General features: G+C 45.4%; 1 long non-coding RNA gene across 1 annotated transcript; it reads left to right on the top strand.

Moving 5' to 3' along the window:
• The first annotated feature begins 35004 nt into the window (after positions 1–35004).
• LOC122935449 lies at positions 35005–39611 on the top strand. Its single transcript, XR_006388791.1, has 4 exons — positions 35005–35063; positions 35628–35698; positions 37813–37857; positions 39431–39611. It is a non-coding gene; the product is annotated as an uncharacterized LOC122935449 (long non-coding RNA).
• The last annotated feature ends 32478 nt before the right edge of the window (positions 39612–72089 follow it).

Raw genomic sequence — 72089 nt, 5'->3', positions numbered from 1 at the left:
GGCCCGAACTGCGTTGGGTGCCACCCCGCTGTGACCATGCTTCATCCTCATCCTCCTCCACCTCCTCCTCATCCTCGTCCTCCTCGTCCTCCAGTAATGGGCCCTGGCTGGCCACATTTGTACCTGGCCTCTGCTGTTGCAAAAAACCTCCCTCTGAGTCACTTCGAAGAGACTGGCCTGAAAGTGCTAAAAATGACCCCTCTTCCTCCTCCTCCTCCTGGGCCACCTCCTCTTCCATCATCGCCCTAAGTGTTTTCTCAAGGAGACATAGAAGTGGTATTGTAACGCTGATAACGGCGTCATCGCCACTGGCCATGTTGGTGGAGTACTCGAAACAGCGCAACAGGGCACACAGGTCTCACATGGAGGCCCAGTCATTGGTGGTGAAGTGGTGCTGTTCCGCAGTGCGACTGACCCGTGCGTGCTGCAGCTGAAACTCCACTATGGCCTGCTGCTGCTCGCACAGTCTGTCCAGCATGTGCAAGGTGGAGTTCCACCTGGTGGGCACGTCGCATATGAGGTGGTGAGCGGGAAGGCCGAAGTTACGCTGTAGCGCAGACAGGCGAGCAGCGGCAGGATGTGAACGCCGGAAGCGCGAACAGACGGCCCGCACTTTATGCAGCAGCTCTGACATGTCGGGGTAGTTGTGAATGAACTTCTGCACCACCAAATTCAGCACATGCGCCAGGCAAGGGATGTGCGTCAAACCGGCTAGTCCCAGAGCTGCAACGAGATTTCGCCCATTATCGCACACCACCAGGCCGGGCTTGAGGCTCACCGGCAGCAACCACTCGTCGGTCTGTTGTTCTATACCCCGCCACAACTCCTGTGCAGTGTGGGGCCTGTCCCCCAAACATGAGTTTCAGAATGGCCTGCTGACGTTTACCCCGGGCTGTGCTGAAGTTGGTGGTGAAGGTGTGTGGCTGACTGGATGAGCAGGTGGAAGAAGAGGAGGAGGAAGCCGAGAAGGAGGAGGTGGCAACAGGAGGTGAAGAATGTTGCCCTGCGATCCTTGGCGGCGGAAGGACGTGCGCCAAACAGCTCTCCGCCTGGGGCCCAGCTGCCACTACATTTACCCAGTGTGCAGTTAGGGAGATATAGCGTCCCTGGCCGTGCTTACTGGTCCACGTATCTGTGGTTAGGTGGACCTTGCTACAGATGGCGTTGCGCAATGCACACTTGATTTTATCGGATACTTGGTTGTGCAGGGAAGGCACAGCTCTCTTGGAGAAGTAGTGCCGACTGGGAACAACATACTGTGGGACAGCAAGCGACATGAGCTGTTTGAAGCTGTCTGTGTCCACCAGCCTAAATGACAGCATTTCATAGGCCAGTAGTTTAGAAATGCTGGCATTCAGGGCCAGGGATCGAGGGTGGCTAGGTGTGAATTTACGCTTTCTCTCAAATGTTTGTGAGATGGAGAGCTGAACGCTGCCGTGTGACATGGTTGAGACGCTTGGTGACGGAGGTGGTGGTGGTGTTGGTGGTACATCCCCTGTTTGCTGGGCGGCAGGTGCCAACGTTCCTCCAGAGGCGGAGGAAGAGGCCGAGGCGGCAGCAGCAGAAGAGGCCGAGGCGGCGGCAGCAGCAGAAGAGGTAGCAGGGGGAGCCTGAGCGACTTCCTTGTTTTTAAGGTGTTTACTCCACTGCAGTTCATGCTTTGCATGCAGGTGCCTGGTCATGCAGGTTGTGCTAAGGTTCAGAACGTTAATGCCTCGCTTCAGGCTCTGATGGCACAGCGTGCAAACCACTCGGGTCTTGTCGTCAGCACATTGTTTGAAGAAGTGCCATGCCAGGGAACTCCTTGAAGCTGCCTTTGGGGTGCTCGGTCCAAGATGGCGGCGGTCAGTAGCAGGCGAAGTCTCTTGGCGGCGGGTGTTCTGCTTTTGCCCAATGCTCCCTCTTTTGCTACGCTGTTGGCTCGGTCTCACCACTGCCTCTTCCTCCGAACTGTGAAAGTCAGTGGCACGACCTTCATTCCATGTAGGGTCTAGGACCTCATCGTCCCCTGCATCGTCTTCCACCCAGTCTTGATCCCTGACCTCCTGTTCAGTCTGCACACTGCAGAAAGACGCAGCACTTGGCACCTGTGTTTCGTCATCATCAGAGACTTGCTGAGGTGGTATTCCCATGTCCTCATCATCAGGAAACATAAGTGGTTGTGCGTCGGTGCAGTCTATGTCTTCCACCGCTGGGGAAGGGCTAGGTGGATGCCCTTGGGAAACCCTGCCAGCAGAGTCTTCAAACAGCATAAGAGACTGCTGCATAACTTGAGGCTCAGACAGTTTCCCTGATATGCATGGGGGTGATGTGACAGACTGATGGGGTTGGTTTTTCAGGCGCCATCTGTGCGCTTTCTGCAGAAGACTGGGTGGGAGATAATGTGAACGTGCTGGATCCACTGTCGGCCACCCAATTGACTAATGCCTGTACCTGCTCAGGCCTTACCATCCTTAGAACGGCATTGGGCCCCACCATATATCGCTGTAATTTGTGGCGGCTACTAGGACCTGAGGTAGTTGGTACACTAGGACGTGTGGATGTGGCAGAACGACCACGTCCTCTCCCAGCACCAGAGGGTCCACTAATACCACCACGACCATGTCCGCGTCCCTTACTAGATGTTTTCCTCATTGTTATCGTTCACCACAACAACAAAAATATTATTTGGCCCAATGTATTGTATTCAAATTCAGCTGAATATAAATTTGAGGCCTAGTATTTAGGCGCTGGGTGACAGGTATAGATTTACTGACAGAATTAGACTTGGAAATGCACAGTAGTGTGTGTGTGAAGTTATTCTGAATGACCCTATCAGCACCTTGATTCTGATATACCCTTTTAGGGATGTATTTAAAGTAGGCCTGATACAACAGAAACCACTAAATTAGGAAATTGCTAAATTGGGAATTGTATTTCAACCCAGAACAAAAACTGTGCTTTGACGGACACTAAATAACTTGCCCAGCCACAACAGTACAGCAGTAACGACAGATTTAGCTGGATATAAACTTGAGGCCTAGTATTTAGGCGCTGGGTGACAGGTATACGTTTACTGACCGAATTAGACTGGGATATGGCCAAAAAATAACCACACTATTGATGGTTAAATGCACTTGGTGTGACAGCTTCACCCTGATGTAGGCTTTAGCCAAAAAACAACCACACCATTGAGGGTTAAATGCACTTGGTCGCAGCTTGTGCTAGCGCACCACAAGACACAAAATAGCCGCCGATCACCCCAGAAAAAAGTGACTGACAAACGGTCTGGGCAGCCTAAAAACAGTGAGCAATTGAGTATCAGCAGCTCAATGATCCACAGCTGCAGATCGATCACTGGATGGAGTCTTTTGGAGGAGTTAACCACCTCCCGACCGCCTAACGCGCCGATGCGTCCGGGAGGTGGTTGATTTGTTCCTCCTGGACGCATCGGCGCGTCATCTCGCGAGACGCGAGATTTCGTCACAGCCGGCCCGCGCATGTGCATCGCGGGCCGGCATTTCGTAGCAAAGTATTTCGTCAGCAACCTGCCGGCCACGATCATTGGCTGGCAGGTTGCTGATTTTTAAAAAAAACCAATCAGCAGCCATTTAACCCATCATATTAGTAAATATGATGGGGTTATATGGCTGCTGTGCTCCTCTGCTCCTTCTTTTGGTCGGTTGGTTCCAGCAGAGGAGCAGAGGAGCACACATCACTGTGAGTACCCACTACACCACACTTAGCCCCCAGATCACCCCTATTAACCCTTTGATCACCCCTTCTTGCCCCTGTCAATCACTAGTGAAAGGAAAAAAGTGATCAGTGCAAACTGTCACTTTTTATTTTTTTCACTGGTATTGACCGTTAGGTTTTAGGTATAGTTTAGGCCTCTTGGTTAGGTAGTTTAGGGATCAGTTAGCGCCCAGCCCACCGCACCGCAGTCCGTTATTCGCTGATTAGCATATCGCTAATCAGCATTTGTACTTTTATAGTATCTGGAAGTGATCAAAACTGATCACGGTCATATCTATAATTGTATTAGTGTCACTTTAGTTCTCCCTCCACCCAAAACGCAGTGTTTGCCCGATCAGGCCTGATCGGTCGCCCACACGTGCGTTCGCCCACGCCCGCTCCACCGCAGTGACAAAAAAAAATGTTTTTTTTGATCGCTGCACATTCACTTTACACGCACTGCGGCGATAAAAAAAATCAGTTTTGATATTTTTTTATCAACCGCAGCAGCCTCCGGTACTTCGCTAGCCTCCCATTTGTAAGACAGGCTTGCTTTTTTTTTCTTGGGTAGTCTCAGGGAATACCCCTAAATTTAGTTGCCCACATGTCAAACAGGGGGTATTCTTCTGAAGAGGCCTACAGGCTTCTGACCCAGTCGGATGAGGAGTGGGAACCCTCATCTGATGAATCTAGCGGGTCAGAATACGAACCTGTAGAAAGCAGTGGCTCTCTGACCCAAAGTTCGGACGAGGAGGCTGAGGTCCCTGATAGCACCAGGCGTACCCGGCCCCGTGTCGCTAGACCGCAGGTTGCGCAGGATCCGCTTCAAGAGCAGCAGAGTGGGGCTGGTGCTGTCGGATTACGTGGTGAGGCATACACCAGCAGCCCAGCCCTTCCTGGACCTAGTACCAGCACTGCCGTAGAACATGGTGAAGTAGCGAGCACCAGAAGGGCAGTTGAAGCTGGTACGGTGGCACGTGCAGTAGTGACCCCGTCGCAGCCACTGCAAAGACGTGCCCGTAGAGCCCCTAGAATCCCAGAGGTGCTGGCAAACCCTGATTGGCAGTCCCCAACTTCAGCCGCACCTGTAGTTCCCCCTTTCACCGCCCAGTCTGGAGTTCGGGTTGAGACAGCTCAGATCGGTTCGGCCCTGGGATTTTTTGAGCTGTTCTTGACTGCGGAGCTCTTAGACTTAGTTGTGGCAGAGACAAACCGGTATGCCACACAATTTATAACCGCTAACCCGGGAAGCTTTTATGCCCAGCCTTTCCGGTGGAAACCAGTCCAAGTTTCCAAAATTAAAACTTTTTTGGGCCTCCTCCTCAACATGGGTCTAACTAAAAAGCATGAATTGCGGTCATATTGGTCCACGAACCCAATTCATCACATGCCCATGTTCTCTGCTGCTATGTCCAGGACACGATTTGAGACCATCCTGCGTTTCCTGCACTTTAGTGATAACAGCACCTCCCGTCCCAGAGGCCACCCTGCTTTTGACCGGCTCCACAAAATTTGACCCCTCATAGACCATTTCAACCTGAAATTTGCAGATATGTATACCCCAGAGCAAAACATCTGCGTAGACGAGTCCCTTATACATTTTACCGGGCGCCTTGGCTTCAAACAATACATCCCAAGCAAGCGCGCCCGGTATGGGGTCAAATTGTATAAGCTCTGTGAAAGGGCCACAGGCTATACACACAAATTTCGTGTCTATGAGGGAAAAGATCAGACCCTGGAGCCGGTCGGTTGCCCTGACTACCTGGGGAGCAGTGGGAAGACAGTTTGGGACTTGGTGTCACCCTTATTCGGCAAGGGGTACCATCTTTATGTGGACAATTTTTACACAAGTGTGGCCCTCTTTAGGCATTTGTTTCTAGAACGGATTGGCACCTGTGGTACCGCGCGAACTAGTCGCGCGGACTTCCCCCAACGGCTCGTTAGCACCCGTCTTGCAAGGGGGCAGAGGGCCGCACTGTGTAACGAAGAACTGCTCGCGGTGAAATGGAGACAAGCGTGACGTTTACATGCTCTCCTCCATTCACGCAGACACGACAATCCAAATTGAGCGAGCAACCCGTGCCATTGAAAAGCCCCTCTCAGTCCACGACTATAACCTTCACATGGGAGGGGTGGACTTCAATGACCAGATGTTGTCTCCGTATTTAGTTTCCCGCAGAACCAGACGCTGGTATAAGAAGGTGTCTGTATATTTAATTCAATTGGCTCTGTATAATAGTTTTGTTCTCTACAGTAAGGCTGGGAGAACTGGATCCTTCCTCAAATTTCAGGAAGAGATCATCGAGAACCTCCTGTACCCAGGTGTCATGGTCTTACCTCCTTGCTGTTCTCCTTCGTTTGACATGTGCTGGCGGCCATCTTGGTTTCTGGGTTTTCTTGTAGCCTCCCACCCTGCGGCTCCTCCTTCCCACTGGGAGGAGCTGGATGCCTAGCTCATATATATATATATAGGAGGTCTGTGGCTTCAGTTCCTTGCTTGGTCCTCCTGTGCTCACATGCTTCTAAGACTGCTGCTGCTTCTGGTTCCTGATCCTGGCTTCGTCTGACTACCCTGCTGATTCCTGATCCTGGCTTCGTCTGACTACCCTGCTGATTCCTGATCCTGGCTTCATCTGACTACCCTTCTGGTTCCTGATCTCTGGTTTCGCAAGACCCTGCTTCGGTTTAGCCATCCGTTTGGACTTTTGCCTTACAGCTTTATTTTCAATAAAGCCTTCTTATTTCCACTCATCACTTGTTGTACGTCTGGTTCATGGTTCCATGACATTAGGACCAAGCCATGAATTCTGACGGTACAGGGCCATCCTCGCTACCTACGCTGGTTGCCAGACTTGATCAGCAGGATCACCTGTTGGGTCGGTTCGCTGTGGCGTTGCAAACCCTGCTTGAACGCACGGCTCATTTAGCTTCCGTTGCCGATGGGTCGGTTGTCGCTCCTGGGCCCGCTCCTACTGCCGCTCCGGTTGTTGCGCCAGAGTCTACCCCGACACCTGTTGCTGCGCCTGCAGTGTTTCGGGGTATGACCGGTTCTGCCCCCCTTCCACAGCGCTTTGGGGGAGAGCCAACTCAGTGCCGAGGTTTCCTTAACCAGGTGGGCATTTACTTCGAGTTGCTGCCACATGCCTTTCCTACTGAGAGATCAAAGGTGGGCTTCTTGATCTCGCTGCTCTCGGACAAGGCCTTGGCCTGGGCCAGCCCTTTATGGGAGAACAACAATCCGTTTTTGTTGCTTCTCTTCGGAAGGTATTCGATGTGCCGGCTCGTGCTGCCTCTGCTGCGAAGCTCCTTATGTCCATCAGACAGGGTTCACGATCCGTAGCTGAATACGCCATTGAGTTTCGTACCCTGGCAGCAGAGGTGGGCTGGAATAATGAGGCTCTGGTCGCTGCTTTCTCTCATGGTCTCTCGGATGCCTTGAAGGATGAGGTTGCAGCTAAGGACCTACCAGTGGAGCTCGAGTCTCTTATTTCTTTCCTGATTTTGATTGACACCAGACTCAGGGAGAGACCTTCCTTTAAGGAGAGCCTGCGGAGGTCTTCTAACAGATTGGCGCCTACGTTTGCTGTCCCACCCGTGCCTCCCTCTCCTCCCACGCCTCCTGGGGATGACTTGTCTGGGGGTGAACCCATGCAGCTGGGGTTTGCTCGCCTGTCCGAGGGGGAGAGGGTACTCCGGAGACGCGAGGGCCGATGCATGTACTGTGGTCTCAGTGGGCATTTTCGGTTGGCATGCCCGAACCGTCCGGGAAACGCTCGCACCTGAGATCCTGTCGGGGGCAGATCTTGGGTGGAGTCTCCTCGTCCCCGGTTTTCCGTGTTGACAAACCACTGATTACTGTTGTCCTCTCCTGGGTCGGGGGCTCGGTGACGACCCAGGCGTTGGTGGACTCTGGTGCTGGTGGTTTGTTCATTGATAGTGTGTTCGCTGCCGCCAATTCCATTCCTCTGCAGCCTCGAGGTTCCCCACTGGCTCTTGAGGCGATAGACGGCAGACCCCTTCTGCCGCCACACGTGACTCATGAGACCCTTCCAGTGGGGATGGCCATTGGTGCCGTTCACAGAGAGTCGGTCTGTCTCCAAGTTATTTCGTCTCCACACTACTCGGTGGTCTTGGGGTACCCCTGGCTCCAGAAGCATAATCCGACTTTCGATTGGAAATCGGCCGAGATCCTCTCGTGGTCACCGCAGTGTGGGGCTAGTTGCATCCATGGGCCTGTCAAGTTGCTGAGTACTTCCTCGGACTCTCTGTTGCCTCCTGAATACGAGGAGTACCGGGATGTATTCGATAAGGTGCGTGCGGTTGCCCTACCTCCGCACCGCCCATACGATTGTGCCATAGAGTTACAATCTGGTGCCGTTCCTCCTCGTGGCAAAGTCTATCCACTGTCGGTAGCGGAGAATGAGGCCATGGAGGAGTACGTGAGGGAGGCGCTTTCACGCGGACACATTCGCAAATCCTCGTCCCCGGCAGGGGCTGGATTTTTCTTTGTGAAAAAGAAGGGCGGTGAATTGAGGCCTTGCATCGATTACAGGGGTCTCAATCGCATCACGATCAAGAACGCTTACCCGATACCCTTGATTTCCGAGCTGTTCGATCGCCTCAAAGGGGCCACGGTCTTTACCAAACTCGACCTGAGGGCGGCATATAACCTGGTTAGGATCAAGGCGGGCGATGAGTGGAAGACCGCGTTTAACACCAGGATCGGTCATTATGAATCCTTGGTTATGCCCTTTGGGTTGTGCAATGCGCCCGCAGTCTTCCAGGAATTCATCAACGATGTTTTCCGTGACCTGTTGCAGCAGTGTGTGGTGGTCTATTTGGATGACATCTTGGTATATTCTGAATCCATGGAGGCCCACATTCTGGATGTCAGACGAGTGTTGCAACGGTTACGAGAGAACAAGCTGTTCGGTAAGCTTGAGAAATGCGAATTTCACCGATCCCAGGTAACCTTCTTAGGTTACATCATTTCCGCTGAGGGGTTCTCCATGGATCCTGAGAAGGTTTCGGCTGTCTTACAGTGGCCCCAGCCCAGTGGTCTTCGTGCCCTGCAGCGCTTTTTGGGCTTCGCCAATTATCGGAAGTTCATCAGGGACTTTTCCATGCTAGCCAAGCCTCTCACGGATCTGACCAGGAAGGGCAGTAATCCCCAGGTCTGGCCGCCCGAGGCCATCCGAGCTTTTGAGGCTCTAAAGTCCGCCTTTGTGTCGGCTCCGATTCTGTCGCATCCCAACCCTGGGTTGCCGTTTGTCCTCGAGGTGGACGCGTCTGAGACGGGAGTAGGCGCCCTCCTGTCTCAGCGTAGAACACCAGAGGGTCCTCTGCTTCCTTGTGGGTTTTACTCCCAGAAACTGTCTTCCGCGGAGTGCAACTATCAGATTGGTGACAGGGAGTTATTGGCCATCGTGCAGGCCCTTAAAGAATGGAGGCACTTGCTCGAGGGCTCGGTGGTTCCGGTTCTCATCCTGACGGACCACAAGAATCTGACCTACCTCTCTGAGGCCAAGAGATTGACACCACGTCAGGCCAGATGGGCTCTGTTCTTGTCACGTTTTAATTACGTGGTCTCCTACCTACCCGGTTCCAAGAACATCAGAGCGGATGCCTTATCACGGCAGTACTCCGAGCTGTCCGGGGAGGAGTCGATTCCGACTTCGGTCATACCTCCGAATCAGATCCTGGCCGCCATTCGCACCAGCCTGACCTCTCCCCTGGGTGAGCAGATTTTGGCGGCTCAATCTGGTGCTCCCTCTGGGAGACCCAACGGCAGGTGTTTTGTGCCTGAGGAGTTGCGCACTCGGTTGTTGCGAACCTACCATAACTCCAAGGCCGCGGGGCATCCTGGAAAGAATCAGCTGTCCTGGGCTGTTTCACGTCTGTTCTGGTGGCCTTCTCTACGTTCCGACATCGCCGCATATGTAGCGGCATGCTCCGTTTGTGCCCAGAGTAAGTCCCCTCGGCACCTTCCGTTGGGCCTTTTGCAACCCATAGCCACCGGGGAGCGTCCATGGTCACACCTGGGGATGGATTTCATTGTGGACCTCCCTGCATCCCGAGGCCATACGGTCATTCTCATGATAGTGGATCGGTTTTCCAAAATGTGCCACTGTGTTCCTCTCAAGAAGTTACCCTCTGCACAAGAGTTGGCCTCGATTTTTGCCAGGGAGGTCTTCCGGTTGCACGGTTTGCCCAAGGAGATTGTGTCGGATCGGGGGAGTCAGTTTGTGTCCAGGTTCTGGCGCGCCTTTTGCTCCCAGTTGGGGATTCATCTCTCTTTCTCCTCGGCCTACCACCCTCAGTCCAATGGGGCCGCAGAACGATCCAATCAGGCCTTGGAGTAATTCCTTCGTTGCTATGTCTCCGATCACCAAGACAATTGGGTTGACCTCCTGCCTTGGGCTGAGTTTGCCAGGAACACGGCGGTGAACTCTTCCTCTGGGACGTCTCCCTTCATGGCCAATTATGGGTTCCAACCTGCCGTGTTACCGGAGGTGTTCTCTCCCCAGGATATTCCGGCTGTGGAGGATCACCTTTCCGTCCTACGTGCTTCTTGGGTACAGATCCAGAGGTCCCTTGAGGTCTCTGCGCAGCGCCAGAGACTCCAGGCTGATCGCAGACGAGCGCCCGCTCCTTCCTACCAGGTCGGAGACCGCGTATGGTTGTCCACCCGCAACCTCAACCTTCGAGTGCCCACTCCCAAGCTGGCGCCTCGCTTTGTTGGTCCCTTCCGAGTGCTTCGCAGGGTAAACCCGGTAGCCTATGCCCTTGCGCTTCCTCCTGGCATGCGGATCTCCAACGTGTTTCATGTCTCCCTGTTGAAGCCACTGGTGTGTAATCGTTTCACTTCCTCGATTCCTCGGCCTCGTCCGGTCCAAGTGGGCAATCGTGAGGAGTATGAGGTGAGCAATATCCTGGACTCACGCCTGGTCCGCGGCCGGGTGCAGTTTTTGGTCCATTGGCGTGGTTATGGTCCAGAGGAGCGTTCCTGGGTTCCCTCCGCAGATGTCCATGCTCCTGCCTTGCTCCGAGCCTTCCACGCACGCTTCCCTCAGAAACCGTTCCTTACTCCGCGGAGGAGGGGCCCTTGAGGGGGAGGTACTGTCATGGTCTTACCTCCTTGCTGTTCTCCTTCGTTTGACATGTGCTGGCGGCCATCTTGGTTTCTGGGTTTTCTTGTAGCCTCCCACCCTGCGGCTCCTCCTTCCCACTGGGAGGAGCTGGATGCCTAGCTCATATATATAGGAGGTCTGTGGCTTCAGTTCCTTGCTTGGTCCTCCTGTGCTCACATGCTTCTAAGACTGCTGCTGCTTCTGGTTCCTGATCCTGGCTTCGTCTGACTACCCTGCTGATTCCTGATCCTGGCTTCGTCTGACTACCCTGCTGATTCCTGATCCTGGCTTCATCTGACTACCCTTCTGGTTCCTGATCTCTGGTTTCGCAAGACCCTGCTTCGGTTTAGCCATCCGTTTGGACTTTTGCCTTACAGCTTTATTTTCAATAAAGCCTTCTTATTTCCACTCATCACTTGTTGTACGTCTGGTTCATGGTTCCATGACACCAGGAGGTTCCGTGGCCCCATCCACCAGTGTAGTTAGCCGTCTACACGAGCGACATTTCCCCAATGTCGTTGCTGGTACCTCAACCCACCCGTCACCCCGAAAAAGATGTCGTGTCTGTAGCAGGAGTGGAATAAGGCGTGACACCCGCTATTTCTGTCCTGACTGTCCTGACCACCCTGCCCTATGCTTAGGGGAGTGTTTCCGGAAGTACCACACACAGGTACACCTAGCATAGGGATCATCTCACCAGGACAGGCACACAGGGCTATTAGGGCCCATTCACTCACTGCTGCTGCAAACGTCTCCTTTCACCTGGGACAAAGTGCATAACGCACTTCGCCACATCTTTGGGCGATTTGCACTTTGCACATTGACCCATGGGGAAGGAGAGGTTTGTTATTTTTTTTTGAACAAACACCAGTAAGCAAACACGTTAATGTTTAGTTCAAAAAGTTAAAGTTTACATTTGTAATGGGGTGTCATTTTACATATACCCATGCTGGGTGAGAAAAATATCTTGGTCAAATGCCAACTTTGTATAAAAAAATGGGAAAAGTTGTCTTTTGCCAAGATATTTCTCTCACCCAGCATGGGTATATGTAAAATGACACCCCAAAACACATTCCCCAACTTCTCCTGAGTACGGCGATACCAGATGTGTGACACTTTTTTGATGCCAAGGTGGGCAAAGGGGCACATATTCCAAAGTGCACCTTTCGGATTTCACCGGTCATTTTTTACACATTTTGATTGCAAAGTACTTCTCACACATTTGGGCCCCTAAATTGCCAGGGCAGTATAACTACGCCACAAGTGACCCCATTTTGGAAAGAAGACACCCCAAGGTATTCTGTGAGGGGCATGGTGAGTTCCTAGATTTTTTTATTTTTTGTCGCAAGTTAGTGGAATATGAGACTTTGTAAGGAAAATTAAAAATAAAAAATAAAAAATCATCATCATTTTCCGCTAACTTGTGACAAAAAATAAAAAGTTCTATGAACTCACTATGCCCATCAGCGAATACCTTAGGGTGTCTACTTTCCGAAATGGGGTCATTTGTGGGGTTTTTCTACTGTTTGGGCATTGTAGAACCTCAGGAAACATGACAGGTGCTCAGAAAATCAGAGCTGCTTCAAAAAGCGGAAATTCACATTTTTGTACCATAGTTTGTAAACGCTATAACTTTTACCCAAACCATTTTTTTTTTGCCCAAACATTTTTTTTTTGTCAAAGACATGTAGAACAATAAATTTGGTGAAAAATTTATATATGGATGTCGTTTTTTTTGCAAAATTTTACAGCTGAAAGTGAAAAAAATCGTTACATTTTGATTAATAAAAAAAAAAGTAAAAATGTCAGCAGCAATAAAATACCACCAAATGAAAGCTCTATTAGTGAGAAGAAAAGGAGGTAAAATTCATTTGGGTGGTAAGTTGCATGACCGAGCGATAAACGGTGAAAGGAGTGTAGTGCCAAAGTGTAAAGTGCTCTGGTCATGAAGGGGGTTTCAGCTAGCGGGGCTGAAGTGGTTAATCAGCCTAATCTCGCCCTACTGTCGCAGCTGCAACCTCTCCCTACGCTAATCAGAGCAGAGTGACGGGCGGCGCTATGTGACTCCAGCTTAAATAGAGGCTGGGTCACATGGTGCTCTGGCCAATCACAGCCATGCCAATAGTAGGCATGGCTGTGACGGCCTCTTGGGGCAAGTAGTATGACGCTTGTTGATTGGCTGCTTTGCAGCCTTTCAAAAAGCGCCAAGAAAGCGTCACAAAAGCGCCAAGAAAGCGACTAACACCGAACCCGGACTTTTACGAAAATGTTCGGGTCCGTGTCACGGACACCCCAAAATTCGGTACGAACCCGAACTATACAGTTCGGGTTCGCTCATCCCTATTCATAAGGACTTAGGCCTATCTTAGGCCCCAGGGGTAGGTACTCTTACCTCAGTCAGTATCTCTTAGCTATAGCCTTTGCTACAGGCCAAATCTCTGAATATCCTGGAAAGAGATAAATACAGGGAGTGCAGAATTATTAGGCAAATGAGTATTTTGACCACATCATCCTCTTTATGCATGTTGTCTTACTCCAAGCTGTATAGGCTCGAAAGCCTACTACCAATTAAGCATATTAGGTGATGTGCATCTCTGTAATGAGAGGAGGTGTGGTCTAATGACATCAACACCCTATATCAGGTGTGCATAATTATTAGGCAACTTCCTTTCCTTTGGCAAAATGGGTCAAAAGAAGGACTTGACAGGCTCAGAAAAGTCAAAAATAGTGAGATATCTTGCAGAGGGATGCAGCACTCTTAAAATTGCAAAGCTTCTGAAGCGTGATCATCGAACAATCAAGCGTTTCATTCAAAATAGTCAACAGGGTCGCAAGAAGCGTGTGGAAAAACCAAGGCGCAAAATAACTGCCCATGAACTGAGAAAAGTCAAGCGTGCAGCTGCCAAGATGCCACTTGCCACCAGTTTGGCCATATTTCAGAGCTGCAACATCACTGGAGTGCCCAAAAGCACAAGGTGTGCAATACTCAGAGACATGGCCAAGGTAAGAAAGGCTGAAAGACGACCACCACTGAACAAGACACACAAGCTGAAACGTCAAGACTGGGCCAAGAAATATCTCAAGACTGATTTTTCTAAGGTTTTATGGACTGATGAAATGAGAGTGAGTCTTGATGGGCCAGATGGATGGGCCCGTGGCTGGATTGGTAAAGGGCAGAGAGCTCCAGTCCGACTCAGACGCCAGCAAGGTGGAGGTGGAGTACTGGTTTGGGCTGGTATCATCAAAGATGAGCTTGTGGGGCCTTTTCGGGTTGAGGATGGAGTCAAGCTCAACTCCCAGTCCTACTGCCAGTTTCTGGAAGACACCTTCTTCAAGCAGTGGTACAGGAAGAAGTCTGCATCCTTCAAGAAAAACATGATTTTCATGCAGGACAATGCTCCAGCACACGCGTCCAAGTACTCCACAGCGTGGCTGGCAAGAAAGGGTATAAAAGAAGAAAATCTAATGACATGGCCTCCTTGTTCACCTGATCTGAACCCCATTGAGAACCTGTGGTCCATCATCAAATGTGAGATTTACAAGGAGGGAAAACAGTACACCTCTCTGAACAGTGTCTGGGAGGCTGTGGTTGCTGCTGCACGCAATGTTGATGGTGAACAGATCAAAACACTGACAGAATCCATGGATGGCAGGCTTTTGAGTGTCCTTGCAAAGAAAGGTGGCTATATTGGTCACTGATTTGTTTTTGTTTTGTTTTTGAATGTCAGAAATGTATATTTGTGAATGTTGAGATGTTATATTGGTTTCACTGGTAAAAATAAATAATTGAAATGGGTATATATTTGTTTTTTGTTAAGTTGCCTAATAATCATGCACAGTAATAGTCGCCTGCACACACAGATATCCCCCTAAAATAGCTAAAACTAAAAACAAACTAAAAACTACTTCCAAAAATATTCAGCTTTGATATTAATGAGTTTTTTGGGTTCATTGAGAACATGGTTGTTGTTCAATAATAAAATTAATCCTCAAAAATACAACTTGCCTAATAATTCTGCACTCCCTGTACAGACACAGACAAATTCACACTGTTCCACCTTTGTTCTGAATGTAGTCAATCCGCAGTCTCTGAAATGGGTAAGATGACCTTGGCATATGCCTTCCTGGACCTCCCATAGTTCTCCCATCATTATTACAGCATTCACCTTCAACTAACCTAGTGGCAGTATGGTGGAACCCATGAGGGGCATGCACTATAGTAGGCAATATGGCAACTAAAAGATGACATTAGCATGGTTACATGTATAGTATGTTCTTTATACCATGAGTACTTTACCCCTCCAGTAGACGTTTGGTCCGGTTGTGGTTCACTTGGATGATCCGCTCTGCACGGATCATCCAAGTGAACCACAATCGGACCAAACGTCTTCTGAAGGGGTAAAGTACTCATGGTATAAAGTACATACTATACAGGTACCCATGCTAATGTCATCTTTCAGTTGCCATATTGCCTACTATAGTGCATGCCCCTCATTGGAGTAACGGTATATAGGAAGCAAGCTGCATTAACCATTTCTGACACACAGCACCAAATCTCATGTAAGAGATTTTTGTTTTACCTGGATACCCTGATCATCTGAAGTCCTTGTAGTTCACGGTATCGCGTACTCAAACAGACTTATAGATCCTATTGTACATCACCAACCATTAGAAGCATTCGTGACATTTTTCCATTCTCATTTTTTATTCAGATTTTTATTATTTTTCTGTATGGTTACATTTTTTACTTTGTCGCCATAATGTTGGATGTAATGTTTTATTTGTATATCATTGTTTTCTATAATTGATTTTAGCGATCCACTGAAGTGGACCACAATACCACTATTACCAGTTTTTATCCAAATAAATATTTCCTAGAATACTGTTTACAGCATCCTTGTCCATCTGGTACCAGATAGTTGAGTGCCCCCTACCACTTGACAAGCTGTTACATTCACCTAGTTAGGAACACAGAACAAAAAAATAACTCGGACAACCCCTTTAATTACTGAAACTTTCCCTTCTCTTTCTCTCATCAGCTGAGCTGCTCTTAACATCTCCTCACTATATCCTGTAACATTAGAATTTCCCATTATTGTGGGGCTACACAGCTAAACAATATCTGTTTACTATTGATCCCGCAATCTTATAATAAAATAAGAAAATGGGAATACACAATTCAAACAATATGTAACCACTATTGATCCCACACTACCTTTGGTGAAGACCCCAGGTCTAATTCACCTCCCCATCGGGTTGAGCCCATGGACACTAACTATGGCTATATGCCAGGTGGCTGTGTGCAATAGGTACCCCAAAGTCTGTAGATCACTTGTGCCAGGTGGAAGTGGGAGACACTTCTGCGGATGCTCTGCTGGACTCAGGGAGTCTGGTGACCCTAGTAAGAGCTACCCTGGTACGGTCCACTGAGTATACTGGCCGGAAAGTCGGGTTGATGTGCATCCACGGAGACTTGAAAGACTACCCCACTGCGCTGGTGTCTCTAACCACAGTGGCCAGTAGATGGACCCACAAGAAGGCTGTCGCCACAAATCTACATTATGAACTCATAATACATAGTAACATAGTACATAAGGCCTAAAAAAGACATTTGTTCAGCCTGTCATCCTGCAAGTTGATCCAGAGGAAGGCAAAAAAAAAAAAACTGAGGTAGAAGCCAATTTTTCCCACTTTAGGGGAATAAAAAATTCCTTCCCGACTCCAATCAGGCAGGGGCCCTATGAGGTACTCGAGAAAATTGGAGATGTAAACTACAAGGTACACAGCCAGGATGGAGAAAGCCAGAGCAGGTTTACCATGTGAATTTACTCAAACCGTGCAAAGATAGGGAAACCTGTACAGAAGATAGAGCGCAGCCAGGTTTTCTAGGAGAAGAGGTACCAGCCCCTCTGTCTCATGCAAGAAAGGCGGCTGCCATAGTAAAAATTGCTGACAGCTTCTCCTCTAAACACTCAGGAGGCCAGGGAGTTCGTTAGTCAGAACACGGATGTGTTCACGGACCTCCCTGGACGCACTTCCATAATCCAGCATGACACTGAGCCTCAGGCAAAAGTCTGATTAAAACCATACCGGGTACCCGAAGCTTGGCAACAAGCCATATCGGAGGAGGTGCAGCTTATGTTGCAGCTAGACGTCAGTGAGGAGTCAAAAAGTGAGTAGGCCAGTCCTATAGTATTGATACCCAAGTCGAACGGGACGTTGCGGTTTTGTAAGACTTTCGAAAACTTAACGAGGTTTCCAAGTTCCATGCGTATCCCATGCCCCAAGTGGATGAGCTCATCGAGAGGTTAGGACAAGCCCGGTATTTTTCTGTCTTGGACCTCACAAAAGGGTACTGGCAGATGCCCTTAACAGAGGCTGCCAAAGAGAAAACTGCCTGAGGGGCTGTATCAATATAAGGTCTTACCCTTTGGTCTGCATGGCGCCCCGCCACTTTTCATCCACATTGTCAGTACGCTTCGGCTTATCTGGATGATATTGCCATCCACAGTACCAACTGGGAAAGTCACCTACCCGAAGTGCAGGGTGTAGTGGACTCCCTTCGGAAAGCTGGCCTAACCGCTAACCCCAAAAAATGTGCGATAGGGTTAGAAGAGATTAAGTACCTGGGGTATGTCATTGGGCGCGGAGTCATCAAACCCCAAGTGAACAAAATAGAGGCGAATTGGCCTGACCTGTCACCACTAGGCAAATAGTCATTCCTGGGAATGGTGGGCTATTACATGAGGTTTGTTCCCCACTTTGATACTCTAGCCTTGCCCTTGACAGGACTCTTGAAGGGACACAAGTCAAGGATGGTTCGCTGGGAGGCTTTCTCTGCTTTGAAGTCGGCCCTGTGCGGGTCCCTGGTTTTGGTGACGCCCGACTTCAAAAGGGAGTTTATAGTACAGACCGATGCCTCCGAAGTAGGCCTCGGTGCTGTACTGTCTCAGGAAGTCAACAGGGAGGAGCATCCCATTGTCTTCCTCAGCCGTAAGCTCACCCCAGCCGAGACCCGGTATAATAGTGGAGAGAGAGTGCCTGGCTATCAAGTGGGCACTAGAATCTCTACGCTATTATCTATTGGGGAGAAAATTCCGCCTGGTGATTGACCACTCCCCTCTCAAGTGGATGAGCCAGGCCAAGGACAGAAATACCCGGGTCACCGGATGGTTTCTCTCCCTACAAAACTTTAAGTTTTCGGTGGAACACAGGGCAGGCTTGTTACAGGGAAACGCGGATGCCCTGTCCCGGGTACACTGTCTGGCATGTGTTCACCCCCTCAGGGTTGAACAAAGGGGGGGGGGGGGGAGAGAATGTGACACAGTGAGAGGTTTGTTCTGGGAAAACAGGTATTTTCCTCCCAGCATGTGCTGCTGGGCTGATTTACAGCCAGGTGAGGTCAAATACCAGACCGGATTTTAAGTGCCAGCCCGGGTTTTGGAAGCAGCTGGCTGTCCTTAAATAGGCAGATAGGCTCAGAAGCGAGGTCTCTGTGTTGGGATCTGGGAGCCTGGTGTCTGAATGAAGGCTTGCTACCTCAAGGACTCTTTGAGGCAGAATTGCCGCATGGTGTGAATTACCTATGTAGTAGAGTTAACACTCATGCTTTCTGAGATTTCTGAGATGTGTTATCTTATCTAAACTAAGAAAACACCTTCAATTGCTTTTCAATAGCTTTCAAGATAACACGATGATTTAAGAAATTTGAGTTAAGAGTTTGAGTGCTAACCCTGCTACATCTGTACCACCAACACCGCAAGGTGACTTTTTGTTTAATTATGACTGCGTGTGAATAAAACACTGAGCTGTTTGATCCAAAGAATTTGTTGTTGCCTCTATACTGTGTCTGCTAATTATGTTAACCAGAGCGAAACCCCACAATAAACACCATATGCTAAGAAACAGTGGTACAGGGGTTTGCAGCTCATGTGAACAGGATACAGCTGCAATCTCCTGCATTTCTGCTACTAAGTAGACAGTATGCAGGTAGACATACTGTATGTATGTATAAAATAAGGGTGCACCACTTGCACAACCGCCGCAACCCCTTCAACAGTCGAGCCCCTCCCCTCTTATGGAGCAACCACACGGTCAGGTTTCCTGATGCTGTTTTGGAAGCCAAAACAAAAGGGTGTGGGGGCGGGGGGTTAAAAAAGGGAAAAGTGATGTCTGTACTGTAGACTTTCTCTCCTTTTTTGATCCACTCCTGATTTTAAAATGAAATCCTGACCCATGCCTTTCGCCCAGTTTAAGTCAGTACTCTCTGCTCTGCACTGATTAGGGGCAATCACTCCAAAACAGATGAGGTGCTGACTTATTTAATATCCAAGTCATGTCTCAAGGCCTCTTTAAAAGGTCAGACCTTGACTTATAGGCTAGCTGCCTTACATCTGGTGGCATCAGAGGTGGAGCTTGTTAAGAGATCATTTGCATCCCTTTTTTCCCAGCATTCCAGAGGAGCATGAATGGCCTGTAAGTCTCCTCAAGCTGACTAAGGAGCTCTCTCCCCAAGGAGAGATAGTATCCCCTAAAAGCTATGCTACAATCAGAAACCATCTCAAAAGAGTTGTACAGGGTTAAAGAGTAGCTAAACTTTTTGTACAAATGTATTTAAAACTATTCTAAATGCCCTGTAATTAACATGCTTTGTTTACTGTATTTTACAGTTTTACTGATTAAAAATATACTAGAAGTTTAGATGTCTATTGGGCTTTGGAATCCACTGCTGGATACAGGTGGTGTACAGATATATGGATTCCACTGTACTAGGGGGACAGAGGCCGGCGCAAGCATTGTACTGAGAGATGCACACATGCCTGCTCCTGCCCCTGGCAGCTTCTGTTTGCTCATAGCTCTGCACAGCACATCTGGGCAAGAGACCATGTACCAATGTGCTATGCAGGGGCGTCGTTAGGTCAAAACATTCGGGGCTTGAGCCCCAGATGTTTTGACCAGTGCCCCGAATGTTATGCTGGCAGAAGTGGCGTAACTACCAGGGAAGCGGCTGCTTCGGGGCCCGGGCTGCTTCGGGGCCCGGCACCCGGCAGCCTGACACCATCTAATGCAGTTTTTCATGCCAGCGCAGTCATTTCCACACAATCCCCTGCACAGCCCGGAGCCTGACTCATGTGACTGATCATGTGCTCCTGACATCATGAAAGGTCCTTTTGCCCACTAGGAACTATCATCTCATGTGAATGGAGCATTTCTAGCATTGATGTAGATACGGGGGACAGCGCTCCTTGTATTTAGGACTATACCAGTATACAGTAGTAGGGAAAAAGTAACCATAAACCGCTGGTCTCTATATGCATATTGATAGACCAGAGGCGTTGGTGATACTTTATCTGAGGTGCATGTTTTGGCTGTATTCTGCCTCATGCCCTGTACTGTACCCCCCATGCTGCACTGTGTATAACCCCTGCCCTGTACTGTGCCCCCCATGCTGTATTCTGCCTCCTGCCCTATGCTGCACTGTGTGTGTGGCTCCTGACCTGTACTGTACCCCCTATAATGCACTGTGCCTCCTATACTGCACTGTGTGTGCCCCCTGCCTTGTACTGTACCCCTATAATGCACTGTGCCCCCTATGCTGCACTGCGTCTGCCCCCTGCCCTGTATTGTGCCCCCTATGCTGCATTGTACCCCCTATGATGCACTGTGCGTCCCCCCCCCCCTTGCCCTGTACTGTGCTGCCTATACTATACTGTGCCCTATACATTGCAGCCTCCCTTCTCTGTCTCTAGTGCTTGCCGCTTGGCACTATCATGGGACACTAAGGCCGGTTTCACATCACATTTTGCTATTTGTCTAATGCAGGAGTAGGCAACCTACGGCACTCCAGCTGTTGTGAAACTACAACTCCCAGCATGCATTATTACTCTGCTCTTCTCATAACTCCCATAGAAATTAATGGACCATGCTGGGAATTGTGGTTGGAGTGCCGAAGGTTGCTGACCCCTGGTAATGTATACATAAAATGTATATGTTAACAGGTGATACGTTAATGTTATGTTTTTTTTTTAACAGACTTTGCAGGATACAAAAGCGTAGTTTGCTGCGCTTTTGTATCCCATTTTCCAACGTAAACATCAAACGGATGGCAAAAATGTGATGTGAACTCTCCCTTACATATGCGCATATAGGATGCCAGGATAGTCATGGCATACAAAATTTTGCTGTGGGGCCCAGTCAGTTCTAGCTACGCCCCTGGCTGGCAGGTCCGGCCGCTCTGACTCTCCTGCGCTGCGCAGCCCCGCCATCCTATTTTCTGTCCTTGACTGAAAATTCTGTAGGCAGATCTGTCTCAACACCTCCTCCAAAAATCTCTGTGTGGCCGTACCCTAAGGCCTCTTTTACACGAGAGTGACTGATTAGGTCCGGATGCGTTCAGGGTGCGTTCAGTGAAACTCGCACCATTTTGCAAGCAAGTTCAGTCAGTTTTGTCTGCGATTGCGTTCAGTTGTTCAGTTTTTTTCCGCATGGGTGCAATGCGTTTTGATATGTTTTTCACGTGCGTGATAAAAACTGAAAGTTTGCAAACAACATCTCTTAGCAACCATCAGTGAAAAACACATCGCACCCGCACTTGCTTCCTGATGCAATGCGTTTTTTAACTGAAGCCCCATTCACTTCTATGGAGCCAGGGCTGCGTGAAAAACGCAGAATATAGAACATGCTGCCTTTTGCACGCAACGCAGAAGTGATGCGTGAAAAAAAATGCTCATCTACACAGACCCATTAAAATGAATGGGTTAGGATTCGGTGCAGGTGCTATGGTTCACGTCACGCATTGCACCCGCGCGGAAAACTGGCTCGTGTGAAAGGGACCTAAGAATTCCAAAAATGAGGCTGAGAAGATGAAGAGGTTGGGACACACCGCGTAGAAGCTTCTGCAGAGCATGAATGCTTGTTGTAGACATTCCAGGATGAATGCAATGTGCTGTCACATCATCACCAGGTATGTGTGACTGTACAGCAGAGTATGGCAAGGACTCATAGACTTCTAAGCATCATGATCTGCTTCTGCATGCTTCTGCCATGAGGCATTACATGTGAATGAGGCATTATCCCCATGTCAGTGAATCACAGGGGTGTGCTCATGGACAACACATGGATCTATATTTTATTCATGTGTTTATTCACACATCCTTGTTTTTCCGTTGACCATAGAGCAGTTGAAAAATCCTTAGGATAGGTCATCAATATCAGATCAGCGGGGGTCCAACATCAGGCACCCCTGCTGATCAGCTGTTTGAAGAGAAGGCGTGAGCTTGCCTCCTCTTCATTGTTTACCTGCTTGCTTCACATCCGCAGTGGTGAACAGGTGTAATTACTCCTAAGCCGTCCTATTCATTTCAATGGGACGGCTCATTGCTATACACTCAAATAGGAAGAAGTCATCCCATTGAAATGTATGGGACGGCTTAGGTGTAATTACACCTGTTCACCTCTGTGGATGCGATGGCGAGCAGGTAAACAATGAAGAGGAGGCAGTGCTGGCACAGCTCACGCCTTCTCTTCAAACAGCTGATCGGCAGGGGTGCCGGATGTTGGACCCCTGCCAATATGATATTGATGACCTATCCTTAGGATAGGTCGTCAATAAAAATAACTGGGACAGCCCTTTTAAAGAGGACCTTTCACCTATGACACTGTGATCTAAGAATACAGACATGGAGAGCGGCGCCCGGGGATCTCACTGCACTTACTATTATCCCTGGGCGCCGCTCCGTTCTCCTGCTATGCCCTCCGGTTTCTCCGGTCACTAAGTTATAGTAGGCGGAGTCTGCCCTTGTTCTTTTGTAGCGCTAGCAAATCGCATTGCAGGGCTCACAGCCTGGGAGAAAATAACCTCCCAGGCTGCGAGCTCTGCGCTGCGATTGGCCAGCGCTAGAGCAGAACAAGGGCAGACTCCGCCTACCATAACTTAGTGACTGAAATCTCCGCCTACTATAACTTAGTGGCCAGAGATACCGGAGGGCATAGCGGGAGAACGGCGCCTGGGGATAATAGTAAGTGCAGGGAGATCCCCGGGCGCCGCTCTCCATGTCTGTATAGTTAATTCACATTGTCATAATCGGTGAAAGGTCCTCTTTAAATGTATTTCATTGGAACTTTATGTGATAGACCAACATAAAGTAGCAAGTTTGCATGAAGTGAAAAGTGATACATGGTTTTCACATTTATTTTATTTTTATAAATAAACATCTGGAAACTGTAGCATTTGTATTCAGCCCCCCTGAGACAATACTTTGTAGGACCACCTTTTGCTGCAATTACAGCTGCAAATCTTTTGGCGTATGTCTCTACCAGCTTTGCACATAGAGGCTGAACTCTTTGCCCATTCATCTTTGCAAAATAGCTCAAGCTCAATCAGATTGGATAGAGTGCATCTGTGAACACTGAACAGCAATTATCAAGTCGTGCAACAGATTCTCAATGGGATTTAGGGTCGTTGTCCTGCTGGAAGGTGAACCTCCAGCCCACTCTCTAGTCTTTTGCAGCCTCTACCAGGTTTTCCTTCAGGATTGGCTCCATCCATCTTCCCATCAACTCTGAGCAGCTTCCCTGTCCCTGCTGCAGAAAAACATCCCCACAGCATGATGCTGCCACCACCATGTTGTGTTCAGGGCAGTGGAGTACCTCTAATAGAGGCAGACCACACAGCCTCTATGGGGCCCAGGGCCAACGTCGGCACCCGGCATACCTGGGCAAAAGCCATGGCCCACTGCGCTTCTATGCACGCTTCCATCAATACAGATGGAAGCGCTCATTGCTGGAGCGCAGGGAGCTGCGGTCATTTCATTCGCTAACCACAGCTCCAGGGGTGTAGCTATTGTGGAAGCCACAGATTCGGGCCCTGAGGGCAGAAGATGCCCAGGAACAGTAGCAGAGCCGCAGCGTCAGACTGGAGCAAGGAGCATCAATAGCATGCAGAGGGCGGCTGCAGCTGTGCCCCTTACAAGCTCCTGTGCTGCAGACCTTCAGACACGCCCCCTGTTCACTCCAGAAGAGCAGGATATCTAGCCTGAGAAGCTTCAGACACGCCCACGCTTCACTCCAGCAGAGCAGGATATCTAGCCTGAGAAGCTTCAGACACGCCCACGCTTCACTCCAGCAGAGCAGGATATCTAGCCTGAGAAGCTTCAGACACGCCCCCTGTTCACTCCAGAAGAGCAGGATATCTAGCCTGAGAAGCTTCAGACACGCCCACGCTTCACTCCAGCAGAGCAGGACATCTAGCCTAAGAAGCTTCAGTCACGCCCCCTCTTCACTCCAGCAGAGCAGGACATCTAGCCTGAGAAGCTTCAGACATGCCCCCTCTTCACTCAAGCAGAGCAGGACATCTAGCCTAAGAAGCTTCAGTCACGCCCCCTCTTCTCTCCAGCAGAGCAGGACATCTCGTCTGAGAAGCTTTAGACACGCCCCCTCTTCACTCCAGCAGAGCAGACACGCCCCCTCTTCACTCCAGCAGAGCAGACACGCCCCCTCCACGTTCCAGCAGAGCAGACACGCCCCCTCCACGTTCCAGCAGAGCAGACACGCCCCCTCTACACTCCAGCAGAGCAGAAACGCCCCCTGTACATTCCAGCAGAGCAGACACGCCCCCTCTACATTCAAGTAGAGCAGACACGCCCCCTCTACACTCCAGCAGACCAGACACTCCCCCTCTACACTCCAGCAGAGCAAACACGCCCCCTCTACACTCCAGCAGAGCAGACATGCCCCCTCTACATTTCAGCAGAGCAGACACGCCCCCTCTACAAAGGACTTGCCGCCTGAGGAGGAGAGAGACCAGGGCTGGAGCAGTAGTGTAAAGACAGTCTGTGAGTCTGTGGGGGATGTCAGGGAACTCTTTAAGCTGCTGCTAGATGCTGTAGTAGAGCAGCAGCTTCATGTTATGTAGTTGTTTTACTGCCTCATTAAGCAGTTTTCCTCCATGACACCTGTCCCCCCTCATATCCTGTCCTATCTCATCCTCATGGAGCCCCTGCTGTCTCCTTTCCTCCCTCAGGTCTCCAGAGCTCCTGTATTGCTGCCATGCACAGACCTGCTGTCCCTACTTCTTGTATGAATCCCCCTCAGAGGCCCTTCCACCTACTTGCTGTGTGCAGCCCTCCTGTCCATCCCGGGCCCCTGTCTCAGTCCTCTGCCTCTCATTATGGCACCATAAGGACCTTATAATGTCACAGGGTCATGTGACTGTGCCCCCTTATACATGCATTGTGCCCTCTTACCACACCCTGTACAGTGCCCCTAGTCATTCTATGTACTGTGCCCTCTTATACCCTTTTATCCAGTCACTGCATAGCAGTATTATCCAGTCACTGTATGGCGGTTTTATCCAATAACTGTATGGCCATAACTGTATCCCCTTCCTGCCCACGCCACCTTTTGTAGACCTGGCATGAGTGGGAAAAAGTTGCAGATTGTGCCACAATCGTTGTCAGAAATACTTCTAATATAAATGTATTTCTGTTTAATAAATGACCCCCTAATTGTATTATTATATTATTATTCCAGGGTAGGGCTAAATAGATTCTAGTACAAAAATTTGCTGTGGGGCCCAGTCAGTTCTAGCTAGTGAGGGCCTCTTACACAGTATAATGACCCCAATGCCATCTCCATACAGTATAACCCTCAGTGTGAGGGCCACTGTGGGATCATTATTCTGAATGGAGGGCCAATGTGGGGTCATTAAACTGTGTGGGGACCACTGGGGGGGTCATTATACTGTGTGGGGGGCCACTGGGGGGTATTATACTATGGGGGGTCATTATACTGTGTGGGGGGCCACTGGGGATTATTATACTGTGTGGGGGCATTGGGGGCGTCATTATACTGTTTGAAGGGCCGCTTGTGGTCTTTATACTGTATGGGGGTCATTATACGGTGTGGTAGCCACAAGGGGCCCACTGAGATGTATCGCCCAAGGGCCCACATAAACCTGGAGCTGGCCCTGCAGGAAAGACCCACCCTCAATTACACTTACATAGCTGACTGTGAAAACCTAGCTAGCTGTGCAGAAGGACCTGTGATGATGTCATTGTTATGTGATATGGGTAGCCGTACAGTCAGTAGTTTTACAGCAGAAGGGCCTGTGATGATGTCATCATTATGTAATCAAGGCAGGAAGATGGAGCTCAGCGGTCGAGAGGAAAATGTAGTGAAACTACTTGGAGAGGAGCTTCTGTGTGTGCCTTGGGGAGAGGTGAGTGGTGTCCTGGGATTGCCCATAACATCCTAATACTGGGAGTTTTGTCCTACTGTATCCACCTCCATGTAATATTCATTGATTCCTTACAAAAATAGTCTGGGCATGCTGGGAGTTGTAGTTCTCTCCTCTTATAATATCCACTGATGCTGTATAATAGTCTGGTAATGCTGGGGGTTCAAGTTCTCTCCTCTTATATTCTTCTACTGTAATGTCAACTTGTGTTCCATAATAACAGCATGGACATGCTGGGAGTTGTAGTTATTTCCTCTTTTACCCCTCCATGTATTGCCCACTAATTTTCACCTGTTTCACACTGCCGGCAGTAGTTCCAGTAAACTGGTCCGGGAGCTCCTGACGGAGCTCTCTGGATCTGGCATTGCTAGAGGTTATTGGAGCTTTTTTATCGCTTGCTTTCAAAAATGGTTTTCTTTTTGTCACTCTCCCACAAAGGACAGATTTGTGGAGTAAGCGACTAAAAGCTGTGGATCTCTGCAGCTCCACCAAAGTTACCATGGACTTCTTGGCTACTTCTCTAATCAGTGCTCTCCTTGCCTGGGCTGTCAGTTTAAGAGGACAGCCATGACTTGGTATGTTTACAGTTGTGCTATACCCCTTTGATTTTCAGATGATGGATTAAACAGTGCTCCGTGACATGTTCAGAGCTTGGGATGCTTTTTTATAGCCTTATCCTGATTTACCCTTCTCTACAACTTTATCCCTGACCTGTCTGGTGTGTTCCTGAAACACACTTTTCAGCTTTTTCTTTATTAAAAATGCTGAAAACCATTTATCATTTTCTTTTCACTTCACACATACTTGCTACTTTGTATGGTCTGTCGGAAATAATCCCAATAAAATACATTTAAGTTTGTGGGCATAACCTGAAAAAAGGTGGAAAAGTTCAAGGTGTATGAATACATTTTTAAGGCACTATAGAAGAGGTCTGGAAAATTATTGTGGAGAATGGATATGGTATTGGACAAATCACCTAGATGAAGTAAATACTAATTAGATTCCTTGTGTACCTATTATAGATGGTTTGTAGTATGTCATACAAGCTAGTAGGGGAGGTGTCACACACAGTTATTTGATGCCATTTATTGAGCCAGAAGTGGATCCAGCAGAAAGGAGCAGTAGAAGTCCTTCCTTCATATTTCTCATTCCCTTCTAAGGCTACTTTCACACTAGCGTTCGTCGGTCCGCTCGTGAGCTCCGTTTGAAGGAGCTCACGAGCGGACCCGAACGCCTCCGTCCAGCCCTGATGCAGTCTGAATGGAGCGGATCCGCTCAGACTGCATCAGTCTGGCGGCGTTCAGCCTCCGCACGGCCAGGCGGACAGCTGAACGCTGCTTGCAGCGTTCAGCTGTCCGCCTGGCCGGGCGGAGGCGAGCGGATCCGTTCAGACTTACAATGTAAGTCAATGGGAACGGATCCGCTTGAAGATGACACCATATGGCTCAATCTTCAAGCGGATCCGTCCCCCATTGACTTTACATTGAAAGTCTGAACGGATCCGCTCAGGCATCTTGCGCACTTAGAAATTTTTCTAAGTTATTAATGCAGACGGATCCGTACTGAACGGAGCCTCCGTCTGCATTAATATGATCGGATCCGTTCAGAACGGATCCGATCAAGCGCAAGTGTGAAAGTAGCCTAAAACTATTTTGGCTTTGGCTTAAAAAAAACTGCATCAAAAACTGCCACAAAAAGCTGTGACACCAGCTCTGGACAGGTTGGAGTCTTGGATTTTTTTTGAGGTCATAGTAGATAAAAGCTGCAATTCTGCACATCATTGGTACTGATCTTGTATGTATGAATCAGTACATTGTATACATTTATAGTTAATATAATTATAACTAAAATATTTGGTACACCTGTTACTATTGTGAAAATGGCATTAGTCTTAGAGATATATACAAATATCTTAACATACTATCGGTTTTGATAAACAAAGTAAAAAAAAAAAATTATGAGATTTCTGATTGCAAATGCCAGAAGCCAAATCAAATGCAACGTGCAGTTTACACAAGAGGTAAAAGGCATATGATCAAAGAACTAGGTCAAGCTGAAAGTGCCAGAAATTATAGTCCAGCAGATTGGTTCTGCGTGACGTCACAGGATGGGTTGCCAATGGAAGTGGAGGAGGGGTGCACCAGGGACTTCAAAGAGAAATTACTTGGAAGCTGCTTCTGCCATAGAGACATGGTGAGCTGCAGCTGACTGCCACTGGATTATTTGTCAGAGCCTGCCATGGCCACAGAGGACAGCCAGCATGGTCTGCCAAAGGGACACTAGAAAAAGTGTGGACTGATAGAGCTATGTCTGGCAGTAAGGCATACATGGTGATATAGGAATGAACAAAATCGCCACAATTATATACACACACCCTATGTATAAGGAAAGCAATGACGATTATAATCCACCAGAGGGCATAAGAGTACAGATGAATTAATACAGTGAATAAAAAGGGGTGATCTGATGAATATAATTCACCAGATGGCAGCAGTTTCTAAATTTATTACAATAGAAACCATGACAGACACATCCAAATGTTTAGGTTTGCAGAATATACTTTATATCTCTAAAAAATAAAAAGGTAGCAAATAGTAAAACCCTTTTTTTCTTTTTTTTAATCAGCTATACGTCAAATGTGGGGAAAAAAATGTGATGTGAATTTAGTTGACACCTAGGGGGGTGTACGGATCACAGTGGCCTCATCATTGAGGTACCTGACATAGCGTCATTCTCATCCTAGAATCTGTGTCTAGTACTGCAGCTCAGTCCCATTCAGCTGCAATCATAGCACTGTCATTGCTATGGCATTGGGCATGGCACTCTCATGACAACAAGCATGCCACATTTTGGGCAATGTATCACCAAGAACTGTACAAAAAAGCAACAAATAACTGTGTCCAAACTGCAAGAACCTTTCCTCTACATTTCTAGTCTGAATTGAGTTCCAAATTTTGATAAAGAAGTGACAAGGGGCTTTGGTGCCAAGAAGCTGCCACAAGGAGAGCTGTGTGGGCCCTAAGAAGAAGATGAAGGAGAAAGACTGTAGCGAGAATGGATAGAGGGTCAAATATGGCTATCATGGCTCTGGGGTCACATGGCTGACTTCTCCAAGTGGTCTATGAGTTATCATGATGAGAAGAAAGTAAGGAAAATTTTGCCAGAGGGGATTAACCCTTGGAGGACCCTGCAATTTTCCATTTTTGCATTTTCGTTTTTTAACTCCCCACCTTCCCATAGTCCTAATTTTTTTTTATTTTTCCATTCACATAGCCTTATGAGGGCTTATTTTTTGCAGGACAAGTTGTACTTTCTAATGGCGCCATTTATGATTGCATACCATGTAGTGAGAAGCGGAAAGAAATTCCAAATGGGGTAGAATTTGGAAAAGACGCAATTCTGACAAAGGTTTTTAATCATTTTTTCTACAATGTACACTATGCAGTAAAATTAAACTGTTATCTTCATTCTCCAGGTCAGCATGGTTACAACGATACTACACTTGTGTAATTTTTCAGGTGTACAAAGTCAGGTGTACACCGTCAAAAAGATATAATAAAAACGGTGTACAAAAAGTAATTCACAAAGTGTAATAGCAAGCGGTCAAAAAGTCTTATGCACCTCAAAATAGTGCCAATCAAACCAACATCTTATCCAGCAAACATTATACCTTACCAAAGACAATCGCCCAAAAAATAAAAAATAAACAATGGCTCTCAGACTATGAAGACATTAAAACATTATTATTTTTTTGTTTCAAAAATGATATTATTGTGTAAAACTTAAATAAAAAAAGCATACATATTAGGTATTGCCATAATTACATTATAATTAAGTTAGACTAGTGACTAATTGACATCTGACATCTATATCTATCAGAACTATGAAAAATATAAAGACATCCAATGTGGTCAGTTGGTTGCTGCCTATGTTCACCATCGCCTATCCTCACGAAGGTCTGACCGGGTGGACCCTCTGTGCTCACGCTCCACTGCCATGACTGTTGGAGGGGGATGGGGATGGGGGGGGGGGGCAGGAGCAGGAGCAGCACCAGCTCCATTAGCAGTAACTTGTGTCTCCAATCTCTGAGTGTCACGGCCTTTGCTGTGTGCGCCGTGACACTGGTGCCATGCTTGCTGCTGCCAGTGGCAACGTGTTGCTGTTATGGCATGTGGTGGCAGTGTCTCGGCTTCGGCTGTGTGCACGGTGACATGGTTGCCACGCATGCTGTTGCCGGGGGCAACGTTGTGGCTGGTGTGTGCACTTCCCCTTTAAGTTATAGCCTTCCCCTGTCTGGTGCAATAAGGGTTAACTACCTTGCTGGGTGTGGTCACTAGGTGCTTCTTATACCTGTGGTTTAAGGTCAGGAGTCAGTTGTACTCCAGCCTTGGTGTGTGCTGGAGTTATGCTCCTTGTCTGGTTGTTCCATCTTCCAGTGTGAGGGCCACCTAGTGGGACATCAAGGTCTTTTAGCAATGTCATTCCTATGTCTTCTCCATGTCTCCACCCATCCTTATGTGTCTGTTTGGTGTGGGTTTGATTTGGGATTTGGTTGTTATGTCTTGTGCGTTGTTATATGTCTGGTCTGTTGATGTTGTGTCCAGCATGTCTGCTAGACATTTCCCCTGTGCGTCTTCTCCTCCGAAAGGAGGTCCCATTGGTTTCCTGGAGGGGTGAACCTAAAGACATTAGCAGCCTTGCCTGGAGCCACCTTGCTTCGGTGTCCACATGGGGTCCAGGTTGTTTTCATGTGGTTTATCCATCTTTGCTGCGGCAGGTAAGTGTTTGATGTTCTGTTGTTACACTGTGTTCTTACCTGCCGTGCAGTTGCTGCATTGCCTTTCTCCCTGTCAGCTACTGGGCCTCTGGAGATGCCTTTCATCCGTGGTGATGGACAAACGGGAGGTCTCTGCCCTGTCACGATGTTGAGGGCAATGCAGGGATTCATAGACCTCTAGGTTCGTGGGTATGAGCCCCCTTACCATTGAAGGCAGCTCATACAGCCAGGTGAATAGGGCTATTTTAGGGAAGCTTTAGGAGGTGACCAGCTCTCTTTTCCCTGCCTACGGCCTAGTACCTGGTGACATTGTACGGTGAGGCGTTTCCCCCACTCCCCACCGTGACACTGAGCATGTTTCTTCACTCGCCTACTGAAGAAACCAGCCAGCAGCAGGGCAAGAAGAAGAACCTGAGCCAGCAGGTGGTGGCATACTAGGACTGCACCTTACCACCCCAGATCCAAGATCCCCTGGACTACTGGGAAGCCAAACTTGAATTGTGGCCACAACTGGCCAAATTTACCCTGGACAAGCTTTATTGTCCGGCCCGTAGTGTGGCATCGGAGCGGGTATTTAGTGCGTTGAGGGAAATGCTTACCCCAAAGAGAACTCCCCTTTCAATAGGAAATGTTTAGAGGTTAACTTTTATAAAGATGAATCAGCTGTGCCAGTGCCAGATGGATCAGACTAGACCATTCTGGCAGTAGTGTGTCCAACTACAGTGTGCTGCCACACCAGAACATTGTGAAAAATGTGTAACATCCCAGAGTATGTCACAAAACTCTGTCTCCCTGCTACAATATGTCAAGTGTATATTGCTTATCATCTTGTGTAATCTAACTTTGCATTTTCCTGTATATGTACTCTCCAGGCTTTTATTATGCATTTGCTGTGATTTCCCTGTCCGCCAGCAGGTGGCAGCAATATGTAAGCAGCCCAAGGTTAGTTAGTATATCTAGTCTGGAATAGTCCATTCTAGTCTAGGCTCCCCTGTGTGAGCAGAAGTGGGACGTTCCCATGTCCTGTCTCATGAGGAGGAGAAGGAAGTTTGGTTAGTGTACCAGCCACTTCTGCTGGGGTAGGTTGTGTTAGTAGGAGCTCCCAGAACCAGGGATCCCAACCCTGGATCCCATCTCGGCTGAGGCAAGGATCCATCTTCCCAGCCTGAGTCATCTACCTCAGCTGGTGACAAGCAAGCAACAACCTCCAGAACTTCAGATCTCCAGGACGACATCATTCCTTGGCGTCACAAACTACTATAGATTTATACACATATCTATCCTGACCCACTGCATTGTACTAGTGTCCTGCTCATTGCAAATGCTTCAGCCACTATTCTGATGCTGCCACTCACCTGCTGCTGCTCACCTATTTGCACATCAAGCAGTTACCTGTGCCTGCAATACTCATTTATCTGCATAAAACGGCGCAATGATTAAATAACCACTAAAAGAACTTGATTTTAAGGGTACCTACACACAGTGCAGATTACGTGCAGTTTTTCCGCACACATTTTCGTGCAGAAAAACCACAAGGTACTGTAATACAGTACCCAGGGGCATAGCTAAAGGCTCATGGGTCCTGGTGTAAGAGGTCAGCCTGGGCCCCCCTTCCCTCAGTGCTTTATGGCAAGGAGCAGGGGTGCACCTAGCATTTCTGCTGCCCATGCAAAATTCTCAACCTAACCCCTTCCCTCCAGCCCTACTGTGAAAGACATACTTGGAAACCATTACACATGAAGTTTGTCAAATTCATGTTATTTACATATTTCTGTGACTTAGCAGTAAAATCTCTGTTAACAGGCTGTTAGGTGCACTACACATATTCCACTACTAGATGGGGATAGCACCATAGTGTATGTGTGTATGTATGTGTGTGTGTATATGTATGTATATATATATATATATATATATATATATATATATATATATATAATCACAGTTCAGGCCTAGTTGGGAGTTGGTTGGAGTGGAAGGAGCTGGAGTGAGAAGCAGGGGGAAGGAGAGGACCTTTCTCTGGCCCAGAGGAGCCAATTCGTTGTCTCAGTTGTCAAGCCAAGAAACAGGCAGAGGTGGGACCTTCTTCTACCGTCTACTCTTCTGGAGTGCCAGGTAACTTCATCATTTCTATGTAAAAGACAAAGGAAGGACAATGGCCATTATACTAGTCTTTAGGCGCCTTTGTACCAAGGTGAAGGTTTATTAGCTTCCGACAGCCTCACCGTTCAAAGACAGACAGGTCATCTGTTGTAGCATTTGTGTGTAGAGAATAAGGACCTAAACCACCAATACTGAGATTAGAACAAGGCAAAGATCTAAGTACCAGTGAGAAGATGCCTTTCATACTCTAACAAGACTTGAGCCTGATACAGGACTACACATAAAGCCTGTTTTAAGGGATTTACAGTATTCAAGATCCATTTACATGAGAGACTGTTTATATCTGGATGTAAATTGCTGTCAAGACCCTGCTTACAGTAAAGTTCTTAGTTGAAATCACTGAGGTACGACTACCTAAAATATAACCTTTATTACGGTCACTTAAAATTCCCTGAAAAAGGAACAGCTAATGCAACAAAACACAAAACAAAAACAGTACAACAAACATATGACGAGCAGGATCAGACACGTGTTTATTTAACCGATATCCTTTTTCTATACACACTAATACCCAGATATCCATATGGGATAGTGTGTAAAGGGCACTATAAGGATAGACAGTATAGGTACGTGGACGGAGTGTGCCTACCATCAAGACACATCTCCGGGCTGAGGAGGAGTTATAAAAGGGATATTGTAGGGACAGAAACTGTCATGGCACGAATGCCCTGATGCGTTCCTCCCCTTTCTCCCTCTCATATTGATTCACTTGTCTGATCCTGCTCGTCATATGTTTGTTGTACTGTTTTTGTTTTGTTTTGTTGCATTAGCTGTTCCTTTTTCAGGGAATTTTAAGTGACCGTAATAAAGGTTATATTTTAGGTAGTCGTACCTCAGTGATTTCGATTGAATAATTCTACGACTACCCGCTTTATCTATAATTAGAGCTTTACTACAAAGTTCTTAGTTGGATTCGAACCCTGTTTCATTATTTTTTTCCTCCATACTACAACCACTATCATCATTTTGCACCACCAAGGTGCTGGTATCATGATTTTACCTAATTCAGGGGCTCAGCCGCACAAGCACCTAGAAAATCCAATCACCATCAAGGGCACCTCAATCACCACCTGGCCTGTGTCCCCTGTAGAAGAGCGTACCCTGACGAATTTGGTGCTGTTCTCCTCTTCACTGCAGCCCGGACCAGGGAGGGTCAAAACTGAGTAAAGAACTAGCTGTTATTATTCCTCAGTACACCGTTGCCTCACAAGTTATCCCCCTGTGGCCTGTGTGTTGTAAAACTGCTACAAAACATGCAGGTTAATACTGTACAGTGCCTCATACCTCTTACATTCAGTGACGTCTCCGCTGATATATGTACAGTAGATGTTCTTTCCTCCATTCAGACCAGACCACGATGATGATTTCTTTCAGCCGTCTCTTGTCTCTGCAGAATTTGACAAACAGACATCTTAGGCTATTTTCACACTAGCGGCAAGGAACTCTGGCAGGCTGTCCCGGAGGGTTAACAGCCTGTCGGGCCGGAGTGGTAGTCCGGGGGCACGCGTGCACTAGTGGCAGCACGGATCCGACAGGCTGTTCACCCGCCAGAACAGCCTGCCGGAGTTCCTTGCCGGTAGTGTGAGGGTAGCCTTAATTTTCTACTTTTCCATCATCCTCCCACATGATGTCATACGCTCCAATTCACAAAATAGAATAAATCATCACTCAAAATAGAATTTAAGCAAATATCTTTATTTATTTAGTTGGGTAATTAAAGGCCGCAATGCTTATTACTTAACCAATTAATTATAATCTGGTTAATCCAATTTATTCTCAAATATAAATAAGTAAATATTTAAACCAATAAACCATATAACACTCAGTCCACTCAGAGAGTGACTTAACCCCCGTCAATAAGCAAAGCGACAAAATAAATAGGGAAGGGAGGGAGGGAACTTGAAAAATACTTACGTGAATGAGCCAAAATCGTTATTTTCTGTTCTTTTATAGGTTCTCAAACTGGCAGTTAAAGTGATCTCCAATCAAATTTGAAGATATCAGCGCAAGCACCCACAGCATCTGGGTTAACCCATTCTTCACATAGGTAAGTAAATAATATAATCAACATATTAACTGTAATGTTAGGTGCCATGTCATCATGGCTCACCACACTGAATTTATCAGTATGGTTCGCTCCATGATGTCATACGCTCCAATTCACAAAATAGAATAAATCATCACTCAAAATAGAATTTAAGCAAATATCTTTATTTATTTAGTTGGGTAATTAAAGGCCGCAATGCTTATTACTTAACCAATTAATTATAATCTGGTTAATCCAATTTATTCTCAAATATAAATAAGTAAATATTTAAACCAATAAACCATATAACACTCAGTCCACTCAGAGAGTGACTTAACCCCACAACGCCACATAAAAACAAGTGGCCCAATAAACATTGCAAGCCTTTAATAAAAACCATTATCAATTATGTTCTGCAAATCTGAAATGAATATATCACATCCAATATCAGAAAGCTGATCATCCTTTTCTTGGTAAAGTCCTCTAACGAATCCTTCTAATTCAACATGTCTGTAATTGCCATGACCAATTTCCTTCAAATAAATCTCCATTTTTTTTATTAATTCTTTTCCTAATTGTTTCCAGAAAGGATAACTCAGAATTGAACCAAGAAAATTTTGGGATGATGTCAGAAAATACGAGTACAACACCATCAAGTAAGTAGCATATTTTACATAACAATTCTTTTAATTCATAAATTAACAAATGCGTTTTGATTTTTCCCAAATCAAACGAGCCAATATGTAAAATAAACAGGTCAGGTTTCGACATTTTTGAATATATAAGGCTGACATTCTTGAAGATATCAGAAATTTTAAGGTCAGCAAAGGAAAACCAGTTTATGGAAAATTCTGCTGAATAACCTAAATTAACAGTAGAATGTCTAAAAGCAGATCTTCTCTCAGCCAATTGAATCAGTTCATCACCAAAAATCCATACAACTTTTGAAGGTCCTATATCAATAATGGGGGATTTGAGATTTTATTGTCTGCAGCAATCTCGCTTAATCTTAGAGCAGCAAAGAAAGCTATAGAAAATGCTGCAGAAAATAAATTGGTTTCATATTCCGAAGAACAAACTAATACTAAATTACATATGACCTTTTGTAACAATTCAATAGATAAAGGGCTGGTCTTAACATTGTGGACTGACTTTCTTTTGATACCTTTAATCATTTGTTTAATGATAAAATTATTCAGAATAGAGCTTTCGCCTTTTAATTTAAAGAAAAAAGAAATGCCCGATAATTTTTTAGAAATAGAATCGGCTTGTAAACCGTTGTTGTAAAGATATATAATAAATTTGATAAAATTCCCTAAATTAAAATCAATGTAAGAAATTTTTTGAGATATGCAGAAAAGCTTCCAATCCAACCATGCGGCAGAATATGCTGCCCATGTATTCTTGGCTAATGAACCAAAAATAAGTTCATTAGTTAATCCTCTGATATCTCCCAAAGATGAGTTGGACAAGGAATTCCCATTCGGGAAGCTCGAGGTGTCATTAAGAAGAATTCCTTGAAGCGCTGTCGGGACAAATAATCAGCAATATAATTAGTTTTCCCAGAAATAAATCTAGCTTTTATCCAAATGTTAAATTTTAGACATTGAAAAACTATCTTACGCAATAATGAAGAAACTAACGGAGACTTTGAAGTTAAACAGTTTATGGAAAAAACTACTCCCATATTGTCCAACCTTAGCAGAATTCTCTTATTCTGAAACACTGAGGACCAAATTGTTAGAGAAACTAGAACTGGAAATAATTCTAGAAAAACCAAATTTTTTGAGTACATGTTATTACTAATCCAATTTAAAGGCCAACGTTCGGCAGACCAAAAGTTGTCAAAATAAGCACCATATCCAATAGCACCAGACGCATCTGTATAAAGAGACAAGAATATGGGATCGAGGTGAGGACTTACCTGATGTGGCAGCATACAATCTTTTAGAAAAGACCCTTCCCATGGGAATCACACGAGAAATAAAATTAAGAGAACCTAAAAGAGACTGAAGATGTTTAAGCGTAATTTTTTCTTTTTCGGATATGCGAGTTAATTGTTGAACAGTATTCTGGATTTTTTTCATTGGTATGCTAAATTCCATTCTTACTGTATTTATATCTATGCCCAAAAACTTTAGATTCGTAGTAGGATAGACAGTTTTATCTACAGCTAATGGAATGCAGAAATATTTAGCTATACCAATGAATCTATTCAGAAGATTCATACAAACATCCGAATCTACACGACCTATAAATAAAAAGTCATCGAGATAATGTAGTAAAAATCCACTACCTGAGTCAATATCCATAACCCAGTGTAGAAAAGTTGAAAACGCCTCAAAATAAAAGCAAGATAGGGTGAATCCCATGGGAAGGGCCATATCATAAAAGAATTTATCGAGAAAATAAAAACCCAAAGAATTATAACCGATGGGGTTTATAGGTAGTAGTCTGAAAGCAGATTTAATGTCAGCTTTGGCAAGAAGAGAATTGCGGCCTGCTTTTTGTAAAAAAGACAAAGCTTGATCAAATGAGGAGTATTTCACACTGGCTTTATTTTTTTCCATCTCATCGTTTAAGGAACTGAATTTAGGATAAGATAAATTGTGAATAAGACGAAAAGAATTTGGTTCTTTTTTAGGAACTAAAGCTAAAGGAGATATACGAAAATTCAAGAAGGGGGGAGAATCAAAGGGACCAGCAATCCTACCTGCCAAAATTTCAGATTCAATTTTTTCTTTAACAATGTCAATATTTTGTTTTACAGATAACGCATTTTCAACTAGAATGCAACCTGGACCCACAAATTCAGGTATGAAAAACCCATTGGTAAAACTGTCAATTAATAAATTAGCCATCTGAATGTTTGGGTAATGACCTAGCCACTGAATTATTATTGGCAAATTCAGCGGAGTCACCTTGTTTAAACGATTGAATTTCCTTGTTAGAAATTGGGAAGTGAATACCTTGTTTTTTAAAACATTTTGAGGCTGAATGAGAACCGGCACAGAAAGAACACTCGTGTCGGTATTTGCAATTATGTTGCCATCTGCAATGCGACTCGTTAAATGCGAAACAGATACCTTTTTTGACGTTAATGAAATTGGGTTGACGAAAAAGATTGTTTTTGTTAGGGAGCATTAAATTCAACCAAAGCCCGACATCTTTACTACCCCAATTTAGATTCGGATATACTGCAAGTTTCTGACGAAAGGATTCGTCATACAGACACCAACCCATTCCGCCAAAATTTCTATATGCCTCCAAAATAGTATCTACATGGTAAAATAAACCAGTACAAAGACTAGGAAATTTTTCACCCAAAACTGCTGCGTATATATTAAATGCTTGCAGCCAGTTAAAAAAGGATTTCTGGTGTAATTTTCTATTTTCTTCAGAATCTGATTTTTTGTCTTTCAATAATTCACTTTTTAAATTCTCACTAGATGAAGGAAGAAGAGAAAAAATTTCAACATATTCTTTTCTCCAAATTTTTTCTTTCACGCTCAAGGGTAAATGAAACCCTAATGGAGAAATTTGACACGCCAGAACTTCTTTAACAGATGTCTCTTTTATACCTGAGTTAAATTCAAGCTCAGGAATTACTGCCATTTCAGGGTTAATATTGGACATTTTAGGTACATTAGTGAACGGTTGAATGGTTGAATTAGCAGCAGTCAGACTATTAAGGGTATTAACTTGACTGACATCTGCTAATCCAGACCAAACATTTTTTGGTGATTCATCCTTTTTAGATAGGTAAAGTAAAAATTCATCAAACAACTGAATCTTCAATTTAGAAGAATCAATGTCAAGTGAATTAATCTCTTGATTAATAGTGCCCTGCGGTTTGCAGTCACTTAAAAAGTTATAATTCAGCTCACCAGAAGCAGATGATGTAGGAGGATGATCAACTGTTGAAGCAGGTGATGGCTCCTGAGTGACAGTTGAATGCTGTTGAAAATGACGCCGTTGAATTTTCCTGCTGGCTCGGCTTGAAGATAAGTTGGTTTTCTTGGTCTTAGAAGGAGGCGCATATTGTGAAGGGGAATATGCCCTCTTGTCTCTCCGCTGACGTTTTTTAATCGGCGAGCGGGTCTCAGGTTTTTCGCGCATGCGCAAAAAATTATCGCAGGGAGGATCGATCAGTTCGGCGCTCGCGCCAGGTACTGCGCAGCAGACGGGATTAGAAGATAAAAGAAGCTCTTCTTGCTGGTCCGGTCCTTGCTGTAAGCACTTCCTCAGCCATTCTTCTCCCCCTTGGCTTTCTGCTCTGAAAATAAGTTGTTTCAACAGATCTTCCATGACACAGATGAACGCAGGTCTGTCTCTTGAAAAATACTTACGTGAATGAGCCAAAATCGTTATTTTCTGTTCTTTTATAGGTTCTCAAACTGGCAGTTAAAGTGATCTCCAATCAAATTTGAAGATATCAGCGCAAGCACCCACAGCATCTGGGTTAACCCATTCTTCACATAGGTAAGTAAATAATATAATCAACATATTAACTGTAATGTTAGGTGCCATGTCATCATGGCTCACCACACTGAATTTATCAGTATGGTTCGCTCCATTCTAAGCACCCCATCCTGCCACCCTCAATACTGTGCCAGTTGAGCTCCCCAATACTATACTGCAGAAACAGTCCACCTGAAAATACTAATACCACACAGATGGTGCCCCCGTTAATTATTATTGGTAGCGATGAGAAGTTTTCAAAAATTCTATTTCGTCACAAAGCTAATTAAATCTGCTATATCCCGGCCTGCAGGGAGAGTGTATCTCAGTGTACATCACTGTGCCTTGCAGCAACATGCATAGCTAGTCCTTTCTGGTAGTGAAAGAGTTACTGTGTGTCAGTATGTTAGGCAGGTCTCATACAGTATATAACAATGCGCATCGTCGTGCAGGCCAACAGTCGTAGCTAACCCTTAGCTAAACCAAAAGAAAAACACGACCGCTGGATGACAGTGGCGGCTTTGGCCTGTTGCTGCAGCTGCTACTACCACCCCCCTTCTTTTTGCTGCTACTTATGACGGCTTCAGCAAGATTTTTGCCACTGCCTATTCCTTTGGACAGCCCTGGCAACTGACTGTTGGACATACTGTAAAACTTACTGTAAAATAAATTATTCAATGTCAATGTGGACACCCCACTAACAGTAGAAATAGACAAGTTATTCACCCCAATTTGAGAATCAAAGCATAATAGAATTGCTTATCTATTAAAAAAAGGTGGAAAACCCAATAACAGTAAAATTAGACAGGTTATATAACTCAATTTGAGATTCTTTTTATGTGCCAATTTTGGGGGACATGAGGGGGGTGCACACAGGAGAACATGTGGAGGGAAAATATGGTGGGATACTGTGTGGGGGCAAATTTTTTATTTTATTTTATGAGCCAACTTTGGGGGACAAGAGGGGGGTGCACACAGGAGGACATGTGGGGGGGGGGAATATGGTGGGATACTGTGTGGGGGGCAAATTATTATGGGAGGGATTACTATGTGGGGGCAATAATTATGGGAGGGATTACTATGTGGGGCAAATTACTATATGGGCAATGTGGGGGAAACTACTGCGTGGGGGAAGTTACTGTGTGGGGGCAGTGTGGGGAGAAACTACTGTGTGGGGGACACTACTGTACTGGGGCAGTGTGGGGGCAGTGTGGCTGAAACTACAGTATGGGGGCAGTGTGGGGTAAACTACTGTATGGGGGCAGTGTGGGGGAAACTGTGTGGTGGCAGTGTGTGGGAAACTACTGTGTGGGAGAAGTGTGGGGGAAATTACTGTGTGGGGGCAGTGTGGGGGAAACTACTGTGTGGGAAATCTACTATGTGGGGGAACTACTGTATGGGGGAAACTTCTGTGTGAGAGCAGTTTGGGGGAAATTACTGTATGGGACAGTGTGGGGGAAATTGCTATATGGGGGAAGCATGGGGGGCCTTGCTATTGGGGAGGCACCATAGCGGCAATTCTATTATTTCTGGGGACACTATACAGGGATTATTACCTGGAGCAAAATATAGGGTGTTATTATTACTGGGGGAACTCTAGGGGACATTATAGCTGCTGTGGACAGTATAGGGACATTTGGGGTAATTTATCAAATTGTTCTAAAGTAGAACTGGCTTAGTTGTCCATGTGTCATGGAAGGAAGTGGGGGAAACTCCCCACCGTATAATGTCACCAGGTACTAGGCCGTAGGCAGGGAAAAGGGAGCTGGTCACCTCCTAAAGCTTCCCTAATCCTCTCCCTAACTCCTAACCGTATGAGCGGACCCTGGTGGTGGGACGGCTCATACCCTGGATACCCCCATATCCTGAGTCGCCCTGGAAATCCCTCACTTAGGAGCAGGGGAGAGACGACCTTTTCATCCGCAAAAGGGAGGAACAGGAGTCTCTAAAGGCCCAGAAGCAGGGAAAGGGGGAGACTGTATACAGCAAAAGGATCAGCAGGTAAGAACAACATGACAACTCACTTACCTGCCGAAGCCTCCACGACTGGAACCCAAGCATAAGTACAGGTGCCCACACACCAAACAGGACACCGTACAGACAACACACACACACACACACACACACACACACACACACAGGTATCCAGCACTCCTGATACTGCCTGGACCCCATGCCGCAAGGAGCACGGCAGCCCCAGGCAGCACTGAATACAGACTGATGGTTAACCCCTCCGGGAAACCATCCCCCTCACGGAGGTATCAACATACCGGGTGACGTATAGCATACATGCAGGGACCAACATCAACAACAGCCCAGACATGTAACAACTAACAGAACGCTACACACACCCAGAACATAAACCCACACTACACATACAACAAGTGAGGGTAAAGGTACAAAAGGGAGGACAATTTATGTTCCATAACACCCAGGCAAGGAGCAAAGCTCCAACACCAAGCAAGGCTGTAGCTCTTTTGGAAATCCAGTTCTATTTTACACCAGTTTGATAAATTACCCCAATTATGTCACTATTTTTTCAGCAGTTGAGGGGCACAACGGGCACAGTATTGGGGGTGGCAGCAGGATGACACTGTGGGGACACCAGGATGGGGAGGTTGATGGAAAAATTGAGAAATCTAACGTGTCTGTATTACAAACTCTGTAGAGACGAGATGCGGCTGAAAGAATTTGTCATGGTGGTCTGGGTCAAACGGAGGAGAAGAGGAAAGAGAAGGTCTACATAACAGGAGATGTCCCTGGATGTAAGAGGTATGTGGTCAAGTATTGGGGGGGTGCCAGAGAAAGGACCCTCCCCGGGTGCCAAACACCCTCGGCACGACACTGCATCTGCGTGCTGTCCGCATTTTATGCAGCCCCATAGAAATATGCAAAAAAGACAGATCTGATGCAGCCTGAAAATACAGTTGTGTACATGAGGTGTAAAACTCTGACTGCCTGCAGTCAACACTATTGGGAGCTCACAGCAGATGTGCATTGACCCAGTAGATCACTTCTACAAAACTACTTTGGTGCTAAAAGCGTTAATGCCTTATGTTGTGCTTTGTGTATGATCTAAGAGCTGCCTATAAGTGCCACAGCTTAGTTATTGTACCCTACTCAGTAGGATGAAGGCTTGACTTGCCCCTCCTTTCCCCACCCCTCTGAGGGAAGACATGTGTAGTTTGGGTTGCATCATCCAGTGACTCTGGCCTAAGCAGCCGAAATGTGATCCTCCATCCCTCTATGCTGAGGACAAGTGCCAAACTCCTGAGAGAGGTAATCTTGAGAGAAAGCAAGAAAGATATCCACAGACAGTCTAGGATCACAAGGAACTGTGCATGTTAACAAAGGTAACGCTTATTTATGGCTATGGACTTTGCTGCTTTGTGGAGAGGGTATGATGCCTCTGCACTCACCACACTTATATAACGGATTGGCTGTCCGTTTAATGATCTGCACCCCTCAGCCTGAGAATTGCAGAAAGAGTTAAATAGAAAAGCATGCCTGTATTTAATTTGGAAAGACCGCAAAGTGTTTGGAGAAAGACTCAAGGAAAAGTAAGCTGTGTTATACTTCAGACCTGTGTCTGCTTCTGTTGTAAAAAGACTGTTTTTTATTATCGCTAAACTAGGCATGGTTATTGCCCTCACCACCATCCGTCAGCGCGTGCATCTGTAGTTCTGCCTTGCACCCTGCCAACCACCTAAACATAAGTGTTTATGACCTTTTAGTAATTTAGAGATAAGGGCTATTAGATGACCGGCACAAAGTGAAACTGAAAGTACCATTCACAACGCAGTTGGGGGTGTGTGCCTGCACAGTCTAATCTTATCCAGTCAGTGCTTCCAACGTCAGACTGTGTAGGGACACACTTCCAGTTGGACCTTTACTGAAAAACTGCTATCAATTCATTCTTTAACTTTTAGTAGTAGCAATAATGGAAAGGAACAGTATAGCGTCATAAGAGTAGATGCTTCAGAATTGTTATTACATGAGGAATGCAAGTAGTTACTAAACAGACATGCCAAAAGCGAAGACAGGTCCTCTTTAAGGATGGCGTCAAAATCATGAATAAAACATTCTTTGTCTGCAAGTCTAGGCACATCTTGAATATAGATAAATGTAATTCAGTATATTTGCTCTTCATCTGCACATTCATAAAATGTGTGCGCTATGGTTATGCAAAGTAAGTAATAATGCATATTAATTTATGATTATACACATATGGATTTTGAATGGCATTATCTCCTTGTGTGCTGTTTTACCCAATAATTTGCCAAGACAAAAATGGAACCCATAAGACACAGACTGCCCAAACCCTACGTCATGTATCAAGCAGCACCCGGCTGTTCTGAGGGCAATGCAGGTGGCTTTATCTTCTGTAATCTGCAACCTCCAGGCTTGTGCCAGGGTATTTGTCATGCCTTCAAGTGTGAAGGAAACAAGCTGCTGCTAAACAATAGAAATCCAGCAGTCCGGAGGAAGGCTGTAATAATACTGATGATCAGCGGAAAGCATTGCGCTTTCCTGCTGCAGAATCCATGTCATTAGAATTCACATCCACAAGCTTCTTTCTTTCCTCCAGACATGAATGGCAAAGCTGGGTCATTTCAGGATAAAGCTGGACCCGCCACTGGCACAGGTGGGGTGGGGGGTGGAAAAGGGACGGGAGATATACAATGAAAGATGAAATGAAAAGACATAGGAAAGAAAGGATACGGAGAGATAAGGTCAATGGAACAGAGGGATCAGGATGACAAGGCAAAGATATTTAAAGATGCATTCAGGTCAGATAAGGACAAAGCATTTTATAGAGTGATTGTTCTATCAATGTGACAGATTAGAGAGAGAGACTCCTGGAGGAAGGCGACAAGTACATCGCAGGTCAGGCGAGGACACGTCATTCTTTACCAGGCTGATTGTTCCTGGCATGCTGCTGAAGCACATTCAGTAAATTCTCCTATGTCTGGCATCCGCATTGCATTGATTGCAGAGAGCACTGGCATAGATGCCTAATGCATGATTTCTATGCAGCATGTGACAATGCCGGAGTTAAATCGCCATCTTGCAAAGCAGATTTAGCTCTTTTTTCCTTTTTTTTTTTTTTTTTTTTTTTTTTTTTTTTTTTTTTTAGACGGTGTTGTCGTGCCCAGACTTCAGAAGAGCATGGTAAAAACAGCAAGCCAGTCAAATATATATGTGTGCCATTGAAAATCCGCAATAAGCCAGCAGTGTACACCGCAGAGGAGAAAATGCCTGATGACATCATATTATTACATGTTATGCATGGGGAGGGCATCATTAGCATGAGCAACCATTTCATCACTAAAACCATGGTGAATTCAAATGACCATAGACCAAGGGGAGGGAAAAATCACTGAATGCTGAATAATTTATTACATTAAAACATGTACCTGATATTTGAGATGTCCTAGAGTTCCCTTAACCTTTACTGCAAAATCACAACAGTTCCATCTACCATCATTAGACCCTGGGAACCTAAAGTGGTGTTATTATGATCCATGACTGATGAGCAGAAATCAATGGTGGAGATAAGATGGGATAAGGAAGATAAAGGGGAAAATGGGGCTGGTTGATGTCACCATGCTATCCTTGTAACAACTGCAACTTGCAAATGTCATACTAACCATAGAGAAGAATGAGACAACCTGATAAGTGTCTGTTCCTTAGAGATGAGCACATTTCTTGAAATTTGTTTCAGGTCCAATGTGGAATCAATTGTCAGATTTGAATTGTGACTGATTAAATTCTGCCCCACTCGAAAGTGGCCCAATTGCCCTGAAAATTAGTGTATGACACTGACCTCTTGTAGGACTGCATCCAACCCCTTTCAAGCTCTTTGTTAAATATAACGTGCTATAAGATTGCTGGTATCATGTAAAGGATTCTCTGCACATTTTAGTGACATCATCCATATGGTGATAGAAGCTCTGTATGGGTACGTCTCTGTATGGGTAAGGTCTTTATAATAAGGCTAATTTCACACTTGCGTTCGGAGCGGATCCGTCTGGTATTTGTACAGACGGATCCGCTCCTATAATGCAAACGATGGTATCCGTTCAGACGGAACCGTTTGCATTATATTTCACAAAAAAAGTACAATTTGTATTCAGTCGGATCCGTCCAGACGTTACATTGAAAGTCAATGGGGGCGGATCCGTTTGAAAAATGCGCCATATTGTGTCACCTTCGAATGGATCCGCCCCCATTGACTTCCATTGTAACTCTGGACGGATCCGTTTGCCTCCGCAAGGCCAGACGGACACCCGAACGCTGCAAGCAGCGTTCGGGTGTCCGCCTGCTGAGCGGAGCGGAGGACAGACGGTGCCAGACTGATGCATTCTGAGCAGATCCGCATCCACTCAGAATGCATTAGGGCTGGACGGAAGCGTTCGGGGCCGCTTGTGAGAGCCTTTAAACGGAACTCACAATCGGAGCCCCGAACGCTAATGTGAAAGTACGTTTTTCATATATGAAGAGGCAGAAGCACCTACATGTGTAAGTATCTATGCCTATATCTATGCTATATATGATTGCTAGATACAACTATATTGCCATCCTCAGGTTGACAATACAATTGAATCTAATGTCCTGCAAGAGCTGAAGGACCTGTTATGACATCACTGGTCATGTGATCAGTTCTGAATGCAGTAGCTGAAAAGGACCTGTGATTATGTCACTGTCATGTGACCAGTGCAGAAGAGGACTCAGCAGTGAAGAGAAGTCCTGGGAAGAAGCTGTGGGGAGGTCTGCTACATGAGGAGAGGTAAGTTAAGGGGTAGATTACTCAGTGTGAGAGGCAGAGCAATGTGGAGAGTTGTAGTTATTTAAAGGGGTTGTCCAGGTTCAGAGCTGAACCTGGACATCCCTCCATTTTCACCCCGGCAGCCCCCCTGACATGAGCATCGGAGCAGTTCATGCTCCGATGCTCTCCTTTGCCCTGCGCTAAATCGCGCAGGGCAAAGGCATTTTTCTGAGTTCCGGTGACATACCGGGCTCTCTATGGGGCTGCCAGGCAGCCCGGTGACGTCACCGGCACTGATGGGCGGGATTTGGCTCTGCCCTAGCCAGTAAAACGGCTAGGGCAGAGCTAAAGCCCGCCCCTCAGAGCCGGTGACGTCACCGAACACACTGCTGGGCGGAAGTTACCGCCCGGCAGTGTGTTATTGAAAACACAAGAGCCTGTGCCCTGCGCGATCTAGCGCAGGGCACTGGAGCGCATCGGAGCATGAGATGCTCCGATGCCAGGCTCAGGAGGGCTGCCGGGGTGAAAATAAGGGTATGTCCGGGTTCAGCTCTGAACCCGGACAACCCCTTTAACTGGGACTGTATGTTAGGGCTGAAGGGAGGGAAGTTATTTACATGGGACAGCGGGTGGAGTGATGTTATTAACATGGGACTAAGAGTTGAGGGAGTGATGTTATTTACATGGGACTATATGTTGAAGGCGGCTGTGGGAGGGAGTGATATTATTTACATGGGACTCAATGTTGAGGGGTAATGTGATTTACATGGGACTGCATGTTGGAGGTGGCTGGGGAGGGGAGGTGTCACAGGGCGCCGGCGACGTGCTTCTCCTCTCCTACGCCGCCGGTGCCCTGGTGTGACACGGCGGCAGGCACACATGCCATGTCCTGCTGCAGCGCCGAGTGGAGAGCCACTCAGCGTCTTGGTTGCTGGGGTAACGGGGGGCAGAGCGTGCCCGGCCGCACACTTCCTCTCTGTGCAGCAGGCATCCCCCGTTCCCATGGCAATGCTCAAGGGGCTGAGAACCGAGCTGGGCACTTGGCTACAGACATGGGGGGAGGTCTTGTGGCGCTGGCCACTTCACATAACCCCTGCCCTTCAGTATATAAACAGGCAACCTGCTGGCCACAGGTTGCCTGTGATTAATTGTCCTAGGCTATTTGATATTGTGTTCCCTGCTCTATTTGGATTTTGACCTGTGCTTGTTTTTGACCCGTTACTGCTTGCTCCTAGTTCCTGATGTGACCTCTTGGCATGACCTTCAGCTTGTGACCTTACCTGTTCTTGTTAATTCCTGTGTACTGACGCTACCTCACGGTTTTTGACCCTTTGGCTTGTTCACAGACTCGTGTTGTTGCTCCTCCGGGTTGACTCGACCTCTGTGTTGGAACCTCGCTTGCCAGCCACCCATACCCTCTTGGCCTAGCTTGGCTTATTACTGTGTCACCGTTCCACCCGCTATTCTGTCTCTGTCCTCTCTGTCTCTACTGCACTTTTTGAGGACAGGGACCGCTGCCCAGTTGCACTTCGTTACCTAGGACGGGCAAGTGCAAGTAGGTAGGGACAGAGGCGTGGGTGGCAGACAGGGGGTGCACTTACTCCCCACCTATCCGGCGGCGTGACAGGGTGATTTTATTTACATGGGACTGTATGTTGAAAGTGACTAGGGGAGGAAGTGATGTTATTTACACGGGACTGAATATTGAGGGGGTGACATCATTTACATGGGACTGGATGTTGAAGGTGGTTGGGGAGGGGGTTATGTTCTTTAAATGAGACTGTATGTTGAAGGGGGCTGGGGAAGGGGGAATGTTATTTACGTGGGACTGTATATTGAGGGGGCAGAAGAGATGGTGTGATGTTATTTACATGGGACTGTATTTTAGAGGGGGCTGTAGCTAGAAAGGTATGTTATTTACATGGGACTGTATATTGGAGGGGGCTGGAGAGATGGTGTGATGGTATTTACATGGCACTTTATGGCAGAGAAGGGAAATAATGTTATTTACATGGGACTGTATGGTGGAGGGGCTGAGGAATAATAATTTTTGAGGACAGTAAATGGAGGAATATAACTGCAGGGGGCATTATAAATACTGTGAGGGTTTCAGGGCGAGCATTATAACAGTAGGGGGCAGTATAAATACTGGGGGCATTATAACAGTAGGGGGCGATATAAATACTGGGGCACTTCAGGGTGAGCATTATAACAGTAGGGGGAATTATAAATACTGGGGGCACTGTGGGGGCATTTTAAATCCAGCAGACATTAGGCGTTCTTATTACTACTGGGGGCTCTATAGGAGGGACTTATAGATCCACAATATTTCTACTAAGAGCACTGTGGGGGTCTTATTACTACCGAGGGGTCAGTAGATAGCTTTATTACCACTGAGGGAACAATAGGGGGGCCTTATTTCTACTAGGGGCTCTGTAAGGGCATTATTATTACTAGAGGGCTCTTCTACTAATGGGGGCACTCTTAGGGAGCATTATCACAGTTGGGGGAACTGTAGGGGACAGTATTACTAATGAGGGCATTCTAGAAGGGAATTACTATTGGTGGGACTATGAGGAGCACTATTACTATACACTTTGTAGAGACGAGGCGCGGCTGAGAGAAGTTGTCCGGACGGAATGGAGAAGATGATGACAGAGAAGATCTACATCAGAGGAGACGTCACCTGGGAGGAACTGGATGTGAGAGGTAATTGCTGCTGTGAAGCTGTATAGCTATATCGGGCTTAGGGGTCGGTTGGTCGACTTAGAGAATTGGGCCATATGCATTGGGGCTTGGGCAATGGATCTTTTGAGACCCTAGCAAGGCCCCTGATATACTGATAAATGTTTCTATATTATTCCTGTAATCAATCAACTTTTATGAAGACTGAAAGTATATCTCATTATTACCATTTTTTTAAAAATCCTTTTGATCCTCCTCGTGTATTCCTAACTCCAATATCACATACACTACATTTGTAGAGGATGTTTTATATATTTAAATAGATATACATTATATATTTAAATATTATATATTTTTCCACACATATTTTACACTCTAATGCCAAGACAGCATTAGTAATGTCATCAGAGCCACAGTGACATATACAGTATTATTCATTTTTGGTGGCTGATGCCTTCTTCCTTGTCTTCTGACCTGTAAAAAGGAGGATATCATTTTGAAGGATTTGTTTGAAACGAATCACAAAAGTTTTTAACTAACATGATCAATCTAGAATAAATTCACTCATCTCTAGTCCCTTCCTTCATGACACCCATAGCAGCTAAGGCTACTTTCACACTTGCGGATGTGGATCCGTCTTGTATTTTTGCGGACAGACGGATCCATCTTGTATTTTTTTTTTTTACATTTTTACCGGTCTGCGCATGCTCAGGCCAGAAGGACGGATCCAGCATTCCGGTATTCTGAAAGACGGATCTGGCACTAATACATTCCTATGGGGAAAAATGCAAGTCTTCAGTTTTTTTCGCCGGAGATAAAACCGTAGCATGCTACGGTTTTCTCTTTTGCCTGATCAGTCAAAACGACTGAACTGAAGACATTCTGATGCATCCTGAACGGATTACTCTCCATTCAGAATGCATGGGGATATGCCTCATCAGTTCTTTTCCGGTATAGAGTCCCTGTGACGGAACTCTATGCCGGAAAAGAAAAACGCAAGTGTGAAAGTAGCCTTATACTGCTGCCTCTCTAGTATACATCGCATTGTGAAAAACAATAGTTAGGCCGAATGCACACGGCGGTGTTCCGTGGCCGAGAGCGGTCCGTGGTAACACGGCCTGGATACCTGTTGAGAGCAGGAGCGCACGGCGCAACATGAAGCACACGGCGTCATAGCAACCAATGACGCCGTGCGCTCCTGCTCTCAACAGGAATCCAGGCTGTGTTACCACGGAACGCTCTCGGCCGCTGAACATGGCCGCGTGCATTCGGCCTTAATGTGGGGGTTTGGGAAAGTTAAAATGTTTACCTAATTTACTTCCATAGATGAGGAACATATGTATAACCACCTATGTATCAGGCCTCATGCACACGACCGTTGTGTGCATCCGTGGCCGTTGTGCCGTTTTCAGTTTTTTTTCGCTGACCCATTGACTTACAATGGGTCCATGGAAAAATCGGAAAATGCACCATTTTGCAGCCGAGACCGTGATCCGTGTATCCTGTCCGTCAAAAAAATACTCTGTCCTATTTTTTTGACGGACAACGGTTCACGGACCCATTCAAGTCAATGGGTCCGTGAAAGAACACGGATGCACACAAGATTGGCATCCGTGTCCGTGATCCGTGGCCGTAGGTTACTTTCATACAGACGGATCCAAAGATCCGTCTGCATAAAAGCTTTTTCAGATCTAAGTTTTCACTTCGTGAAAACTCATATCCGACAGTATATTCACGGGGGCCGTGATCAGCACAATTAACCCCTTCAGGTGCGGGGTTAATTTATGACTGTGTATGAAGAGGTTAATGTTTGAATCAGACACTGATACTCAGTTTTCCCAGCTGATATTAGTGCCGTTTAATGTCATGTTTTAACATACAGAAATATGTTATAAATCTGGTCAGGGTCACTGGGGGGAGATTTTTTGAAATGGTGTAAAGTAGGAACTGGCTTAGCTGCCCATAACAACCAATCAGATTCCACCTTTTATTTTTCACAGCTCCTCCGGAAAATGAAAGGTGGAATCTGATTGATTCTAACACAGAGGCGTTCCCATGGTGATGGGGACACTTCTAGTTAGAATACACTACAAACTGTGTACAAGACTGCCCCCTGCTGCCTGGCAGCACCCGATCTCTTACAGGGGGCCGTGATCAGCACAATTAACCCCTTCAGGTGCGGCACCTGAAGGGGTTAATTGTACTATCATATCCCCCTGTAAGAGATCAGGGCTGCCAGGCAGCAAGGGGCAGACCCCCCCCCTCCCCAGTTTGAATTTCATTGGTGGCCAGTGCGGCCCCCCCTCCCTCCCTCTATTGTAATAATTCGTTGTTAGCACAGTGTGCGCCCCCCATCGCCCCCCCCCCCTTCCTCCCTCTATTGTAATAATTAGTTGGTGGCACAGTGTGCGCCCCCCATCGGCCCCCCTCCCTCTATAGCATTAACAACATTGGTGGCCAGTGTGCGGCCTCCCATCCCCCCCCCTGATCATTGGTGGCAGCGGAGTTCCGATCGGAGTCCCAGTTTAATCGCTGGGGCTCCGATCGGTAACCATGGCAACCAGGACGCTACTGCAGTCCTGGTTGCCATGGTTACTTAGCAATAGTACAATAGTAAAAGATTCATACTTACCTGGGAGCTGCGATGTCTGTGTCCGGCCGGGAGCTCCACCTACTGGTAAGTGACAGCAATGCGCCGCACAGACCTGTCACTTACCAGTAGGAGGAGCTCCCGGCCGGACACAGACATCACAGCTCCCAGGTAAGTATGAATCTTTTACTATTGTACTATTGCTAAGTAACCATGGCAACCAGGGCTGCAGTAGCGTCCTGGTTGCCATGGTTACCGATCGGAGCCCCAGCGATTAAACTGGGACTCCGATCGGAACTCCGCTGCCACCAATGATCGGGGGGGGGGGGGATGGGAGGCCGCACACTGGCCACCAATGTTGTTAATGCTATAGAGGGAGGGGGGCCGATGGGGGGCGCACACTGTGCCACCAACGAATTATTACAATACAGGGAGGAAGGGGGGGTCGGGGGGGCGCACACTGTGCCACCAACAAATTATTACAATAGAGGGAGGAGGGGGGGGGGCGATGGGAGGCGCACACTGTGCCACCAACCTATTATTGCAATAGAGGGAGGGAGGGGGGGCCGCACTGGCCACCAATGATATTCAAACTGGGGAGGGGGGGTCTGCCCCCTGCTGCCTGGCAGCCCTGATCTCTTACAGGGGGATATGATAGTACAATTAACCCCTTCAGGTGCGGCACCTGAGGGGTTAATTGTGCTGATCACGGCCCCCTGTAAGAGATCGGGTGCTGCCAGGCAGCAGGGGGCAGTCTTGTACACAGTTTGTAGTATATTCTAACTAGAAGCGTCCCCATCACCATGGGAACGCCTCTGTGTTAGAATATACTGTCGGAAATGAGTTTTCACGATCTAACTCATATCCGACAGTATATTCTAACCTAGAGGCGTTCCCATGGTGATGGGGACGCTTCAAGTTAAAATATACCATCGGATTGGAGAAAACTCCGATCAGATGGTATAAAAGGGACTCCAGACTTTACATTGAAAGTCAATGGGGACAGATCCGTTTGAAATGGCATCATATTGTGTCAACGTCAAATGGATCCGTCCCCATTGACTTGCATTGTAATTCAGGACGGATCCGTTTGGCTCCGCACAGCCAGGCGGACATCAAAATGACTTTTTTTTCATGTCCGTGGATCCTCCAAAAATCAAGGAAGACCCACGGACGAAAAAACGGTCACGGATCACGGACCTACGGACCCCGTTTTTGCGGACCGTGAAAAAATACTGTCGTGTGCATGAGGCCTTACTCCTGTATGTATATAAATGATGAAGGAGCAAGTATTATGACTGTGTATGAAGAGGTCAATGTTTGAATCAGACACTGATACTCAGTTTTCCCAGCTGATATTAGTGCCGTTTAATGTCATGTTTTAACATACAGAAATATGTTATAAATCTGGTCAGGGTCACTGGGGGGAGATTTTTTGAAATGGTGTAAAGTAGGAACTGGCTTAGCTGCCCATAACGACCAATCAGATTCCACCTTTTATTTTTCACAGCTCCTCCGGAAAATGAAAGGTGGAATCTGATTGGTTGCTATGGGCAACTAAGCCATTTCTACTTTACACCAGTTTGATGAAAGTGATGAGTGGCAGGGGCAATATTCGAATTTGCGATATTTCACGAATATTTGGGCGAATATTCGTCATATGTTCATGAATACAGGCGTGGGTCACTGTTGCTACATTTTTCAAGCTGCTAGAAGTTTCCTGAGACTTGAGAAAATAGTTGGCATGGCAGAACATTTCAATAGCTTTATATGCATATAGAGTGTTCCAATATATTTGCGATTGCGCAAATCGGCAATTAATGATGCGCATATTTTTGCGCAATACGTGCAACTTCACATTTTAGCAGGTCTGACTACATGTTACGGATTGGTGCACTAAGTATTGTTGTGAACTTGTGACTTCACAGCACTATGTCTGTAGCATGTATGTATGGACAGCAGAACCTATCAGCTACACTACAGTTGCAAGAAAAAGTATGTGAACCCTTTGGAATGATATGGATTGCTGCACAAATTGGTCATAAAATGTGATTTGATCTTCATCTAAGTCACAACAATAGACAATCACAGTCTGCTTAAACTAATAACACACAAAGAAATACATGTTACTATGTTTTTATTGAACACACCATGTAAACATTCACAGTGCAGGTGGAAAAAGTATGTGAACCCTTGGATTTAATAACTGGTTGAACCTCCTTTGGCAGCAATAACTTCAACCAAACGTTTCCTGTAGTTGCAGATCAGACGTGCACAACGGTCAGGAGTAATTCTTGACCATTCCTCTTTACAGTACTGTTTCAGTTCAGCAATATTCTTGGGATGTCTGGTGTGAATCGCTTTCTTGAGGTCATGCCACAGCATCTCAATCGGGTTGAGGTCAGGACTCTTACTGGGCCACTCCAGAAGGCGTATTTTCTTCTGTTTAAGCCATTCTGTTGTTGATTTACTTCTATGTTTTGGGTCATTGTCCTGTTGCAACACTCATCTTCTGTTGAGCTTCAGATGGTGGACAGATGGCCTTAAGTTCTCCTACAAAATGTCTTGATAAACTTGGGAATTCATTTTTCCATTGATGATAGCAATCCATCCAGGCCCTGACGCAGCAAAGCAGCCCCAAACCATGATGCCCCCACCACCATACTTCACAGTTGGGATGAGGTTTTGATGTTGGTGGGCTGTGCCTCTTTTTCTCCACACATAGTGTTGTGTGTTTCTTCCAAACAACTCAAATTTGGTTTCATCTGTCCACAGAATATATTGCCAGTACTGCTGTGGAACATCCAGGTGCTCTTGTGCAAACTGTAAACGTGTAGCATTGTTTTTTTTTTTTGGACAGCAGTGGCTTTCTCTGTGGTATCCTCCCATGAAATCCATTCTTATTTAGTGTTTTACATATCGTAGATTGGCTAACAGGGATGTTAGCATATGCCAGAGACTTTTGTAAGTCTTTAGCTGACACTCTAGGATTCTTCTTCACCTCATTGAGCAGTCTGCGCTGTGCTCTTGCAGTCATCTTTATAGGACGGCCACTCCTAGGGAGAGTAGCAGCAGTGCTGAACTTTCTCCATTTATAGACAATTTGTCTTACCATGGACTGATGAACAGCAAGGCTTTTGGAGATACTTTTATAACCCTTTCCAGTTTTATGCAAGTCAACAATTCTTAATCGTAGGTCTTCTGAGAGCTCTTTTGTGCGAGGCATCATTCACATCAGGCAATGCTTCTTGTGAAAAGCAAACCCAGAACTGGTGTGTGTGTTTTTATAGGGCAGGGCAGCTGTAACCAACACCTCCAATCTCCTCTCATTGATTGGACTCCAGTTGGCTGACACCTCACTCCAATTAGCTCTTGGAGATGTCATTAGTCTAGGGGTTCACATACTTTTTCCACCTGCACTGTGAATGTTTACATGGTGTGTTCAATAAAAACATGGTAACATTTAATTCTTTGTGTCTTATTAGTTTAAGCAGACTGTGATTGTCTATTGTTGTGACTTAGATGAAGATCAGATCACATTTTATGACCAATTTGTGCAGAAATCCATATCATTCCAAAGGATTCACATACTTTTTCTTGCAACTGTATATCACTACACTGACTATCTTCCACTAACTATCTGTATTATATATATATATAAGCTAACTAACTATTTAATGTAATGATACAGCAAAGCACACAGCACAGCAATGACACTGCTGTCTCTCTCATAACTCCATAAAACTACATGGTGTCATAAACTCCAATTAGTAATACCTAAGTAAAATAAACTCAAAATAAACAACCACTCTAAATTAATAATTACGTTTTATTAATGGATTATAATTGGCCACGGTGTCTAATGTTACCCAATAATCATTCAAAGTAAACCACAATAATCTACCAACAACGGTAGGTATAACCAACAATTAATAAATAACTAGTCCACTCAGAGAGTGACTATTACCCCATACTTAACACCATGTCATTAAAGAAAAGGGATGGGAGGAGGATTCTTTGCTTCCACTTACGTGAGTGCGCAGCAACTGACATGTCTTCGCTTTTATAGGTATCCACAAGACTGACTGTTGATCCATCCTCCAATCAAGCTGTTCCTTCACCTTCATGAGGACTTTATACTGCTCCATTAACATCTGTTACCAGGTAAGTAAGGGCTTGTTCACACGAACGTGTTCCGCAAAAAAACTGAATGTACTCTGTATGCATTCCTTTTCCGTATTTCCGTTTTTCCGTTCCATTGAAATATAGAACATGTCCTGTTATTGCCCGCAAATCACGTTCCGTGGCTCCATTCAAGTCAATGGGTCCGCATAAAAAGCGGTACAAATACGGAATGTACTCCATATGTTACATATCTGTTACATTTTTGCGGAACCATCTATTGAAAATGTTATGCCCAGCCCAATTTTTTCTATGTAATTACTGTATACTGTATATGCCATATGGAAAAACGGAACGGAAAAACGGAACTGAAGCGGAAACTGAAACAAAAAATGGAAAAACTGATCTGTTAAAAACGGCCCGCGAAACACTAAAAAAGCCATATGGTCATGTGAACGAGCACTAATATTTATAAATATAACACTTGCAAATGTAAATAGTCATGACACCATGTCCTCTCTTATTTGCATCCGCAAACAAGGTCTTATCATGGTGTCATAGACTCCAATTAGTAATACCTAAGTGTAATAAACTAGAAATAAACAACAACTCAAAATTAATAATTACGTTTTATTAATAGATTATAATTGGACATGGTGTCTAATGTTACCCAATAATCATTCAAAGTAAACCACGATAATCTACCAACAACGTTAGGTATAACCAACAATTAATAAATAACTAGTCCACTCAGAGAGTAACTATTACCCCAACCGCCAAATAGCAAGTTACCTGGCTAACCTACACCTTTTCTATCAAATTTTGTAATCCAACATTGAAGATGTCCAATCCAATATCGGATAAAGTTTGTTTAGAATTATCGTATAAACCTTCCAACTCAACATGTCTGTCAGACAATTCATTAATAGTGGACATTAATTTTTCCATATTCTCATTTATACGGATTCAAATTTTTTCCATAAAGCCCAAATTTTTTGAGTTCCATTCCCAAATGGGTACTATTTAGGAAAAAGCTAACTTGGATTGTGGGAAAAGAGTTTTTTAATTTTAAATACTATGTTTTTAAATACATTTATGTATAAATGTGTGCTAATTTTGCCCAAATCATTGGAACCAACATGTAAAATTAACAGATTATGTACAGGCCAAACTTTAGATGCTGAAAACAAATAGAATACATGTTCCTTAGATGAAGGTCAACAATACCTTTCCAAAATACAAAACAACAATTCAAATCTAATGCAAAACCTGTATCTGCTAGAATTCCATCTACCTATCTTTTTATGGTGTTCACTTTAAGACCTAGTTTGTAAGCAAGCGTTGCAGCTCCAATTCGAAACGAATGGGCAGAAATCTTTTCTTTACGTAATTCGAAATGATTTTTACATTTAGACAGTATGAAATTGAATTAGAACTTAGTTGAAGGGGATCTATCTGCATGCATCAAAAGTGGGCCTGGTAATTTAGACCTGGTAATTAACCGATCTTTTAATGCCTGAACGGGACATATTGTGGGGGAATTAATTTTATTCAAACTAAACCAAATTCCATTGCCTTGATGGTCAGTTTTGGATCTTTTTAAGAAAAAATGTATTCTATTTGGATAAATTAATAAGTCGTTAATTAATAGTGGTGCTTTTTTGTTCTATTTGCAGCTGTAAATTCACTGATGCGAAGTGCACCGAAAAAGGAAAGTAGAAAGTCTGCTTTAAAAAGGCACGTCTCATAAGGAGATGAGCAAATGGCTGGTAGGTATTCAGCAAATTTCTGTAAAAATTCTAGAGATAATGGTCTGGTTCTAGTTTTTTTGGGGTTTATTGTTTTTGATCCTTTGATTATTTGTTTTAACAGAAAATTGGATGTGAACCGGGGTATAATAATAATTTTTTGGAAAAAAGATAAGATTTTTTTAATGTAATCTCCTTTTTTGCCCAATTTGACAAGATTCGCAATAAAAAGGATAACTTGAAAATTATTATTATCCTGCTCCTTGAAATTATTGACTGAACAGAATGTACTTCATTTATTCCATGCGGCTGAATAAGCAGCCCATGTAGATGGGGCTAGAGCGTTACAAACTAAACTGTTGATCAATTCCAAATCGACTTCCAAAGTTTTGAAGGACAAGGGATTCCTTTCTCCTCTGCTTCCGGTATCAGCTATCTGATTTGAGAGAAATTCTGGCGAGACAAAGAATCTGCAATTATATTAGACCTACCTTCTAAATATTTGGCTTTCATCCAAATATTATTTTTTTAACATATTAAGACAATTTTTCTCAGGACGTTAAATTACTACCTTGGATTTTGCAGCTAAGCAATTTATTGAAAAGACCACACCCTTATTGTCAGAGAACAATAAGATGCGTTTGTTTCTAAAATTAGTTTGCCAAATTGTTAGAGCTACTAATACCAGAAATAGTTCCAAGAAATTGATGTTTTTTTATAAATGCTTCTGTTAACCAATCTTTTGTCCATTTTTCAGCTGACCACTGATTCTTAAAAATTGCTCCATAACCAACTGAGTCAGAATCAATAAATTCCTGAAAATCTTCCAAAAAGCATAACCAAATTTGGATGTCATTTTTTATTTGTTTGGACAGTCCTATATGATCAAAAGGATGTTTCTTTCCCGCTGTGGCAGAATGCATACATTTAGAAAACATTCTCCCCATAGGGATCACTCTGGCTATAAAATTTTAAGATCCCAAAGCAGATTGTAAGCGTCTTAATGTGGTTTTCTTAGACCTTAAGTGGTTATGTAATAAAATCTTAGAGGAATAATTTTTTTTCTCTGGAATCTTAAATTAATCTTTTTCCGTGTCAATGGATATACCCGGAAATTTGATATTTTTTGTGGGGTATACCGTTTTTTTTTCGCTAGTGGAATTTGAAAGTAATCAGAAATATTTTTTAATGTATTAAGCAGGTTGATACAATCGTCTGATTTTATTCTTACCAATGAACAGAAAATCATCTAAGTAATGGATTATGAAACCGCCATTTATATTTTTTTCTGCCATCCAGTGTAAAAATTTTGAAAATGCTTCAAAATAGGAGCAGGATAGGGAAAAAATCCATAGGAAGTGGTTTGTCGTAATAAAATTTACCTTCGTATTGGAAGCCTAGTGAATTATAACCAGTTCGGTTAATAGGTAACAATCTGAAGGCAGATTTAATGTCCATTTTTGCCATGAGTGCATTTCTACCTGCTTTGTTAAGTAAGGATAGTGCTTGATCAAACGATGCATAATGTACTGTTGAAGCATTTTTATCAATTCGATCGTTTAGAGAATTATCTTTTGGATACAATAAATTATGTATTAGGCAGTAGCTATTAACCTCATTTTCTGGTACTAAACCAAGAGACGAAATTCTAAAGTTAATGAAAGGGGGCTGTAAAAAGGGGCCTGCTACCCTGTTCTCTGAAATTTCTTTATCAATTTATTTTGAACAGCTTTTTTGTTGATATTTACAGATTTTAAGTTTTTAACGAAGGAACAACCAGAACCAATAAAAGTGGGTACATAAAATGCGTTCGTAAAACCCTCAAATAATATTTGAGTTTTCGTTTTGTCAGGGTATATTTTTAAATAGTGGATGAGCCTTGTTAGTATCAATGGTGTCACCTCCTCTATTGGATTCTTTATGGTTTGTGTAATGTTGACCATGTTTTTTTTTTTAAATTGTCGCTGGATGATTATATTTACAGTTTGCTTGCCATCTGCACATTGACTCGTTGAATGCGAAGCAAATCCCTCACATGCCTAGTTTGCGAACATAAAAAAATATCCAATTACAATAATAAAAGCAAATTTCATGCTTGTCAGTAAAGTAATTATACAGACCAGTGTGGTGGCACAATGGATCCTTATGGGCTACATCTGCTGTAATAGGCAGGGGCGGATAGGAAACTTAAAGTGGCCCTGGAAAAAACTAAAAGTGTCCCCATGTTGCAGATGGGTCAAAATTGACAGAAGTAGGCAGGGCCTGCAATACCATGGTGCAGCACAAAGTACAGCCCCACCAGAACTAAATTCCACAGGGCAGCACAAAATACTGCCGCCACAACCACAGCATGGAGGCAAATGACCCACTCTTCCTCCCTCATATTGTGATTAAGCTAAATAAAAACACTGACAACTTTTTCTTAATGGAATAGAAATGGCCGAAGTGCTTTATTAAGGGTAACCAAGATTAAAACCAATAAATAATTTAATAAATTAATTAATAATCAAAACCATAACCATAACAATAAATACCAATTAAAAACCATCCATATAGACCAAGATCCACTCAGCATCAGCTGAGCGATACAGCCCCTCTAATAAAGCACAGCGACAGATAGCACAAAATTAAAGGGGTGGGAGGGCGGGCGCTGTCCAGATCCGCGGCGACTGCCCTGAGGTAGCGGCAAACCTGGGGATATAAAGGGGATAAATTTCCCGCCTTGCAGGCAGGGGCAAATCACAGAGCTGGAATTCTCCCCCAGCAACAGGGCAGCAACCAATTAGAAGCTCCTCTCCAGTTGCCATACAGAATTTCCAATATCAACAAAACCAGCTCCAACTGGGTTCTTCTTCTTTGAGGTAAATTACCTGTAAAATAAGAGTGGGAAAAAGCAGGGGGGGGGGCAGAAAACATATACTGCATAGTATCTGACCTAAAATATGGGGGTCATTGCTTGAGTGGCCCCTGGGCATCGGCCCAACAGGCAATTTCGCTGTAGGGTCTATGGCCAATCCGCCCCTGGTAATAGGCTTGCAGCTGCAAATGCTGTATTGATGTAGCACACATAAAAAAGCCACAGGTTGGTTAAACTGTACATGCTTGTTAGGGCCACTAGATTATCCAGCTACTTGTACAGTATATTACTGATAACATCTCATACATTGTGGGGGGGGGGGGGGGGGGCTGGTGAGAAGAGAACCACAGAACCAGGAACATGGCTATAGTGGAAGCAGGGGACTCATTTATTGTTCAAAATTTAAACATTTTTGGGGAGGCCCGATCCAAAGTTTGCCCTGGGAACCATAGAACTCTAGTTACTCCACTGACTTCAGTGGTGGGTAGAAATCCACCCCTTATATATGACTTGACAGACCATTACATTGTTTAGTTTCCATAATTCATTTTCCAGCTCGAATTACAATAAGTGTCCTCTTTTTAACAACGGTCCAGTTTTGGTTGTAGTTTCAAAGAAACATCTCCCTGTGATATACAATCAGATTAGTTTTAAGGATCATTGGTTTTTTAAATATCCGTTGAGTTGGGCACCTGGAGTGGATAGTTCTCAGTTCAATACCCTCCATCTGTCACAGTACACCACAAAGAACAGTTGGTACACAGGCTTGCCAAGATAAAGCCTACATCTGCTGCCAGCATTCACCATGCAAAAGGCTGAAAACAGAGGAGAGATGCAATCTTATTCAAGGCTAAGGCTCAAAGGTTAATTGAAATACAATACAATGTACAAACCATTTTTATCTTTATCGCCTCTCTCATCACCTGTTATGTACTTCACTGTGCCGTTATTATCACGTTTTTTAAAATGTGAGACTCATTTCTGCTATCTTTGCTCTCAGGTGTTTAGAACTTATTTATTAATCAGTCTCTTCAAATGTCTGCATATATAAATTGGAAAATCCCTTCAAGTAGAAACTTTTAGTAACTGAGAGTATGTATAATCAGTTTTGTTGAATCCCTCTAATGTGATTCAAATATTCAATATTTAGTTAACCACTTCACATCCGCCCATAGGATATAAATGTCCTATGGGTGGATGTTTAACTCTGAATGGACGTTCTGGAAGGTCCATTCAGAGATGGCAGCTGCACGCTAATCGTGCAGCTGCAGAGCCAGGGGCCTGCTGTCAGTGACAGCAGGGCAACCCAGAGAGAAGGCAGGGACAGTTCCCAGGTGTCCCTGCCTTCTAGATCGCTGTATACACTAGCTCACCGAGCACTGTGTATACAGATCAGGAAGCGCTTCCTGTCCCGGCCCAGTGGTAATGTGACCGCCGGGGCCGGGAGACTGCAGGAGCTGTTGGGTCTTTCACAGAACTCGATCAGCCCTGCACTGAGGCTGTACAGCACTGTATTCTGCTGTACAGCCTGGGTGGTGTATTTCCCCTGTAACTGGGACTACTATGTCAGTAGTCCCAGTCAAAAAGAAAAACACCCCTTAACCATCACCCCAATCGATTTTATACCTGAGAATCCCTTCAACAGATTCAATACTCTACAAAAGAGAGAAGTATACTGGATATACCAGCTAGATACCCTTGCACCACATGGCCTCAACGCAATTTCAGAAACAATACTGTAAACATATACCCATCAATCCATCTCCTAATGGAATATATTTTCCAATTTAAATATGGAAGAGCCTCTTCTAAATTTCCCCTTTTTCCCATCACCAACCCCCCCCCCCCCCCCCATCCCATGATCAAAACACAACCAACAAGGTATCCAAACCCAGTTCCAAGTCATAAATATAGAAACACATTTGATAAAATGTTGCAATATGTCAACACAAAAATATAACACTTTGTCCTCCCTGTGACAGCACTCTCTGCTACAAAACAAATGACAAAGACAGTGACACTACCTGTGGACGATATGACCATCTTCAATCCAGAACCCTAAATAAACAATACAATCCACAAAAAACAAAAACAGAACAAATAATCAAATATTAATACCATCGAACACAAACATAAAAAAACTTACCGATAGTATCCTGACCATACACAATATGATAAGACAGAACCCGGGGCCTATATTTACACAAACACAAAATATTCTATCAAAATAAAAATGAAAATAAAAACACAATCCCCAACTAAGAAGAATTACTGCACCCCTCTCTTCTTTTTTATCTGGTCAAAAACTGCCAGAAAACAGCTCCAAAGAATACACCTTCCCACCACAAGAGACTAAGGGCAGCGACCCTGCCGCCTGTACATGAACAAAAACACGGCCACCTGCGATGTGCTCCCTCTATTGCCCCCCAGCAAAATACCACCCCTACCCATAGGAACATTGAGCCGCCTGCACATGAACGAAAACACAGCCATCTACGATGCGCTAGGAACATCGAGCCGCCTGTACATGAACGAAAACACGGCCATCTGCGATGCGCTCCCTGTATTGCCCCCCAGCAAAATACCCCCCTCACCCATAGGAACATTGAGACCCAGCAGCAGACCACAGTCCTGACATCCGCGGGCACCTGAAGCGCTGCCAAAACACATATATCCCCCCTACTTTACAGTGCCGGCAGCAGCCCAAAAGTATGAACCAAACAATAGATCAGGATGCGGAAACATGCCGCACACCACTATAACATTGAAGGGCCGACCAGCACATACCAACAGAGATATACATACCATACAGCTAACAACAGCAGCAAAAGAATAGCGACCTTTTTCATCCTTAGTGACAGCTAGATAGCAATGGGCGTTCCTTCTAATGACGCCACAACAAACCAGCTCCCCGCCCAACAAACCACTGGCCTGCGCGCCAAAATACTGCTTTTAAAAGTCGACGTTCTACTATGACACAACATATGCTTTTATTGTCCTGACGAAGAGGGCTGTGAGCCCTTGAAACGCGTTGACAAAAAGAATAAATAAGCTATTTCATTTTTTAAAAATATTCTATAAGATCTTGCCTCCTGTTTCAGCGCCGCAGAAAAAGGGTTCAATAAACCTCCATTTTTATCTCTTTACTTATTTCTCGTGCCACCCCTGGGGCAGAGAAAAAGGAACCTTTGGCAGCAGTACAGGACCCCGCATGCTGGACGGGAAAATACCAGCAAAAGCCTTTCACAGTTGTTGTGGCTCCACACAACAACATACGGTAAGCGCTTCTTGTATAGAGTGCAAAAAGACCAAATATACAGCCACACACACGAGGCGCTGCCTCCTGTCTCTTTCTCTCCCTTTCTTCTAAGACCTACGATTAAAAATTGTTGACTTGCATAAAGCTGGAAAAGGTTATAAAAGTATCTCCAAAAGCCTTGCTGTTCATCAGTCCATGGTAAGACAAATTGTCTATAAATGGAGAAAGTTCAGCACTGCTGCTACTCTTCCTAGAAGTGGCCATCCTGTAAAGGTGACTGCAAGAGCACAGCGCATACTGCTCAATGAGGTGAAGAAGAATCCTAGGGTGTCAGCTAAAGACTTACAAAAGTCCCTAGGAAAAGGTTAACATCCCTTTTAGCGAATCTACGATATGTAAAACACTAAATAGGAATGGAGTTCATGGGAGGATACCACAGAGGAAGCCACTGCTGTCCAAAAAAACCATTGCTGCACGTTTAAAGTTTGCACAAGAGCACCTGGATGTTCCACAGCAGTACTGGCAAAATATTCTGTGGACAGATGAAACCAAAGTTGAGTTGTTTGGAAGAAACACACAACACTATGTGTGGAGAAAAAGAGGCACAGCACACCAACATCAAAACCTCATCCTAACTGTGAAGTATGGTGGTGGGGGCATCATGGTTTGGGGCTGCTTTGCTGTGTCAGGGCCTGGACGGATTGCTATCATCGAAGGAAAAATGAATTCCCAAGTTTATCAAGACATTTTGCAGGAGAACTTAAGGCCATCTGTCTACCAGCTGAAGCTCAACAGAAGATGGGTGTTGCAACAGGACAACAACCCAAAGCATAGAAGTAAATCAACAACAGAATGGCTTAAACAGAAGAAAATACGCCTTCTGGAGTGGCCCAGTCAGAGTCCTGACCTCAACCCGATTGAGATGCTGTGGCATGACCTCAAGAAAACGATTCACACCAGACATCCCAAGAATATTGCTGAACTGAAACAGTTCTGTAAAGAGGAATGGTCAAGAATTACTCCTGACCGTTGTGCACGTCTGATCTGCAACTACAGGAAACGTTTTGGTTGAAGTTATTGCTGCCAAAGGAGGTTCAACCAGTTATTTAAGGGTTCACATACCTTTTCCACCTGCACAGAATGTTTACATGGTGTGTTCAATAAAAACATGGTAACATTTAATTATTTGTGTGTTATTAGTTTAAGCAGACTGTGATTGTCTATTGTTGTGACTTAGATAAAGATCAGAACACATTTTATTACCAATTTGTGCAGAAATCCATATCATTCCAAAGGGTTCACATACTTTTTCTTGCAACTGTACCTAACCCCTCAGCTGAACACGTCAAAAAAATAAAATAAAAAGTGTGCAAAAAAAGCCTTTTTTTTTGTCACCTTACATCACAAAAAGTGTAATACCAAGCGATCAAAAAGTCAAATGCATAAAAATTGCACATGATCTAAAAAAGTTAAATTCTGAAATTTCATCTTCATTTTCCATTAATTCTTGTGGAACACCTAAAGGGTTAACAACGTTTGTAAAAATCAAAGTTTTGAATACCTTGTGGTTGTAGTTTCTAAAATGGGGTAATTTTTGGGTGGTTTCTAATATGTAAGCCTCACAAAGTGACTTCAGACCTGAACTGGTCCTTAAAAAGTGGGTTTTGGAAATTTTCAGGAAAATTTCAAGATTTGCTTCTAAACTTCTAAACCTTCTAAAGTCCCCAAAAAATAAAATTACATTTACAAAATGATCCAAACATGAAGTAGATATATGGGGAATGTAAAGTAATAACTATTTTTGGAGATATTACTATCTATTATAAAAGGAGAGAAATAGAAATTTGGAAATTTGCTAATTTTTCCCAATTTTTGTTAAATTTAGTATTTTTTTTATAATTTAAAAATGATTTTTTTTTTCTCAATTTTACCACTGTCATGAAGTACAATATGTGACGAGAAAACAATCTCAGAATGGCCTGGATAGGTAAAAGCGTTTTAAAGTTATCACCACATAAAGTGACACATGTCAGATAGGCAAAAAATGGCTCCGTCATGAAGGGGGAAATGGCCTGGATGTGAAGTGGTTAAAGGGCATCTGTCAGCAGATTTGTACCTATGAAATTGTCTGACATGTTGCAGGTACAGTTGGCAGCTGAAGGCATCATGTTCATATGTATCCGCATTCCTGAGAAAAATATTTTAATATATGCAAATTAGCCTCTAGGAGCAATGGGGGCATTGTCATTACACCTAGGGGCTCTGCTCTCTCTGCAGCTGCCGTGCTCTCTGCACTTTGATTGACAGGACAAGACAGCCCTAAACATAATCACACTCTGTTCTGTCAATCAAAGTGGAAAGGGTGCAGCAGCTGCAGAGAAAGCGGAGCCTCTAGGTGTAATGGCAAACCTATTGTTCCTATAGGCTCATTTGCATATATTAAAACATAATTTTTCTTACACAACATGAGACAACACAGATGAATTAATCTGCCAACTGACAACAGGTCAGTCAGTTTCACCAGTACAAATCTGCTGACTAATGCCCTTTAAGGGGGTTGTCTGGGTTCAGAGCTGAACCCAGACATACCCACATATTGACCCAGACAGGCCCTGTTATATGAGCATCGTGCAGGGCAAAGGCTTTTTTGTTTATAATAACACACTGCTGGGCAGAGGCTTCTGCCCAGCAGTGTGTTCGGTGACTTCACCGGCTCTGATGGGTGGGCTTTAGCGCTGCCCTAGCCTGCCTAGCAGTCCCTATGTAGAGCCTGGTATTAGTGCTGAGCGAACCCAAACTGCAAAGTTCGGGTCCATACCGAACTTTGCAGTTCAGGTACCCAGACCCGAACCTGAACTTTGCAGCAAAAGTTCAGGTTCTAGTTCGGTGTTCGGGCATTTAATGAAGCTTGTTGAAAGGCTGCAGGGCAGCCAATCAACAAGCTTTTAAGCTCTGGGCACTTAGAAGCCATCACAGCCATGCCTAGCAATGGCATGGCTGGGATTGGCTGGTACATCATGTGACCCAGCCTCTACACAAGCTGGATCATGTGTAGCACCACCCATCAGCTCTGAGTAGTAGGGTCAGGAAGAAGGCAGCTGAAGTGAGGGAGAGTGTTAGGAATTTCATATGGCTATTTATTCTGTGGGTGACCTATAGTGATTTTTTTTTGGGTGCTTTACACCAGCTTTGCACCCCTAACACAGAAATATAATAATTAATCTGGCTGTTAATTCTGTGGGTGACCTATAGCGATTTTTTTGTGTGGGTGCAATGCACCATCTTTGAACCCCTGACACAGAAATATAATAAATAATCTGGCTGTATAAGGGATGTCTATGGGTGACCTATAGCGATTTTTTTTGTGGGTGCAATGCACCATCTTTGTACCCCTGACGCAAAAATATAGTCGGTGGGTAACATATACCCAATTTTTGTGTGAGGTACACCTGCACTGCATCCGTGACAGGGAAATTAAAATAGTTAATCCGTCTATTAGATCGGTGGGTGACATATACCCATTTTTGGTGTGAGATACACCTGCACTGCATACGTGACAGGAAAATTAATATAGTTAATCTTTCTGTTAGTTCGGTGGGTGACATCAAAGAATGAGGAGAGCATCAAATAAGGGACGTCGCCCTGGTCGTGGTGCTGCTGGTGTTGGTGGAGATCCTGTTGCAGGGACAGGACCTGGTCGATCTGTGCCAGCTACACGCCCAAATGAAACACCTTCCTCAGGTGCACGTAGGTCACAGAACATTCAGCGTTATTTTGTAGGCCCAAATACCGGTGTACGAATGGTGAGGCCAGAACAAGCAGCAGCGGTAGTAGATTGGGTGGCTGACAGTGCCTCCAGTTCCTTCACATTGTCTCCCACCCGGTCCCCTGCTGAAAGTGCAGAGTTGGCATTTGCAGCCCATGGGCATCTGTCTTTCACCTCAACCCCTTGCAAATCAGCCAAGCAGTCTGAGCCCCATGATGCAGCAGTCTCTTATGCTTTTTGATGACTCTGCTGGCAAGGTTTCCGTGGGCCATCCACCTAGCCCTGCCCCAGAAGTGTTAGAGATTGAGTTCACCGATGCCCAACCACTTATGTTTCAGGATGTGGACATGGGAGGACCACCACAGCACATCTCTGATGAGAAAACACAGGTGCCAACTGCTATGGCTTTCTGCAATGTGCAAACCGGCAAGGAGTGCAGGGGTGAAGAGTGGGTGGAAGATGATGTGGAGGATGATTTGGTCCTTGACCCCACATGGAATCAAGGTCATGCGAGTGACGTGTGCAGTTCAGAGGAAGGGGTGGTGGTCACACAGCGCCAGCCGCACAGCAAAAGAGAGTAGGGTGCAAAAGCAGAGTGGCCGTCGCCGAGCCAGTATGCCTGCTACTGCCCACCGCACCCAGGGACTGAGCACACTAAAACCAGCTCCAAGGAGTTCACTGGCGTGGCAATTCTTCAGACAATGTGCTGACAACAAGACGCAAGTGGTTTGCACGCTGCGCAATCGGAGCCTGAAGCGAGGCATAAATGTTTTAAACCTGAGCACAACCTGCATGACCAGGCATCTAAATGCAAAGCACGAGCTGCAGTGGAGTACACACCTCAAAAACCACGAAAGATCTCAGTCTCTTCCTGTTCCCTCTTCTGCTGCAGTCTCAGCCTCTTCCTCCCCCTCTGGAGTGACAGTGGCACCTGCCACCCCACAAACAGAGGATGTGGCAGCAACACCACCATCTCCACCACCGTCACCGTCACCAAGCGTCACCAAGCATCTCCACACTGTCCCATGGAAGCGTTCAGCTGTCCATCCCCCAAACACTGGAGAGAAAGAGGAAGTATCCCCCTACCCACCAGCGGTCTCTAGCCCTGAATGCCAGCATTTCAAAATTCCTGGCCTTTGAAATGCTGTCATTTCATCTGGTGGAGACGGAGGCTTTTAAACACCTTATTGCGGTGGTTGTCCTACAGTGTGTGGTTCCAGCCGCCACTACTTTTCCAGGCGAGCCATCCCTGCCCTGCATAACCAAGTAGTGGACAAAATCACCTTTCAATGGCTTCATTTAAAGGGAACCTGTCACGGGGATTTTGTGTATAGAGCTGAGGACATGGGTTGCTAGATGGCCGCTAGCACATCCGCAATATCCAGTCCCCATAGCTCTGTGTGCTTTTATTGTGTAAAAAAAACGATTTGATTCATATGCAAATTAACCTGAGATGAGTCCTGTATGTGAGATGATTCAGGGACAGGACTCACCTCAGGGTAATTTGCATATGTATCAAATCGTTTTTTTTACACAATAAAAGCACACAGAGCTATGGGGAATGGATATTGCGGATGTACTAGCGGCCATCAAGCAACCCATGTCCTCAGCTCTATACACAAAATCCCGGTGACAGGTTCCCTTTAAATGAAGCGATGCTAAAAGCGTCAAGAGTACACCAGACCGAATTGAGGGAGGGCACAACTGCAACAAAATCCCCCCCCCCCCCCCCCACACACACACACACGCCTTTTGCTTTCTCCTTTAAATTTAGTCCCATGACAGAGAGAATAAAACAGGTCATAGGAAAAAACTGGAATATTTTAGTGAGAGACCAATCACTAAAACAACTTAAAGACACAAAACCAGTGATAGCGTTTAGAAAGTGTCCCACAATACGTGATCAAGTAGTAACCAGTCACTACAGAAAAAAACGCACTGAACAGAGACCAAAGGGGAATAGGAGTTGCAGAAGCTGTTCCTTTTGCAGCTTTAATTCCCAATTGCAAGTGATCTCTATTGCAGGGATAGTACACAAAGTTTTTCCACTTATTACCTGCCACAGCAAATTTTTGGTTTCATATTATTTTATGTAGATGCGGACGCTTCTACATTGGTAAAACCATCCGCTGTTTATTTGAAAGATTCCGCGAACACCTGAACTCCTTAAAAACGGGGAAGGGGGTCCCGCGGTTAATAGATCATGTGAACAGGGCACATAATGGAAATCCCAGCGTATTAACCTTTGCCAGTCTTGAAATAGTTAATCGCACTGAGAGAGGTGGTGACAGGGTGAGGGAGCTTCTGAGAAGAGAAACGAGGTGGATCCTACGCACAGGTGCAATGGCTCCTTTGGGATTAAATGAAAAAATTGATATGAGTGTATTTTTGCAATGAAGCATTCTTGTATTAATTGTATTTTACGTACTTATATTGTTTTTATTGGCTATGTATTTGCACATGCACTTTACACCAGTGAAGGGGTCCCGCCCTCGATTAACAATTCCTGTCGTTCGTTGTTGAACCTCAGGTGTTGACTAAGTAAGTAATTACTGCGATGATGCGGCTTCCTGTGCACACTTATAGGTGCTGCGACACCTTTCAATGGTGGAAAGCCAGAAGAAGCGCACATACGCGTGAAACGGCTGTCACTTGATGCTGTGTTTGCACTCGATGCACCCCCCTCCTGCTCTGGATTAAAGAATACCTTTTCTACAAATCGGTGAGTGCCGCTCGTTTTTGTTTCTCTCCTTTGATGATTACTTTGCATATGCACTGCTGCTACAGGCTGAGCACCACCGCAAGGCATCACTCCTCGGTATTCATTTCATATAGCACATAGGCTGGTGTAGTGCCACTGATATACCTTTTCTACAGTTTTAGTTGCATCCTTCTGAGGATTGCTGGACGTTTCTTGTTGCCTCCATCTCCTACTCAGCTTTCTCCTCTACTGCCTCCTCATCCGGTCACCATAACACCTGCACTACCAACTTCAGCACAGCCAAAGGAAACGACAGCAGGCTGTTTTGAAATTCATCTGTTTGGGGGAAAAAAACCACACCGCGCAGGAGCTGTGGACGGGCATGGAACAACAGATCGATGAGTGGTTGGTGCCACTGAACCTCAAGCCCGGCCTGGTGGTGTGCGATAACGGCCGAAATCTTGTAGCAGCTCTGGGCCTAGCCGGTTTGACGCACATCCCTTGCCTGGTGCATATGATGAATTTGGTAGTGCAGAGGTTCCTGAAAAATGACCCCGATATGTTAGAGCTGCAGAAAGTGCAGGCCGTCTGTGCTCGCTTTTCGGTGTTCTCACCCTCCTGCTGCTCGCCTGTCTGCGGTGCAGCGTAACTTCGGCCTTCCCGCTCACTGTCTTATATGCGATGTACCTACAAGGTGGAACGCCACCTTGCACATGCTGGAGAAACTGTGCGAGCAGCAGCAGGCGATAGTGGAGTTTCAGCTGCAGCACGCACTGGTGAGTCGCTCTGCGGAACAGCACCACTTCACCACCATTGAGTGGGCCTCCATGTGGGACGTATGTGCCGTGTTGCGCTGTTTCGAGTACTCCAACAACATGGCCAGTGCCGATGACGCCATGCTCAGCGTTACTATCCCACTTCTATGTCTCCTTGAAAAAACGCTTCAGTCGATGATGGAAGAGGATGTGTCATAGGAGGAAGAGGGAACATTTCCACAGTTATCAGACAAGTCATTCACAAGTGGCTCGGAGGGTGGGTTCCTGCATCAACAGAGGCCAGGTACACAACTGTCAAGCCAGGGCACAGTTTGGAGGGTGAGGAGGAGGAGGAACCATGTTCACAGCAGGGAGGCACCCAAAGCAGCTCATGGGCATCACTGGAGCGTGGCTGGGGGGATACAGAGGACACAGACGATACACCTCCCACAGCTTGTCGTTGCCTCTGGGCAGTCTGGCACACATGAGCGACTACATGCTGCAGTGCCTGCACAACGACTGCCGAGTTGCCCACATTCTAACCAGTGCTGATTACTGGGTGGCCACCCTGTTGGATCCCTGCTACAAGGACAACATGTTGTCCTTAATTCCATCACTGGAGCTTGATCGGAAGATACACAAGTACAAGCACACGTTGGTAGATGTGCTGATGGCATTCCCACCTGACAGCGGGGGTTCATTGGAAGCACAAAGTGAAGGCAGAGGAGGAGGAAGTCGCCAATGCAGCTGGGGCACTGCCAGCGCCTCAGAAGGGAGGGTTAGCATGGCGGAAATGTAGAAAAGCTTTGTCAGCACGCCACAACAACCAGCACCACCAGCTGATAGGGAATGTCTTAGCAGGAAGTAGCATTTCAGCAACATGGTGGAACAGTACGTGTGCACATGCCTACACATACTGAATGATGGGTCTGCCCCATTCAACTTCTAGGTCTCCAAACTGGGCACATGGCCTGAGCTTGATTTTTACGCCTTGGAGGTGCTAGCCTTCTATGCAGCCAGTGTATTGTCTGAACGTGTGTTTAGCATGGCACGGTGGATGATCACAGACAAGCGCAGCCGTCTGTCCACAGTCAATGCGGACAAGCTCACGTTCATTAACGGCGGCGGCCCTGTAATTCCTCCTGGACGCGCCATCTCGCGAGACGCAAGATTTCCTGTGACCACGCGCACACAGGCGCGCGCATTCACAGGATCGGCAGGTAAACGAGTGCATCTATAGCCTGCCAGTGGCGATTGTTTGCTGGCAGGCTGTAGATGCGATTTATTTTATTTTTTTTACTCCTAAAAGGTATATTAGATGCTGTTTTCATAAC

The sequence above is a fragment of the Bufo gargarizans genome, chromosome 1 (genome assembly GCF_014858855.1).
Source record: "Bufo gargarizans isolate SCDJY-AF-19 chromosome 1, ASM1485885v1, whole genome shotgun sequence".
In the NCBI taxonomy this organism is placed as follows: domain Eukaryota; kingdom Metazoa; phylum Chordata; class Amphibia; order Anura; family Bufonidae; genus Bufo; species Bufo gargarizans.
The sequence above is the reverse complement of the archived record's forward strand: the minus strand, read 5'-3'. Positions and strand labels throughout refer to the sequence as shown.